Source organism: Nelumbo nucifera, chromosome 2 (genome assembly GCF_055504915.1).
Source record: "Nelumbo nucifera cultivar China Antique chromosome 2, China Antique-T2T, whole genome shotgun sequence".
NCBI classification, from domain to species: Eukaryota; Viridiplantae; Streptophyta; class Magnoliopsida; order Proteales; family Nelumbonaceae; genus Nelumbo; species Nelumbo nucifera.
This window is the reverse complement of record NC_142650.1, coordinates 6,062,995-6,135,083: the sequence shown is the minus strand read 5'-3', so window position 1 is coordinate 6,135,083 and position 72,089 is coordinate 6,062,995. Positions and strand designations below refer to the sequence as shown.

Genomic DNA, 72,089 nt, shown 5'->3' with positions numbered 1-72,089 from the left:
ATATTTAAATGTCAAAAAATTCCACTCTATACACTAATGCCCGCCCATGAATTGGCATCAATACCGAGCTAACTCCTACCACAACTGTACTTTAGGCCTAAAAATTCTGATCCTGGGCTTAATCGTCATTCTCCCAAAGATTTATTAGTAATGGGGAGAAGTTGATTCAGTGGTTAAAGCTGTGTTTGGTTACAGTGCAATTTTATTTGCACTAGTACAAATTCATGAAAGTGCAAATAATGCAAATTCTTTGTTAAATTCAGTTGTATTTTATTTTATTCTACTTCGGTCATGTTTTATTTAATTTATTTGTACTGCAATCAAACAAAATAAGCTAAAATTTAAAACAAAAAAAAGTCAGAATTTACATTAAATCATTTAGCTGCCATAATTTTGCATCAGTGCAAATTTATGACTAAAGGGTTATGGGCGATGGTGGGTCCCATGCTTATCTTCTTGACAATAAAGTATAAACACGTGAGAGAGTGTTTTTTTGGGGGGGGGGGCAAGACCCATAAACATTTGTCGTGTGGACTCATGCCCACAGGCAAGAGCCAGGAGGGAGGGAGGGCTCCGTTGAGTTAAAAACAGACAACAACATTAATTATTACGGTTTACAAGTGTAGTTTGAGGTTGATGGTTGGTTTGTCACAACTCACAACATGGGATAGAACGTCGCTGGGTTCACCGTACCCTAATAGACCCGTACACGTTGTCCAAGTGGGCTCGGTGGCCCAGACCACTGAATGGTCGGGATCAAAGAGGGCCAGTGGGAGGATCACGTGTACGGCAGACTTTCATTTTATATAATAAAAATATAATATAGCACATCTCTACTGGGCCTCCGCCCTCCACTCTCCACACCTCCATCCATCTCCGTCTTCAGTCTCTTATCATTTACTTGTAATAATAAAACAAGTCAGAAACAAAATACTAACTATTTCTCTCTCTGTTTACCTCCTTCTCTTTGATTAAGCTGATCCCAAAATTAAGGTTTCCACCTTCTTGATTGATTAATCTTCATTCATCTTTTCTTTTATTTTCTTTTGATGTATAAATTATAATAATGTGTTTCTGTCTGAGCTGCTGGGGGGGGGATGAAAAAATAAAAAAAGAAATTAATGAATGAGTCAATGTTAAATAAGGAGCTCAGTGTTAACAGTTTGGCAGTGAATAGTAGGTGGGTCTGAATCTCATATTTTCAGTGTGTTGAGCTCAAAGGGATATGTCTGTCTCGCTACTATCTTGAGAGTTGAGACTTGGACTTGACAAAAGGAGATGAGACGGGCTACTACTTGGGTTAATGTGGGTGGGAACTGGGAACTGCAAATCATTCAAATCCTTTGTACGTAAAGAGTTATTGCAATGCATTCACTGTGGGTCTGGGGTTGCCTTTCAGCCTTTGTCTCCAAGTTGTACTTTGTGGATCAGAGAGTCCAGAGAGAGAGAGGGTAGCCCAGTTTTGTGATTTCACCATTCAGAAACCAGAACCAGAGCTTCTTGTTAGTACTACTCCATTTTAGCTGTTTTTAACAAATGGGTACGTAGTCGTAGAGTAAAAGATTTCTTCTTCCTTTTTTTTTAGGGTGGGGGATAATTAATGAAGGCTGTGGTTTGCCTTCTACTGGAAATGAGGTTGCCTCTGACGGCTGGGGTCGATTAGGTTAGGTTTTCAGTTTTCTTTCTAGTTTCTACACAACCCCTAGGTGCCACCCATTCATTTCTAATTTTCTATTTCTGAAGGAAAAGATGATGTGGCCAATCATGACTCTCCTCGAGGCAAAGCATGCCCCTTTGGATTAGTGGCCAACTATCCGCTCGAGAAAGATTAAAAAGAAAATAAAAGAAAAGCTGAGTTTGGATTGCTACTACAGTAGAATGGATTTGAATTTTGATTCCACCTTTGCTTTTAATAATTAATACCCCCCACCCACAAAAAAAAAAAAAAAGAATGAGAGAGAGAGATTCCCCCTTTCACTACTCCTCTCAGAGGTCCAATTCCAAATCCACCCTGATCCACACGAAACGGAACCAAACAGATTAATCAGATGGTTCATGTAATACATTACAAGCACAAGTTCACACTCCAGAGGCCAGAGCATCTTCAGACAGGAATCTCTGATGACTAACACTCATAAGTCATAGAAACGGGAGAGAAGAACATAATGAGAGAGAGAGAGAGAGAGTGAGGTGAGCTCTTATGGGCTCTAATTTACTCAAAAAGGCCGACTGGCTGTACAAGAGGCCAAGAGGTGACAGGGGGACTGGAGGGGGGAACAGATGAAAAGGCAAAGAAAAAAAAATCATGTTCATGGTCATGGACTCATGGGGCAGAGAGGAGAGGGTTATGTATGTAATTTAGTACCAAGGAGTTATGAAAACGGTTCACAAAAGGAGGGAATCCTCAATCCTCAATCCTTTAACCTTAATCAATCACTCTGCCGTTGCTTGCTCCCCATGCTTCCACGTGTCACACAAGTGGAGAAGCAGAGAAGCAGCAGGGGCCAGGGGACGAGACATTTATTAGTTTTTTATTTGCTTAGGTTTTCATTGGTTTTGACCAGAAAAAGAAAGAGACTTTTGCTAAAGTGAGAGAGACCCAAGTGAGGGCTGCACCTCACTGGCCACTGCAACATGCTCAACTGGTGCAGATACGAGGACAGTAAATTGTCCATTCCATAGGCCCTACTCAACTCAACAATGAACAATGTGTATAGCTTAGATGGTACATGTACTCCGTCGAGGTTAAAATGTAATAATTATAATTACTATTAGGCCTCAGATCAATCCTGTTTGGGAGTTGGGACCCCAACATTCAAAGCCAAAGCCAGGGCCATGGCTTTTTTTTTTTTTTTGCCTTTCACTTCAAGGCTTGAGAGAAAATAGACTGGTGAAGAAGAAGATAGAAAAAGTCTGAAAACAATCTTTTTTACATGCCTGGACTGGAGACTGGAATCCTCTTTTCCTTCTTTCTTCCCCTATTCGTGTTTGGTTCCTGACAGGCTTTTCATGCTACTTAAAGATTTTTACAATACCGACTCTGACTGAACCCAAACCGAAGTCCCCCAACCACATGACACACCCCAGTTCCTCTGTAGCCTGTGTGTGTGTGTGCTTTCCCCTTGCAGCAGAACAGTGATTCACGTACAGCAAAAAGGTAAAGCCCAGGAATTCGGGGTTTACTTCACAAATCACAACCAATCCAATGAGCTTCTTGTTTGTGGGGAAAATAAAAAACAGAACAAGATATAAGAGCATCCTCATTAAGTCCCAAGAATCCAAACGCAATAAAAGATGGACCTGGGCACTGGGCAGAGCTCTTAACAGTCTACAGTCACTAAAAAAGAATAAAGATTAAGAGCATATGAATCAAGAAGAGACCAATTTGTCAAGGAATTAAGTTACATGCCAGATCTTGGTCTTAATTGGGCATGTATAATAATTGTATTAATATAAAAAAAACATTCGTGAATCAATTAAAAAAAATAAAAAAAAAAACTAACATGCTCGAGTTTGTTTTGTTTGCCCATCCACCTATGTCTGAGCAGACGGACTATGTCTGTTGTTTTCAGCTCCTGTAATAAAAGAAGTGAGACGTGTTGGCCATGGGATTTGTGGGATTAGGAGGATAATAGTGTTGGTGGGATGTATTCAAAGGGGGTGGTGGAGGAAGGGCAGCTGATGAAGCATTGGCTGTAGAAGATGAGAATCCTGATGATGCTGCAGTAGAAAACAGTGGCATTGGGGTTGCAGTGCCTCCGCTGTGGCCGTGCATTTGCCATGCCCAGTTGGAGAGTCCAAGCGATCCTACTTCGGCCCTCTTCTCTGCCATTCTTTCCTGCCAACAACATAAACGGCAGTGCTGTTATTTTCCTTGCCATTCACCATGGACAAACCACCCTACTAGTACTAATCAATAAGAAAATAATTCTCATGAAATGCTGCAAACTAAACAACAATCCATCAACAGTAATAAAAATGAACTAGGTTTTTCTCCAAAGCAGCCCAAGAGCCATTTACTAAATATACACAGAAGGACTCCATAGAAGTTTTTTAGAGAAATTTCCATGTTTTCAGCTTAACCAACTGGGAATCTGTACCAAAAGATTGCTTAAAAACCCCAACATTTAACAAGTTAGTTAGGTGTTCCAACTGCCACGGCTAGATTAGCAAGTTATGAAAATCAACTTAGTTACAACAGTGGGCTGGAAGCTAAGATTAATCCTATATATCTCACCAGTCACCAATAACTAACTAATAAAGAAACCCAACCTAAGTTTCAAACTAGGGTGAACCTGAAGTTCAAGATCCTTTTCATAATCTTTTCATAGACAGACAACGGGCGGAACTTGTGCTCATTGACTTTTATGGAGAAATGCAGATGCTAGATTATTAGAAAGAAGATATATTACCTCATGATTGGGAAAGTAACTAGGACATACACCAGTCAAGATGGGAGGGTTCTCTGATGCCATCGCTGGGCCATGCGAGGCTTGACCACCCACTGTCGCTGAAGGAAGGTTCTCCATCTATGGGAAGCAACAAAGAGGAGATAAACCATCAACCCTATTTAGACTAACACACTAAATTGACCTTCTATACTATTCTACATCTATCCAAAGGCAAAGACAAACGACTCTTGCTCTATAATTCTCAAGACATTTGGCTTTTAATAGAGTCCTTACTTAAATATATGGAGATGATACCAGAAAAAGATCACCTAAGACAGATTTGTCAGCAACTAGTGATTTTGTTCCCTAATTGAATTGTTAGAAACAAGGAGATAAATTCAAGTCTGAATTCAGATAATTACCCTTGTTCTCCTTGTGTCAGGAATGTCACCAGGCTCACAATGAAGACAGAATCCCCCCACACTTTCATTCCCCTTAGGGCCATCCATAAAAGATGGGGGAGATATACCTAAGTTCAGATCAAGAATGTGACCGTTGCCTGCATCAAAAGCACAAGGAAGCTAATCATGTATTGGTTAACAAATATCACTCGATAGAGACTCTTTGGGTGACAAGTAATATTCGTTCAAATTAAACAGTTCTAAACAATACCTCCATTATCAGCGTCAGAGGATATCTCTCCTTCATAGGTGCTGGGCTCGAAGTTGGTCACTGCTTCCCTTCCATTGCACTTGATAGCTGCCTTGTCATAAGCCCTGATTTCCAGAAAATCAAAATGGAGATTCGAGTTGGATGGAACCCTACTGAGGTTGAGAATTCAGGGTAAGAAATTCAGTATCAGAGAGAGGGAAATGCATAATAAGTAGGACCTTGCGGCTTCTATTTCGCTGTCGAATAGCCCAAGATATATATACCTGCAAGCAAGCATTGCATTCTTACTGATGAAAACACTCCCGGTTCTCAAGCACTTTCATTTGCTTTTTTTTTTTCTCTTCCTATCTCTCTGCCATGAATTAGGCATCTTGGAGATGTTTTCCATGAGGAAAGATTTCCTCCATAGACAAGTTATCAGAACTTCTTTTTAAAGACTATCTAATCACCACTTAATCTTAGATGCATAAAGTAATACGAAGATGTAATTTCATTTCATGGATGTCTTACTTCTTCCCAAGGAACTGCCCCATTCGAGCTTCCCACCGACCACATTTATGCAACGTCACCCCTCTGTATTTTGAGCTTCCTCTTGAAAATCCGGTGCTTTGGCGTCGAAGAATATGCACAAATTCTTCCTTGGTAAGGTTCCTCATCTGAGAATCAACAAAAGAAACATAAACACCGCATCATTCAAAAAAATTGCGAGTATAGTTGAGATTCTGTGAGCAATGCCTATCCCACCTGTTTCAGATCTTCGTCGTAATCGCTGAGAGTAAAATTGATATCCGCATCAACTCCACGGAATTTGATAGCAGCTCGATCGTATGCCCTGAAAGCAACAATCACCAGATATCGACCATGTGAGTCCAAATTGTAAAAACAAGCAGTCAATCTCAGCGTTCAATCCGAAAACAGGCTTACCTCGCAGCAGCGTGCGCAGTATCAAATCCACCTAAGAAGCCCAAAACAAAATTCATCAATCATCACTAATGGTAATAACGTGGAGTTAAGAAAAAACATCCCTCACACTAGTAAGGGATGATATTTAACCAAAAAGAGAGATTAATTCCATACCCAGATACACTTGTTTTCCGCAATCCCTGAACAAAGAGAAAACGAGAAATTGTGGAAAATTACAGAGGAGCCAGAAAAGAATCAACTAGGAATGGACGAATTAGCAAATGGGCAGCTTGTGCCTACCAGATATGGGACTCCCATCTCCCAGTCCTCCGATAAAATGTAACTCCCCGATACTGAGAACTTCGAGACCTGGGCCCACGACGACTCTTCTTGACCTGCGGTTGCTGCTGCTGGTGCAAGACCTTCATCCCCGGCTGGCCACCGGTGTCCGGTTGGCAGAATGACAGATCCACCCAATGCGGCCGAGAAGAGGAAGAGGAAGACGGCCCTAAACGGGAGCCAGCATCCCCAGCAGCTACTCCTCGTCCTCCGTCCGCTGTGACCGGGAAGAGCTGCCTCGTAACGAAACCACTCGGCAACGTCATATTACCGTTCTCTGATTCACCTTCGTCGTCGTCGTCCTCATCGGCAGCAGCCTCTTTTTTCAGAATATCAAAGCTGAAGGCGAAGAGATCGCCGCCGCCAGGACGCCTGTCGTGAATTGAACAGGAATCATCATCTCCTCCGTTACTCGAAGCATCAGCATTGACAACGGAGGAATTCGAGGAGCCGGAATCGTCCATTTGGCCGCCGGAAACCACCGGAAGCTTGCCAATCATCACCCTATCTCCATCGCAGGTCGAATCAGCGGAAACAACGTTAAGATCCAACATCACGGCTTCCAATTCGTCAACAATTTATGTGGTTTACTTGTACTTTGTCTCTTTCCTTCTTCGATTGATCTTGCGTCCTTAAGCCAAGAAAACTCCGAAAGGGTGTTTATATGTGTATCTGATGAAGAAGAGCCAGAGCAGGTAAAGCAGAGAGGCGTCTAAGGAACATTAGCTCTTCGACACCCAGAAATCTCTGTTACTTCTATCCTTCTACAGCGCATTTAGAGGACTATTCCAGACAATAAACTTAACAATTGAGAAATACATATACAAAAAAAACAGAGTTCGGTGGGCGCACAAAAATTCAAGTCAGAGAGACGATCGAACAGACACGAGAAGAAATACGATCGAAAGCAAAATAAAAAAAAGGAGTGAAGCCAGATAAGAGATAAACTGATGATGCTGGAGGGTATCGAACCAATAAGTTATAGTAGGCAACAGCCGGCGACTCTGGCCGGAGAAGTAACTGAGTAAGAAGAGTGTGAAGCCTTATTTCGCACAGACGGACGCATTTCTCTTTTACTCAGAGAGAGGAAAAAGAAGCGTTGATCATATTGGGTTGAAGATGATCGTTGGGGGAGAAATCACGACCGTCTGTCTGTCGGGTTCCTGGGAAGGAGGAGACAGAACTTAGTAACAAACGGCCATAGAACTGAAAATACTTATAGAAGAGAGAAACCGAAGCTCGAAATTTTGAAAAAGAAAAAACAGAAAAAAAAAAAAAGAGATAACGTTGTTGGTTTATCATTTATGGAGAGTAAGGAAGCATTGAGGCAGGGCTAATAGCCTAATACAGATTAGAGAGAGAGGGCCGACCGGCCGAAGGGCAACGGGCAAAAGGAACAGCCGGTCAGGTCCAACTCCGGACCAGATGGGACGTGTGAAAGAACATCATGTATGTAGGTTGTAGCATATTTTTAGTTGTATTCCACTCCCCAATTTTCTCTAACTACTTTTACGCCCTCCTTTTTTCACTTTTTACACCTTCTTGATTAAATATCTTTTATCAAAAGAACATGTCATTACCGTTTCTTCCGGTCTCACGGTGTTCTAGGTTTTTCTGCTGCTTATCCTAAATATCTGTTGACCTTTTGTTCCGGGTCAAGAAATAAAAGAGGAAAAAGAATTTGTTGACCTTTTATAAATAAATAATGCGCTCCGAGCGCGAGTTAGCCTGACTGGCGTACTATGGTCCTAATGACATGAACGCCTAAGCAGATGTATAGGTGTAGTTGTAGAGATCGGAGGCCAAAAATAGCAAAAATCAGATTTTCTTGATCATATGATCAGTTGATTTCCGGCGACAGTCCAGACTAACCAGGTCAGAAAATACTGTGCCATAATAATATCACACCATCATTGTCCTCTAGCCGTGTAGGTTTCCTTGATGGGACCCATCATCGAGCGTCTACCACAGTTAAAACCAACCAATTACGCTCAGATCTCCACGTGTCAAGATTGTTTTTTGGGGGCCAGAACAGAGTCGGAAGGGATGGACCCACTAAATGGTGGGTCCCAATGGTGTTCTCATCGAGCATCTTCTGATCTTGTGTCGAAAAATTTTGGCCAAATAAAAACAAAAAATTAGGTGGCATGGGATTATATAATTGGAATAATGACACGTGTTAGAAAACAGTACGCAGAAACCATCCAATCAGAGGAACCACGTGGGCGAAGAAAGAGTCGCCAGATGTCAAATCATGTTACACCAATGTTAAACATGCCAATAAATGGTCCTTTCGCTGGGACCAATGTGTCTACTTCCCTATGATAACCAGAATATTTGATCCATCCATGCCTTTTGATCTTATCGCTTCCCTACTCCTACGTATGGGCCCACCAATTTTCTGACCCCTGTTACCGTTACGAACCAAGTTTGCGAAACTCGAAAATAGATCCTCCTTATTTAGTAATTTTCCTTATTTCCTCTATGCATTTGTTTTGCTATCATGCTATGTTTTATTTTTTTGGATAAATTACAAAGACTCCCTCTTGTATTATGACAAATATTGATTCTTATACTTTAATTTGTAACAAAGACCCCTCTAAACTTTTGTTGTGATAAATTGAATGGATGATTAATAATCTAAGCTTCTCAACAGACAGAATCAAGACAAAGTATAACCATTCCATGGAAGATCGACCCAATAATCAAAGACACTTGAGAAATGGCAAGGGACATTAACATCTTGGTATTAATACAAGTCATCAATCCAGAGAAGGTAAACAAATTGCAGAACAGCATTGACGTCAAGAAATTAAGGGAGATGTGGAGGGGTTAAGTTGCACCATATGCAAAGTTTTATGGAGCTCTTTTCTCTTGCTTTACAAGAAAAGAAAATTCAAGAACCACTTTGTACGCCAATTATTGAATCTCTCATATATTTCTTATTCATCTCACCACACTTTTAAGTATTTATCCACAACGGATCGTTTACAAGAAAGTAACATATATCTTATACATGTCTCCAAAGAATCTGCAACCTGCTTTGTGCAACTGCAAGGTGAAGCTGAATAAAATAAGTTCAATCAGGTTGTGCCCACAAGTTCATATATAGTACGAGTGGAATTGACCGCATTGATTTGGAAATTTTGGGACATTTTGATATATTAATAAATGTGTATGTGCATTTACACGTGACACTATCTCTAAGACAAAATTATTTATAATTCATGGACACTTTCCTCTTTATGTCCATTGTATCCTTAGACAAAGGAGGCAGAAAATATCCAATAAAAATTATAGAAATAAGGGGCATTCGCTCTTTTATAGATATCATTGGTTTTAGTGTTTTAATCAAATCGACCTATCTATTGAACACTTGAACTCAAGTACGTACTGAACTAACCTAGCACGGCCCCGTTTCTCAGTTCAACATCCATGTCTATTTTCGTATTTATTGATCATCCGCATGCCTAATTCCAGCCGTAGTTGAATTATTAAATGCAGCTTTCGGGTTCACACGAGTAGTTATCGGTGGCTATGAACCAGTTCCATCAAATTGATGAGCAATTACATGAAACCTTTCTCAATTCTGGATGTAGGCGGATTGTCAGATTTCAATCGGAAGGTCAAGTCGTTCTTTTCTTGTTGGAGGTATCGTTGTCCCTTTCTCTTCTGTCTTCTAGATCATTACTCTTTGTTTCTACGTCCATGGATTCGAATGCTGCATTTTTAGTTATAGAGCCATAATCTCTCAATGATCGCCATAAAGAAGTTCCTGATCAATCTATAAGATATCCTCCAGAGATTTGCCTTGACAATATTTGTAAGATTGTTTTTGTATTTGATCCAGAATACTTGTCTCCCTCATTTCCATTGATAGAATTCACCAAAGCATTTAAAAGTATTGTCTGCTTGAGCAACATAAGGTTTGGCTCAATTAGGAGGTGTTCTGTAGTGTTGATGATAAATTGGTGGGTGTGGATTGGTCCATACCACACCTTGTAGTAGGGACCAATTTATAGCATACTATAGTCCACAGTTGTTTTAATTGTAGATAAGTTGTGTGGATTAGATGAATCCACACCCACGGTGGCAGTATGGTGTGATCCATACTATACTTTTTGATTCCATGTATCTCTTATACATTTTATGGGAGATCTATACAGTCGATCATAAATATCTAATTTTTGCATTTTATATAATAAATAAATTGAAAAAAGGCATCAATATGTAGACAACAATTGCATTTTTAAATAATTAAAAAAAATATTATTTTAAATATTAAAAAATAATATTTTATTGATAAAAATATTACAAATTAATATTTAAATAATGAAAAAAAAGTTGAGAAGGAGAACCGTCGGACTTGTGCTAGAATTAACATTAAAATTATATTGATAAAATATTAAAAATTATTAAAAGATTAAATAAAATGATAGTAATTGGACCAATGTAACGTAGGTGCTTTACACTGAAACCTTTCCACAAATTGTCCATACCATAGTATGGACCATCCACGAGAAAATACTGTGGACAATAAATTGGAGTGTGGTCCATCCCTATCCATGCTATTTTGTGGGCGAGGACCATCACACTTAGCAAAACACCATATTTTACCATGGATGAGACAAAAACGGTCCCGTCCACGATATATACATACTACCGAACGCCACCTTAATTATAAAAGGGTAATTTGGGCATTTAAAATTTTAAACACTCAAACGAGAATATTTTTAGAAATTAATTGATGGAACGTTAATGGAGGGGGGTCTTTGTTTAACGGCCAAAGTTTAGGGGGGTCTTTGTCACAAAAAAAGTGCAAGCGGGTCTTTGTCACTAACCCCATAGTATTGGGGGTCTTTGTATTATTTTAGGATGACCACGTAGTAAGTATGTGGCAACGGGAAACTACACGTACATATCATTTCATGCTTGACTGATTTATCATTTATATGGTATATTTATCTTGAAGTTTTTTTTTAAATAATTAAACAGATTATTTGATATTTTCTATAATGATTTATTTAATTTGAAAGTTTTATAATGGATGTTTTGTTTAAATTATGAAATTGAACCAAACTCATTAATTGATTTTTGAGAGTGGGTAAACACGTGTCTAAATAATTCAATTTGATAGGAGATAAACTTTTGTTTGAGAGTGGGAGTAATCCACTTCTTAGATGTTCTTTCTTTAAAACAATATGGCATTTGTCTGAAGAAAAAAACTCTCTAGTCTAAGGGCTACCTTGTAACATGAATGGATCAAACTAAATTGTAAATTTGTCTTGATGCTATAAGGTTGAGTATCCCGTTGGCTTTATTGAGCTTGGGGTTAGGTTTGATGTTGGGGGGGTTGACCTCTGTGAGCCTTTGACCAGATAAGGATATGCTACCAACAAAACGCTTCCAATTATGTTCCAACATGCTACTACAGCCACTATGTATTAGGAATATTTCTTTTGTCATTCATGGAGAGATGTTCCCAATGTACGACTACAATGGCTGGTTGAGACATTGTTGGCATCATGTATTGGGTTTTGTATTACATTTCATCTAAGAGATCAAATTTAGTGCTCACAAAATGGTATTCACACTATACTTGCAGCCACTTGCAGCTATGCATTAGTTATATCTCCTGATCAATAAAAACATACAAGTATAAAAATATCCCCAATAAACAGTTGCAAGTGGTTGTAAATATATAATGTGTGCACCATTTTATGAACAATGAATCCGAGTTCTTCTTGGCAGGTCCGAGTTGAACCAAACCCTTAACGAACGTGACCCATAAAATTCCTAATGAATATATATTTTTTTTAAATGCAAAAACATAAAAAACCTTGATTTAGATGAATGAGAAATCTGTATTCCATTGGCATATAGATCTCTTTTACCATTTAATGCTTTCCTAGTTTTTATTAAATTATTAATATTGATCTCATTACTTGATGTAATGGGTCAACAATTTGGGGAGAGGGTCGTTGCTTTATACATTACCGAAGTCTTATAGGCGTAGGAATTGAATTGGAATTTCAACTTCAATTCCTATTCCTACTTCAATTCAACATTCTAAACACATTTTAATTATTCTAAATCTAAATTGCTTTTAATGACAAGAGTATGGATGAATATTTTTCCCTAAGCTCGGTTTGGAAGGAGTACAAATGCAAATATGTACAGTGTAAATACATACAAAATATAAAGTTTTGCATTCTACATATTTGCATTTGTATTCCTTCCTATCTCAGCCCTACAATATTTATAGATGAAGTTGATTTATAAATCAAAGGGGAGTCCATTAGAGATTTTTGAATTGTTCTCTCGTGGTGCTCATGGTTACATTCTTCATCTTCTTCTTCTCTCTCTCCTTTTGCTAGTTGCGTCTCCTCGCCTTGTCATTTGAATATTATAAGCTTAAAAAAGAAAAAGAAATATTCGAGGGATACTACTCTATTAGAAAGACAAAAGAAAAAATCATAAATTTGTTTTCCCTTGGCCAATGTGAATTGGGTTGGATCAGTCTGGACTTTTTTTTCTGATTTTATTACAAATTTGAAATTCTTAGCTTGATGCATTTCATCAGTCTTAACGCTTCTAAAGTGAAACACATAGAGAAAAGTGAAATCCGTCATTGAAATGGCTACTGGGAATAGAGTGAAATGATTACCACCTATCACTGGAGTGAGATTTGTACGAGTGAAACTGTTGAGACATTGGTTGCGGAAGCATGGTGGTATGTTAGGGTTCTAAATGTTAAAAGTGTTTGTTTTGATGCGTTGCAATAGTCTTAAGACTTTTGGCATATTTGTCAAGTTCTAACCTAATCTTTATCGATATGGGTTCCATTTCATTAGCAAATTGTGGGTTTTGTCTTGAGACTGCTGTGCATGTGTTGCATTATTGACCTAATTCTTGAATGAAATCGGTCCTTCCTGATATGGTCCACCTCGATCTGGTCTGGTGTAGCCAATCGACCGACCTAGGGTCACTGTCGGGGTGTTTTTGGCATTTAAGAGTTGTACATTTTTGATCAGGATAAATCCTTTAAAGCTTCCCTTTTCTGAAAAGGCCTTAAGCCTCCCCTTAACTTTGACCTGCCCTTAAACCTCTCCTGACTTTACTTTTGGGGACCGAGGGATTTATAGTTTTATACACCCTTCCGTTACTTTTAAGTGGAGAGGGACATTAAATGTCTATTATGTCCATACTAACTCTTTTTACCAAGTTAGTATATTTTTCCTAATTATAATTTTACCTTTAAACTTTTAATATGAACAAATATTATTTCAGTATTTCATTTTGTTATGGCATAAACAAATCCATTATTGGGTAAAGAGAGGTTTAAAGGTATTTACTTATGTTCTTTTATTTTTTAGATAAATAAATTAATGATAATTTAATCATTAAAAGTCATTATTAAAAGGGATAATATTGTCCCATCCAAGTGTTGACAAATTCATCTTCTTGTGAATATCTTGGTCAATGAGAATCAAAATCCCATTAACCAGCTTTCTATCCTTTCAAAATCCAAAAAATGAATAAGACTCTGTATTTGATTTAAAAAAGAAAAAAAAAGAAAGAAAAATATAAAAAAACCTCTATAAACCTTGTATAGATTTTCTTACCATTTCCTTTAATCTAAACGTAACCTAAAGGTAAGAAAAAATTTTAAGGGAAGGTCAAGGTCAAAGTTGTGGGAAGATTTAAGACTTGTTGAAAAACAAAGAAACGTTTAAAGGAATTTACCCTTCTAACAATGATTATAATTTAGAAGTTTTGTCTCATTTATTAATAATGAGATGTGCCGGAGTCGCTGTGGGACTTCTAGAAGAAGTTCTTAACACATGGTTTTTGGAATTGCCGTCTTATTAATCTAGGAGGAGATGAATGATCGTGTGGAAAAAGACTTAAAGATTGGTAAAATTACTAGAATAGGCATTAACTATTTTAATTATTTCATTTAGAGGTATCACAGCAAGGATATCATATCAACCGATCTGTGAGTCCAACCGAAACCCGAGCTGACCCACCCCCATCCCATGAAATAGACCCTAATCTAAGCCAATTGGCAATGGGTTGGAATTTGGAGCGGGAGCGGATCACCCTTTAAGCCGACACCCCCCTCTCTCTCTCTCTTTCTCTTTCTCTCTCTCTCGACATTTTAATCAAATTGATTATTTTATTATAATGACTATTGATTTTTTAAAACTAGACTCATATTTTTAATAGAATTTAAAAACTCTATTATTTATGAGTCAAACCTTTATGTATTTCAAATTGACCACACGATTATTATTTTAGTTAAGCCAACTTTGAAAAATCAAACAGCAATTTTGAATGATACCTCGAAGTATTTCAGAAATCTAAGTGGGTTGAATTTCTTACCGTCATGACAACGTAGATCGGTCTATGTCTATTGCCTTTGGTGGTAAGATGTGTGGCATGGTTGCCTCAAAAGGGCATTTATTAATAGTTTAATACTAGTTCCGTGGTATGCTCAATTTCATGAGAAATAAAAGAAAAGGGATGTGGAAATGGAAAAATAAATGGATTAAAGATTTATTTTATATTTTTTAATGATATTTTATGTACGAGGGCAAATCATACAAAATCAGGAGTGAACAAGTCAGTACTGTACGATATCCAATTATATATATATATATATATAGTGATGATAATTGTAACGCAATTGGTAAAGAAATTGAACTATTTATTCATCATGCCCACTTTTACAATAAGATGGATTCCCTTTATATAATATAATAGAGCACTAATTGAGGGCCCTGTCATCCACAGGGAGTCACTTTGATGGCTGGCGTGGAGTGGAGAATTGCTTAAGGCAGATGGAAATCATTGCCATGGAGACACACTTTCATAATATGATCACACCCATGAAAATTTAAGTCCAATTGGTGGTGATAGACACATCATTTATTAAAAAGTTGATGGCACCGGCGCTGTGTTTAATAAGTGTTGATGGGCGATAGTGTTACTGATAGGATGATTGAAATCTCATAGAAATTGAGAGCAGTGATATTTGGACATTATCTTCCAAAGTTGTTTGGTATAGCCATCGATTTTGATGTCAATTGTTGTTAATCCGCTGGATTTAAATCTAATGTTGCGGAAAGAATTTCACTGAAAAGGAAAAACAATACAAGAAAATAAATATATATATATATATATATATATATATTGTGGTTTGAAATTTTGTCTATGTCCAAGTAGAAACAAATCATTTTAATGAAAGACAAGAAGAGATAACCATACCAGAATCAATGTTGAAGCAATGGTTCTGGACTTATGGGCCACTGGCCTTTCATATTTCATTTGAGTAATTAAATCCCCTTTTTTGAGAAACATTTTGTTAGGATTCATGTGTGATCAGTGTATGAGAGTCTTGTATTGGAAATGAATGAGGGGTGCGAGGGATTTATATATAAGAGTGGCCCATTACCTAATAGGTTAAGTTTTTGGGTTGTTAGTGGTGTTCATCTCTTGTAAGTTGTATGTAAGTCCTCTCCTATACTTGTGTATGTATATAAGTGTTTGGTTTTAAGCGACTCTCCTCAATGCACAACAGTAGTATCAGAGCCCAAGGTTTTACAAAAGCACGTCGACTCCCATGGCTTTGTTGTCTTCTCCATGGCCAAATAATTGGCAAAAGCATTTGATCTTCCATGATGATGATGTCTCCACCCCCCTATAGTTGGCTCCCCTATGGTCCTAAGCAAAGGGCTCTTTGTTCGTGTATGTCAAGCTTGGCAATGTAATAATAATTTTTGTTCAAGAGGGTGTATGGAAATAACAATTTGGAAGATACTTACATGTGAGGGGGGAGATTATTGGAATTCATGTGTGGATAGGGTATGAGAGTTTCACATTGGAAAGGAATGAGAATTGCAAGGTACTAGTAAACAAGACTGGCCTATCACTTAATAGCTTAAGCTTTGGGGTTATAAGTGGTGTCTATCTCTTATGTGTAAATTCTATGCACGTGTACGTGTATAAACCCTTAATTTTTTACGACTCCCATCAATACACAACACGTTCCTAGTTGCAAGTAAAACAAAACAAGACACACGCGTGATAAATGATCTTGATGTGTTATATATGTGGTTATTAGCCTGGTCGCATCAATCCATGGTTGATTCACCCTTATTTGCCACTCTTGTTTTCATTGATATGAAATGAATCAATTTTTTTTTTCTACCATACGATCATTCAACTGCCTGGGTGGAGACATCAAATTCGTTTATGTTAACATAACATGAAATAAGAGAGGTTTTAAGGAAGAAGGCAAATCGCTAAGTCAAATATCTGCAAGGATGGAAGAACTCTTGGGTTTAGATAGTGTAGCGTTGATTTGGTGAGGACCTGTGTATTAGTTTATGTTTCTTCTAGTTTTCCCTGTTTTATTTGTATGTGTGTGGGTGTATGTATATGTTTTATGAGATTGGATTAATTTAACACTTTGGCTGTATTGTGGGTTCCATGTATTTTATGACTGGTGTGGGGCGTTATCTTTAGTTCTACAACCTGTTATATGCAACCATTGGCAATCAAATAATCGAGTTAGTTTTTCCTATGCTTGGTTGTGCCTGTACTCCAATATGGATTATATAAACTTAGGCTATGTTTGGTTTGAAGGAAAAAGTAGGGAAAGGAAGGGAAAGACAGGGGAGCCAATACAAGGGTTGTAAAGGTTTGTTTTTTGACCTTTTCCTTCCTTTCTCTAAATTTTCCTTTAAACCAAACATAGCCTAAGGTATAAGTTGTACACCAACGATGAGAATTCAACAAAATTCATGGAGGTGGTTATTATTATCAAACTCTCCCTTATTAGTTAATAATATACCCCTTAGCACCAGGGGTGTTGATAAAAAACCAGAAAATCGAACTGAACCAATGAAACTGAATTGAAAAATCCAATTAATTGAACCGATCGATTTGATTTTAAGTTAACCTATAAAAAACCAACAGTTAACCTAACCAATTGATATATATAGTTGTATATATTATATACATTTATAATATTTATAAAATAATATACACATTTATGATATATTATATATTATTTACAATATATTTATTTGTAATATATATTATAAATATGGAAAAACTGAAGACTTGAACCAGTTAAAAACTGAATTGATCTATTGGTTAACTAATTGATTTGGTTTGGTTTCAATTCAGCATAATCTAAAAACTAGTGGGACTGGTTCGATTTCAAAAATATATCTATGGTGCAATTAACCCAACGGTGAGCACCATTATTACAAAGACTTTGGGAATTGATTAAAGGATTTGCCCTTGAGGGCCTTCTTTATTTTTTCTTAGGCCCCAAACTTTACTCCTTGTGGAGGAGTAGCCACCTTAAATTTTATTAACCATTTTCAAAAGGAAAATTTATAATAACAGGAAGGGACTTACCTCACCTTACCCCATAATCTAAGCATTCATAACTCTCCCTCACCACCTCAAGCCCATCGCCCCAAAAAGAAAATCAAACCAAACAAGCCGCTAACAATTAATTAATTCTAAGAACATGTAAACCCAAACTATAAATCTCTAGGAATTTGGGAATTACCATTAATCACTTTAAACGAGCATCTTTCGTTTAAAGCCTACTTTAAAAGTAATTTACAATGATTTTTCCTTAAACTTGTCTCCCTTATCTATAATATAACTTCTCTCAATATTCGAAGCCTAATTTTGGACACCCCCGCACAGATGCACAAGTTCTGGTATCGTACCATTATTATTATGCAAATCAAAATAGAAAAACAATCAAAAGCATAGGGGGTTTACAACAACTAGGGGTGTCAATCCATCGGTTTTGGATTGGATCCAATCCGATTTAAACCCTATCAAATCGGATTTAGACAGTTCATTATAATTATTGGATTGATCTAATCCAAAATAAATTGGTCCATATTCTTATTGGTCTGGATTGGATCTAAACCAACTTTCCAATAATCCGATCATAAGGCCAAACTTTTGTCCAATTTGAAAGCAATAAAAACTGAAGCCAACATAAAATCACTTTATGGAAGTGCTTTTACGAAACCACTTTTGCGAAAGTAATTTTATGAAAAGAAATTTTATGAAAGCACTTTTATAAAAATACTTTTATATGAAAGCACTTTTACAAAAGAACTTTTACAAACACTTCTACAGAAGTATTTTTACGAAAGCACTTTTATGAAAGTACTTTTATCAAAGCATTTTTACAAAAATATTTTTTTCAATGACAAAAGAGTATATTTTTATAATTTTCAGATTTTCTTCATATTAATATATTTTTGTAATTTTTTATATATTTTGTTTTTTTTATATAATTTTTGATATTTCATTGGGTTTGAATTGGATCCAATCCAATCCATTTACATTTTAATAAATTAGATTGAATTTGATTTATATTGGATTTGGACTGAATTAGGTCCAATCCACTTGTAAGTGAATTCACATTGGATTGGATCGGGCTGGGCCAAATCCAATGCAATTGACACCCCTAATTATGTCAACAACCATACATTATTTATAGGATCAACGGTTCAACACAAAAGTCAAAATTCAGGAATGAAATTTGGCAAAATATTTGTTATTCAAACGACAAAGTAGACATCTTATAAATTACATTTTATGAAATGAAGAAAATAAGACGAGACATTGAAATCTGAATTTAAGGATTGCAGATGAGGTGGCACTTTGGAGTGGACAAGAGCCAAACACGTCGTTTGGTGTCGAAATCCCGCAAGCTGTCATACCCGAGACGCCATGGTTTTTCCTTGAGAATTTTGCTATATTAAAAGCCGATGAATGGGACTCTATATTATTAAATATATATCAATGTTGGCCTTTGGGATTTTGAGAAGAAGAAGAAAGGAAAGTAGCTCCAACGTAACCAAACTGGCACAGATGTTTACTCACATTCTCCTTAATTTCCGTTCCTTTATCCACACGAGTTTTTCACCTTTGATGGGCCCAAGCAAATGTGAATGTCACATTCACTGTATTCTCTCTCTCTCTCAAATGTTTCCTTAGTTTATTTAAGTTTTGCATGCAATGCATTGAGTTGAATAAGATAGAAGATATAAAAATGGCAGAAGACTACATGAATAAGAAGATTATCAAACATCAACAAACAATCTGCTAATGTTCCACCTAATTAAGCCCATTCTAAGTTGTATTGGATTTGGCTTTGGTTTGGGTCCTTGCCCAAGGTTCATGTTCATGTTTCCGGCTTTCAGGATTGGCTTTAACCCGAATTAAACCCATCTCTTCAATCTTTTATTAGGAGTTGATTGATGAGAGGGATTTAAAGGGGTATAAGAGGAGAGAAATAGAGATTTGATGGAAGAAAGGAGAAGTTACAAAACATTAATTGTTGGAGAGAGAGAGAGAAAGTCAACAAAAGATTTTATTAGAGAATTAAACCATGCAAAGACTTATATTGTGATATTTTATGTTTTTAATTTAAAAATGAACAAACCACGTATGAGAAAACAAGAGAGAGAGAAAACAAGAGGAGAGAGAGGGAGAGATAGATCAGTTGAGATTTTTTTTTTTTTACAAAGTCTCCAACTTTTAATTTGATCAACAATATATTGTGATGGAATGATGTGGACATTGAATAATTGAGAATATGGTTTTCAAAATCAGACCAGAATGGACGATTAGAACAGAAAAACTGGCAATCGATCAGGTAACCAATTCAGTTTCATCCTTAGATCACTTTTTTTTAGTAAAAAAATGTTGATTTAATCAGCAACCCACTGACCCTGATAGTCAAACTGTTCAACTGTACAATAGTTTTTAGTCGTTTTTTTTTTTTTTTTAAGTCAGAACGGGTCATTCATTCAAAGCGAACAATTGAGCCATTCGGCCCTGAAACCAGCCCCTACAGACTAGAACGATTCCCTGTCCATTTCAGTTTTAAAATCTTGATTGAGAAAAGTAGTTCCAAAACCTTTTGTGCCATAACTCCAGGAGCAAATAAATTATGAAAGGTGTCTGTTGTATGGGTCCAACAGCAAACACACTTGCATAGTATAGCACCATGCATGGATTTCCACATGAACACACGCTCTCTAATTAGATAGCTTGCAAAGCTAAGAGAGAAATTTTCCATTCGATTTACAAATCCAAATCAACCGACCATTAGAATCCTCATTAAAACACCTAGCTCGATTCTTTGATCCAAGGAATAGCATAACTATTTGCCATGAAATTCCATAATCGATCCATTTTGGTCAAGAACCTGATTAACTGTAAAATCATCAACCTCCTCATGGTCAATTTCATTAATTAACCGACCAGACCCACCAATTATCTTACCAACAAGAGACATGACCTCTACCTACAATATATTGACAACAAGCTAGAGCAATATTTTCAATTGCAACTTAGAAAACTTAAAAAGGGAAAATTAGACTTCTAGCATTGCAAGGTAGGCCCCTCACATGAAAGGTTGTGGAGTTGTTCTTGGTAGAAAACTTTGAAAGCGAAAATTAGGGGCTAACATGAGCTGGGAAATCAACTCTACACACACTGAAGCTATTTTCGATGACTTCTTGAAAATGGCTTAGTCAACGAATCTCAATAAATGTTAAAGAGGCCCAATCTGTTCCTAACACCCAAAACATTTGCACTGTCATAGTTTTGTATCAGTTTAAATAAATTTGCAATGCAACCAAACACAGCCTAAGGATAGGTCGAAGTTTAATGTCTTGGCCCTCTCAAGTGTCAAACACCTTAAAAGTTTCTTCAAAATGTATCAACCAAAGTAACTCAATCCTAAAGCGACTTTAAGACTAAATTTGAAAATACTTAAAAATAAGTACTTATTTGAATAAACACTTGTTTTAAATCGAAACCACACCAATAAGTACTTATTTGTATTTTCATTTAGAAAATAAATCCAAAATAAATAGTTATTGATAAGGTTGAAAATATTGATACATTCGATACACAGAATAAATCTATCCACCCTGCGAACTAGTTGGAATAGGGACGCTCCATCATTTTAAAAATACTATCGATTTTTCACCAAAAATTTCTAAATAGGCACTCTCAAACTTGGCCAAAATCGCAATTTCATTCATGTCAAACTCACAATTTAATGCATTTAGAGGAAAGTCAACCTCCGTTGGTCATCGGTAATATCTTGAGAAGCACATGGAGATTGGTGGAGGAGAGCAGCAAACGATTTAAATTTTGCCACGTGTACAAAAAAACAGACCTCTTAAACGATTTATATAATAAATCAAGCCACATATTAATTGCATTACTTGTGGATGCAAGGAGTTAAAAGAAGATCAGATTTTTTTTTTCTTTTTTCGAAAATTTGAATAGAAGGAAATAATAGAGAGTCATCGATGTAAGCGGTTGCGTAATCATCAATACGACCACTGTATATGAGTAGTTTCCTTTCAAATAAAAGTTGAAAAGAAATTAGAAAGAAAGTAAAAAAACTAATGGATGAATGGTCGCTAATCGCTAAAGAAACCTTAATTTACACATTTCAGTTCAGGTGGTAGAAGTCATCATCGTAAAAGTCACGCACACACGCCACGTCATCCTGCCATTAAAGTCCACCCAATAAAACAAAAGACGTCCCTTCTTCGATAGAAAAAAAAATGATAAATATATATCACGGGAAATACAATATCCACCGTCCATCCTCACATAGAACTTTTCCTCTTACGGTAACCCTTCAGTGCCACATAAGCCCCTTTATCCTGTTATCTCTTTCCCATTAAAGGCAACCTGCCAACCTCATCCATCATTTCAGTAGCAGGTTGCCACGTGTCCTTTAACCTCGAATCTTTTCGTTTTCTCTATCTCCAAAAGTTGTGGACGTATGCATGTGATAATGAATGCTGGGGTCGATCCATAAAAAGGGAAATCAATACTTAGTGATAAAAACCTATAATAATCAATGAAAATTGCACCAATTTACGCAGTATTTACTCAATCTTATTCTACAGTTTATTCATCTTTGATTTGCTTTGTTGTTGTATTCATACTTTTTAGGGGGAATATAGAGGAACAGGCCCCACCATGACTGTAAATAGATAGAAACGGATCTTGAGCTCTCGGCCCAACATCTGGTGCATTTTGTTTTATTATACAAAAACTATTACAAAGTAAGTAAAGGTCACTTTTATTAATTAATTGAATTATTGACAAATTAAATATATAGAACCTAGGAAAGCAGCCCACCTTAACTACATAAATCTATCTCTCTCTCTCTCTCCCTCTCTCCGTTGGGCGGCTATCCTATTTGCCACATGATGTTACTAAAATGCCCTCAACCCAATTGAATATTTCTTGGTTGAAACTTGAAATATCAAATACATTCAATGGTGTTACCAGACTTTGGGACAAAACTCAAACTGGAATGGTCTTTATCATCCGGTTCAATTGTACTCGATCAAAGAGACTGTGGAAGGAGCTGTTAAGCACTATCTTTTATAATTAAATCTTGTGAAAATTATGGTTTACCCTATTTTATTTTGTAAAATTTGTACCTATGATACACATATATCTCTTGAATTGTGTCTGATTCCTATACTTACCAGTGTCATACATTGGAAAGTCGATTTTTTTTAGCTTTCTAGTTTTTGGCTAAACATGGTTCAACTAATTCTTCGGGTTTCTCAGCTCATATAAACACCAAAAATCACTGCTTAAAAGTCCTCCCAAACGGACACTTATTTAGAAGAAGAAAAAAAGACAAGGGTAGTTTGGGTAATCTAAGTGAGGGAAAAATGTTAAATGGTGAGAGCAAGCAGGATGCATGGGTAATCACAAAATGACAAAAAGTTATTCAGGATTCATGAATATTTGAGTGGGATGCTTAGTTGTCTTTTTCTGATTGAACCGGATGGTGGTGGCCGGCCAGGAGTCGTGGACTCGTGGTGCTGCCGTTGCTGCCAAATTGCCAATGCATTGGCTGATGCTCATGCTCCCTCCCTACAAAGCAAAATATCTGCTGCCACGTGAAACACTCCAAAACTGATATGGGTATTTTCGGTATTTTGATGAGATGGAAAGGACATTTAAGGCAACAAAAATATATAGATGAGAGAGATAGAGAGAAGGCATATGCACTCTGTGACTCTGCAGTATAATGATTGGAGACTGGGGACTCACACAAGACATGTCCAACCGTCCATCATGACCTTTTATTTTGCCACGTGGTTAATTGCTAGGTGCTGAATCCACGTGGATTTTTCACTTTCCCATTTTATAGTTGATGTTATCTGACGCGTTCCATGCCGGTGGGGCCCACAATTGGGACTACGGGATGGTTTCGTGGCACCAGATGTATATAATAATGTTTTGTTTCCTCTGTTTTTTCCGCTTCTGGAGGGTTAGGGTTTCCTTTTCGGTGTACTGTCGGCAGGGTGTACGAGGTTTACGCCTTGGGAGACGTGGACGCTTCCTCTCCATACAAGGAAAGTCAAGCCAAACATTTATTTATTTATTTTTTTTTTAAGTCTTTGATAATTACTGATATATAACCAAATTCAAATCTGATTATTAATTAATCAATTGCTGCCTCAAATTTCAGAAATCACTCTTAGCCGCCTCGAATTTTGGGTGTGTCGTGGGCAGACTCTAAACCATTCAATTTGTGGAATTTTTAAAGGATAAGTTGCCCAGCACTCAACTGTTTCTATAAGCATCCCATAACCACCACTTGGATCATTGAGCTAATCCAGAAGGGAACGGATGGATGGATCGGACGGTGGAGATTGATGCATGGGAGATAATGTCTTAGGGAGCGGAGACAGCATAATTGGTAGTTAGGTGCAAGGTGAGACAGCTAATGCCTAATGGGTAGGCCGGGAACTCAAAATCTCTAATCCCCCACTTGCTGCTGCTGTAACAGGAAAAATAGTTGCGCATTAGAGAGTTGCAGATTAAAATAAGAACAAGTTGTGGAATTTGGCCACGAGATGCAACGCCACTAAGGCAATATTATAAAGCCCAAATGGTTCCTAGTACCAAATTCCTTTGCTGTTTGTGTGAGCATAAAGCTTCGAGGAGATTAAGATGCCCAAAGTCCAAAATGTTTTAGTTTATATATAAACGGAAAAGGTTTAATCAGAAGATAAGTTTTAATTAGTGAAGTTGATTAAACCTAATTAATATTTATATTAGATGTCAAAACCTCAAAACCAGGTCAGACACAAATATAGTTTTTTTTTTTATTGTTGTTTATTTTAAAGTAAATTCAGGCTGGTGGATGATTCACAAAAGCCATGACTGTCTCTTTTTTCATTTTTGAAAATATATTATTTGGGTATATAAGATATTTAATTGGATACGTGTCAAGGAATAAATCAAATCATGTATTAAAAATAAAAATGAAAAGGCAAAGGGCAAAGGGACCTCACACACAAACGGGCCAATCTTGGCTTCTTCTTTCAGCTTTCCTGTTAGTGTAAGATCCTCGGCACTGCAATACCAAGCACAGCTCGCACATTTGAATTCTTTATTTTCTCTCTCTCTCTCTCTCTCTCATAATGTAAAGAGTATCCATAGCTCGTGGGTCACGTGTAGGGATTAGTTCTATAGATTAAAATATTGGTTAATCGTTAATGATCAGGCGGGAGCGGTCACGCTGGATGCATCCTGTGAGCCCTAATGTGTGTGAGATTCTTCAATTTTTAGGCTAACGAGTGATGAATACGGTAGGGGGTTTTACCATTTATACAGCGCGACCGCTTCCACTGAATCAGCATCCTTTCTTTCGTGTATCAAAATGTTGATTACCTGGTTGATTTACCAAGATGGGATCAAGGTTCAAAATATCGATATAGGATGATACATCGGTAGGGTGTATTGGCCTGTATCGGTATTGTTTTTTATGTTTTTTCAAAACTGATTCAGAAGGGCCGGTTTAAGGCCAGTCTATCCCTTGAATCACTCACTGACCCAAAAAACCCCCTATAAGGACATATCGAAAAGGCTCTGATACGATATATATTGACCGATATGTGACAATTTTGATCCTTGGATGAGATATCCTACTCTATGCTTCAACCATCGGTACTTGGTTGGCCCATATAATTAGCTACTGGGTCGGAATGGGCAATTTAATTCGCAGTCGGATGCGAGCCGGTCCATCTATGAAGGCTTGAGTTGCAGAAGCTGAAAGTTAGCTCAATCCCAACTTGGCCTAAATATAACGTCTTTTGAATTTGAACAAAGCATAGGCCCGATATTAGCCCAAGTAGATTTTCACCAGCCGGTACAAAATGGCAGTGGTTCGATTGCCTCTTTATTTTCAGATCGTCCGATTATCAGTTTTTGTAAATAATGCAAGTGATGTAGTTAAATGGATGTTGGCACATGTTACATCAAAATATCGGTATGGACCCCAAAATGCATAGATTCACTGATTCAAATGGGTGTACTATTCCTTCATATTTCGTTTGGAACTCACTATCATGTAGTAAACTTAAGTTAGTTTTTATTTGAATTAGGGGTCTAAGGCTGAATTTGGCATTCCTTATTTTAAGGACTTATCTCCTTTTTGTAGTTGAAATGCCCCTATGAACACTAAAATTTTAAATGCAAAAATGAAACCCACACTAAGGCAGCTCAATCCATCTTGTTGATGATGAGATACTTCATAAAATTGTGAAGTTAAACATGCAGATAATCATAGATAGGGATGCAAATCAGGTACCTGATTTGAAGAATTTACACTGCATTGATCCCGGGCTTCTGGGCCAGGCTCCTTCAAAGTTTAACAAAATCGCAACCCCAGCCCACCCAAATTGCATCCCTAGATAATCAGACGTAGGAATGTTTCAGAAATCCAGTTGACAGACAATCTAGAGGTCTGGAAAAATTGTTGGGCCAACTTTCGGGTAGGGCATGACCATGAAGTATAATATAACTGTGCATCTAACAAGGTACCATAACAATCATTAACCAGTTCTTTCAATGTGCTTGATTGCCTTTCAGTTGATCTCCATTCAAAATTGAGGACATCGTTCTGGTCCCTGAGGTGTTGAACTGTGGATTCAATAAATAACATCATCAGAAACTGTTCTCTTAGCCATCCTTTTGAACAGAAAAACCCATCTTCTACTTGGGTAACCTCCATGAGTAGCACACCTCTTGCAGTTTTAGCTCTCAACGCTGCTCTGATACATGTCATGGGTCAGTCCTTCCGGTTCAACCTTGTTCAACAATTTAAAGCAGTTTACTTCAATCTAATATAAGATATATCTAAAAGCTAACATGTTATGAACAAAAGATGAATAATTAATGTACATAGGAACCAAGCTTCCAAACAGTGGAAGTTAGAGAGAGCATGTTCAACATTGATAATCAGATTTCTTACCTGAAACAATAAACAATATATCCAAATTGCCTGTATAATGATCCTCTCAAATCAGTGAAGCCATTACCTATTGAAGTCAAAGATGTCATCATATCCTGCATTTTTCATCAAGTGAACTATGAGGTTTTTATATCTCAATCAACCATCAAGTGAACTAAGATAAGAACTAAATTGTGAAGCCATGGATTTGGTGAACGTGGATTAGGGTGGAATCAACCATATAATATGGATGCCACATACAAAAGTAGCTGATAGACATAAAAATCTGCCATAGATCTGTTTCCTTCTTTTCTTTTTCAATGGGATATCTCCTAGCATTTATTCTCTCATATTAAGCCATTTATATACTAACTTCATTGTCTAGAAGAAGAAGACTCCTCCACATTTAGATAATAAGAAAAATACAATCAATCTCAATAACAGACCTTGACAGTGAATTGCGCTTATCTCTGGTCCAGGTATTTCTATTCCATCATCGCTTACTAATGAAATCCCTGATGAAGTAACGACAAAAGGAAATGCAAGAGATGGTGATACTGGAGATTTTGCCACTTTAATAAACCTTTTACCTACAAAAAGTAAAATAAAATTAGAAAAGGTCGTATAGAAATATGACCCTGATCTCCTGTCTGGTTAATATTTTAACACATCTCCTGAGCTAACAATAAACATGTAGAATCTCCGCACATAAAGACTCTTCATCACAAAGAAACCATCCCTTGCATGGATTCTTACTTTCTCATGCAAATATGATGTGGAAGAAACTCCCAATCTTGTAAAGGATGTCAATGGTTACCTAAAGCAGAAATATACTACTTGCCAGAAAAAATAAATAAATAAAAGAAAATTGTTCAGGCATTTCCCCAAGTGTCCATAATTTGGCTGTCCGGTTCTTGACAGATCTGTTAACTCTTGATGTAAGAAAGAGAGAACAAAATAGAAAATGTATCTATGTATTGGGTAGTCAAAATTGTTGACTGCTCTGTTTCCTTATCTATTTATAACTAATGAAGTTATGAAAAATGGCTAAAATACACCCAGAGAGGGGCTAAACAGAAAATAAAGAAAAAAATTAAAATACTTACAAAATGGTAAATACTACTACGTAACATATCCTACACTAATATGGTACAACCAGCTGCACTTTCTTAATCTTCTTCCCAACTATTTAGCACTGCATAAAACACCGTATTATGCATTATTATTTATCTTTTTCTGAAGACAACCAAGGTCTATAGACAATTCCCAGAATAAGCATGGTTTGAAATTAATGGGATCCAAAAGGATAAATGGATATGATAGGCCAAGGGATCATGCACGAAGGGGTGCATCCAGAGTCTCATGTGATGGGAGAATACTACTTACAGGCAAAAAGGAAAACTTTATAAAATGGTTGAAAGGCCAACAACAATGTTTTGGTGTGTTGAGATGGATGAGCATGGTAGACTGTTCCATACAACATTGTTGTTGGAAATGAATGAGCATGATAGACATGTGAATGTTGAGATGGATGAGTGGGAAAACTAGAAAGATAGGATAAAAATGAACTTACTCAAAAGAATGTAGGAGCAGCTTTTTTCCTGCTTTTCAAAAAAAAAAAAGTGATAGAATGGGGAAAATAGACTAAGATGGTCTAGTCACGATGCAAAAAAAGACCATCTACAGCACTTGTAGGAAGAACTGATCCATTACAAGTTGAAAGAGATAGAAAAGCTAGGGGCAGACTGAAAAGGACATTGGTTGAAGTAATGATAGATGAGTTAAGGTCCCATAGATTAATAATGGATATGACATGGACAAAACAGAATGGTGAAACAGGATTCATGCAGTTGACCCCATATATTTGGGGTAAAGCAACAATTGGAATCTGACTCCGATTCCCGACTGAACCAAACAGGCATCAGGAATAGGTGATTCCAATTACTTATGTATGCTACGACAAATTTACAGGGCCCATTTTCAAAACTTCAAGGGACTGCTTCATGGGCTGTGGAAGCTTATAATCATTTAATTCTTTTTGAAGGTAAAGTATTGTATAGCAAAAAAGAAAGCCAAATACATCAGTCCATGTACTATGAGAACCTGTACATTGGGAATTTACAAAAAGATCTGAGAGATCAGTTAAAAAAAGGTCCAACTTGCAAAAAAGATAAAAAACTAAACACCAATAAAAGCTCTTTGTACACTTAACCAAGAACATAGAGAACCTAAAACTTTGTTCTTGACTGAAGCTATATCATTAAAATGATTATATGTTTGTGGTGATTCGTGGGGATTGGGAGAGAGAGAGAGAGAGAGAGAGAGAGAGAGAGAGGAAGAGAGAGGTATGGTTGAGAAAAAAAAAAAAGTATTTACTGGCTGCCGCCAGTTTTCTATTTATATTAACTTCATAAAAGAATCTGAAATTACAAGTATGCCCCTGGCGGCATATCCTAGAATCAGAATAATAAGAAAAAAGAAAGAAGAAAAACAAGTAACTGTAACTGTCCTACTAACAGCAGCTATAAAGTAACAATTAAGTAAGCCTTACAACACTCCCCCTCAAGTTGGGCTGAAGATGTCTATCATGCCCAGCTTGTCACATAACTCATTGTGTCGCGAGCACGGAAGCCCCTTTGTAAGGACATCGACAAGTTGTTCCTTGGAGTTGACATAAGGGATGCAAATTTCCCTTTTTTCCAGTTTCTCCCTTATGAAGTGTTTATCCACTTCAATATGCTTGATCCTCTCATGTAGAACTGGGTTGTTGGCGATGTTTATTGCAGCCTTGTTGTCACGGTAAAGGGACATAGGACTATGAACAACAACTCCAAACTCCCCTAGAAGGTTCTTTAGCCAAAGGACTTCAGCCACCCCATGTGCCATGGCTCTATATTCAGCTTCAGCACTTGACCTTGCTACCACACTTTGCTTCTTGCTCTTCCAGGTCACCAGATTTCCTCCCACAAATGTGCAATACCCACTAGTGGACTTTCTATCATCCACAGCTCCTACCCAATCAGCATCTGTAAAGACTTCCACCTTTAGGTGATTATGTTTACTGAATAGTAGGCCTGTTCCTGGATATTTCTTCAAGTATCTAAGGACTCTCTCTGCTGCCTCCATGTGTGGCTTCTTAGGAGAGTGCATAAACTGGCTCAGGACCCCAACGGAATAGGCAATGTCTGGATGGGTCATGGACAGATAAATCAGCTTTCCCACTAACTTTTGGAACTGTTTCACATCTTTCATAGGTTCACCAACACAGTCACCTAGCTTGTGGTCCACATCCATAGGAGTATCTGCCCGCCTTGCACCTAATTTACCTATATCCCGTAATAGATCAAGGGTGTATTTCCTTTGAGAGACAAAGATACCCTTTTCTGAGCGGGCAACTTCAATCCCAAGGAAATATTTCAGGAGTCCTAGATCTTTCACTTCAAATTTAGATGCAAGGAATTGTTTCAAGTTTTGTATCTCTGAGCTCCAACTTCCTGTAATGATGATATCGTCTACATACACTATCAATACAGCAACCTGCTCCTGACATCTCTTCACAAAGAGTGTATGATCAGACTGACATTGTTTGAATCCCATCTCTTGAACTGCCATGTAAAACTTACTGAACCAAGCTGTGGGAGACTATTTTAAGCCATAGAGAGACTTCCGTAGCTTGCACACCTTGTTTTCACTTCCCTTGGCACATAATCTAAGAGGTTGAACCATGTATACCTCTTCTTCTAAGTCACCATTCAGGAAAGCATTCTTTATGTCCAGTTGATGCAATTCCCAGTCAAAGTTAGCAGCTAAGTACAGGAGAACCCTAATAGAGTTCATCTTAGCCACTGGGGAAAAAGTCTTATCATAGTCAACCCCATATACTTGTATGCACCCTTTGGCTACTAGTCTTGCTTTGTACCTTTCAACTGTTCCATCTGCCTTGTGCTTAACTGTGAACACCCATTTGCACCCCACGGGGTCTTTCCCCTTTGGAGGATCCACCAATTCCCAAGTCTGATTTTTGTGGAGGGCATTAATCTCCTCCTTCATGGCATCTACCCATTCAGGGCATTTTAAGGCTTCTGCAACATTTTTGGGAACAGGGATGCAATCAACTGCCGATAGGAAGGCTCGGTACGAGGGAGAAATGTGGTCATAGGAGACAAAGTGGGTAATGGGGTGTTTGGTAGTGCAGGACCTGACTCCCTTTCGTTGGGCAATAGGGATGTCAAGGTCATCCACAGTAGGAGTAGGGTTAGGGGGTGGACTTACCTCCTGGGAGTCTGATGATGTCAGCTGCTCAGTGTTTGGCTGCTCCACATTTCTATCACACTGTTGATCTCTCCAACGTGTACGTTGGAAGACACAAAAGGGAGTAAGGTCCGGAATAGAAGGCCGAGATACCTGACCTTGCTTCTCCTCTTCCACACTACGAATAGAAGAGATACTTGACCCTGCTTCTCCTCTTCCACACTACGACTCTCCCCCTGAGGAAGAGGGAAGAATGGCTCGGACTCAAAGAAGGACACATCCATAGACACAAAAAATTTATGACTAACTGGGTCAAAGCACCGATACCCTTTTTGAGAGGAGGGGTACCCTAGAAAGACACAAGGAATGGACCAAAGGTCTAACTTACCTCGGGATGGAGACAAATCATGGACAAAGGCCCGACAACCAAAGACTCGCATGGGGATGGAAAATAAAGGAGACTGAGGGTACAATAACTGATGAGGGGCCATGTAGTTCAGTACTCTGGAGGGCATGCGGTTGATGACATACGCAGCTGCAAGTATAGCATCCACCCAAAACCTTTTTGGAACATTCATGTGTAACATCATCCCGCGGGCTACCTCAAGAAGGTGTCTGTTTTTCCTTTCTGCAACACCATTTTGCTATGGTGTTCTAGCGCATGAGCTCCTATGAATAGATCCGTGGGAGGCAAAAAACTCATTGAATTCCCCATGGAAGTATTCCTTCGCATTATCAAATTGGAAGATTTGTATTTCAACATGGAACTGCGTAAACACCATCCTCTGGAAGTCTTTCACTATCTTTGGAACCTCGTCTCTGCTACGCATAGGAATTACCCATGTATAGCGAGAGTAATCATCGATCAATGTAATAAAGTACTTATATCCGCCCTCAGAGATTACATTGGTAGGCCCCCATACATCAGAATACACAACATGAAAAGGAACCTTTGATCTTTTATTACTTGGGTGAAAAGTTGTCCTACATTGTTTGCTCAACTGACACGTTTGACACATGAACTCTGACACTGAACATGACTTAAATAAAACTGGAAACAAGCATTTTATTATTTAGAAAGAAACATGACCTAAACGACTATGCCACAAGAAAATTTGACTCTTATTTGACTGACTATGCGACTCTAAGGATGACACCGAGAGACCAGCTTTGTTGTCGAGAATGTAGAGACCATCCACTAGGCTTCCTCTACCAATCGTCCTCCCAGAAGTTAGATCCTAAAAAACACACGAGTCAGCAAAAAAAATCACACTACAATTCAAGGAGCTTGTAATGCTACTAATTGAAAGCAAGTTTATGGGAAGCTAAGGGACATGCAATACAAAATTCAGGTTAAGGCCATGGGGAAGGGATATTGATCTTTGGCCTGCAATGGAAGAAAAAGAACCATCTGCAAGTCTCACTCTATCCCTTCCTAACAAAAGGCTATAAGACTGGAATAAGTTAGGCTTACCGATCATGTGGTTGGAGGCCCTTGAGTCAATGATCCAAGGGGAATCTGTGGGAGTGACATGGAATGCAGAAGCCATATTACCTGAAGTAGATGCAAATGAAGTAGAGGGAGTACCAGTGACTGAGCTGTCCATTTGCCGCAAGGCCCTACCATAAGATTCAAGGTGCTCTCCGAATGAATTCATTATATCCTCCTTGGGGTCAGACTTATTAGGGTGGTCCCGGGTACTACTGGTAACTTGAGTATCTTGGGTTGCCACATGTGTTGTGCTCATTTTCTTCAAATGACCTTTACCCTGTTCTTGATTCTTTGCTGCCCACTTGGGTTTCCCGTGGATGTCCCAACAAGTGTCACGTGTATGTCGTGAACGCCTACAGTGGGAATAGCTTATCTTTATCATCCGCCTTCTTAGGGTCACTTTTCTTTCCTGTGGAGATATTATTCATTGCAGCCAAGGCAACTTGTTGCTCCCCCTCAGCTGTAACCATCACATTCCGCATGCTTTCTTCAAATTGGACAAGGGAGTATACCTTGTGAACCGTAGGCAACTCTTTGCTTCCTAGGATCTGCACCCTCAACGGTTCATATGCAGGGTTCAGTCCCAACAAGAAAGCAAACACCCGTTGCTGAGAGACCAGCTTCCTGTAGGCCTTAGCATCTCATCGTGCTTCCACTCTATGGCCTGATAACGGTCCAATTCCTTCCATATGGAGGTAAGGGCTGAATAGTATGAGGACAAGCTACGGTTTCCCTGTTTACATGTTGAGGATTCAGCTTGCAACTGGTAAACCTTGGCGTAATGCCTTTGCTCAGAATAGGTAGTTCTGGCCTGTTCCCAGATCTCACTAGCGGTGTCTGCCCACATAAAATTCCTTTTCACATCATGTTCCATGGCTGCGAGGAGCCAAGACATCACCATACTGTTTTCTTGGTCCCACCTATCATGTTCAGCCGTCTCACCCTTGGGTTCTTTCACCCTTCCATTGATGTAACCAGCTTTACCCCTTGCTGTTACATAGAGTTTTACACTCTTAGCCCACTCCAGGTAGTTCAGACCGTTTAAAGGGGTAATTGGCATGGGAAAAACCATGTTTTCACCTCCCATACCCGTTGTGTTGCGGGTTGGTGTAGCCCCCAATGAAGTTAATTCATGACTTGCCATTGAATACTACTGAAAACCAGTCCAAATACCACCCAACACAGCTGCCACAATCAGAATGTGAGCAACTCAGGGTTTACTCCTAGAATGTGAGCAAAAGAACATTAAATATTGTTGAGAACACAGGGAATACTGCTGAGAACAAGGGGTTCAGTCAACACAACGTCCAAACAGAACAATAAACCAGTCCGGTAATCGGTTCAGCACCACCAATACAGACATTACAATCAGTCTGACTGTAGCTCACACACTCTAACCATCCAACGTCCAAACAAATAACTATATAATCAAGGCATGAGAGCCCTACGCACCATTGGCCAAAGAAGACTGAGACAAACTGAACCAAAAAACACACCTGTTCAGCACTTGTACAAAGGTGCTAGGCTGAACTTGACTTCACAGCATCGAATAGAAGAGTCTGCACCAGCATCACCCTTCTCCGACTAGGGTTTCATTGCTATTACAGCCAGGAAAAAGAAATCACAAAAGCTGCCACCAGAAATTGCTAGGGTTTCCAAAAAAAACTGCTGCCAGAAACTGCTAGGTTTTCTGCAGAAACAGCCGCCAGAAACCTGCTAGGGTTTCTACAGAAACAGCCACGTCCAAACACTTTTAAGAAACCTGATACCAGGACCGTAGGTCTTTTTCAACCCAGAAAACCAGCTCTGATACCATGTGGTGATTCGTGGGGATTGGGAGAGAGAGAGAGAGAGAGAGAGAGAGAGGAAGAGAGAGGTACGGTTGAGAGAAAAAAAGTATCTACTGGCTGCCGCCAGTTTTCTATTTATATTAACTTCATAAAAGAATCTGAAATTACAAGTATACCCCTGGCGGCATATCCTAGAATCAGAATAATAAGAAAAAAGAAAGAAGAAAAACAAGTAACTGTAACTGTCCTACTAACAGCAGCTATAAAGTAACAATTAAGTAAGCCTTACAACAATGTTCTTTGTACACTTAAACCAAGAACATATAATCATGTAATTTTTTTTTGATCAATATATAATCATTTAATTTTAATGCAGATGTTAACCTGAATGAGCCTCAAGCACAAGACGGATTGTCACAGCATGAGCCCAGTGGATCCCTAAAGCAGCAACAAGATGGGATTCCATTCTTGGAAGGTCCTTCATGCTCTCATCATTGTTCCACACTGCATATAATGAAATATGATGTAGAGAAGTTTTGAGCAGAAATGTGCAAAACAAAATTATCACATCACACCTTGGAAGGGATAGTGAAAGGATTCATTGCTATTTTGACTTCTGACTTGGTTGGTCACAACAATAGGAATTCGTGAAAACTCTGCAAGTGACCTATATATTAAAAAAAATTACCATTTTAAGTAAAAAAGCCATGAACAGAAACTTGTGGAAACACGGTAGTTAAATTAACAAAGATAAATCTTACTTAACATAAGAAATATGCCAGCCCAATGGATGTTGTTTAGAAGCCTTTAAGTCCTTATCACTTTCCCTGGAAACAAAATAGTGAACAATTTTCTGTTAATATAGTATAAGACAACAAGAAATTGGTAAATAGTCATGCAGTCTAACAACATGAACCTCACCAACTAATTCAATTATATTTTCACAACAAATAGAGAAAAAGAAAAAAGAGAAACAAGCTCTCTGAAGTTTTCAACTAGACATACAGAATCCAAATTCAATGAACAAAGAAAGATTCATTATGCAAGGAATATGGCTTAGATGGTCTGTTAATAAGGGGGAAATGAGTTTCTGTCTGTCAATAAATACCTCAATGATATTAAGGATCATCATCATCATCCATGCATTATCCCAACTATAAGGGCTCGGCTACATGAATCCTGTTTCACCAATCCGTTGTATTTAAAGCCATATCCACTGTTAAATTGTTAGTGCTTAAATCATTTCTTACTACTTCTACCCATGTCCTTTTTGGTCTACCCTGTCCTCTTCTATCCCCTTCAATGTGTAACAAATCACTTCTTATAACTAGCACAGTTGGTGGTCTTCTATGCTCATACCCAAACCATCTTACTCTCTCATTTTATCACCCATTGAAGTTACTCCTAGATAATTTCATTCCTAACCCTATCCTTTCTAGTTTTCCACTGATCAGTAAATAAAAAGTATTTCGCTGAAGAGATTCCAAAAAGGGAAAAAACAAAAGGCCAAAGGGCTAAAGTAAACAAAAGGCCAAAGGGCTAAAAGTCCAGATGGGTAAATTTTCACCCAAAAAGGAATAAAACCCTAATGGTGGGACCCATAGTGCACTAGCAAGATCCACTAATGTGTGGGAAGCTTAGAAGAGATTCCAGTGTTGGCAAGGTTTTATCCAAGATTAGGGTGCCATTTGGCAAGTCTTTTTAGAAAGATCTTCCAACAGACTAAATGGCCAAAAGACATATTGAGCTTTTGGGGACTTGTCTTTAAAGACAAAGACCGTTTGGTAAGCAGCTCAGTCTACCGGGCTTTTGAAAACATGTTTAGAGGCTATCTATCACGCAGAAAGACCATAAAGCTTCATTTAAAGCTTTCCGAAATTTGGTGTTTTCAGGTATTTCTGAGCACGCGTCTTCTCATCTTTCTAGCTTTTGGTTACCAAATGGAAAAAGACCAATTTTCGGTCTTTTGAGCTTTCTGAAGCCCAGAAGGCCGCGTGGAAAGACTTGCCAAATGCCACCTAGGTCTAGATTAGAGTGCACAATAGGGTTGTATGTGTAGAGGTCCATAAACAGAGATACATTTAACAGTTGGAGAAACAGGATTATGTAGCAGACCCTATATAGTTGGGACAAGGATTAGATGTTGATGATGATGACAATCACTTTTTAAAAAGATTCCAGAACCTGAAGATGGTGATGTGCTCTGCTCTATCTTCTGATTCATACAGATACTGCCGATATTAGTTTCAGTAACTACCTACCATTCTCTTCAGCTTCTCTATCATTCCAATGGATACTGGATCCGGTCTGTTCTGGCTTGTTACCATTTGGCACCTAGGCTGATCCTGGGCCTATTCTAGAGCAATTGTCTGCTGTTGAGCCAAAAAAAGAATCGGAAAAGTACGAACAGACCCAATGCAGATTTCTGAATTTCATTGCAGAGCTATAAACATTCAAAATGTCAAAAACCCCCAATCTACACACCAATGCCCGCCCGTGAATTGGCATCAATTCCGAGCTGGTACCCACCCCAACTATACTTTGGGCCTAAAAATTCTGACCCTGGGCTGAACCGTCATTCTCCCAAAAAGAATAGTGAAAGCTGGCCCAAACCAGATTTGATGTATATAGGATTTTAAAATTGCTATATTTAATAGTTAACATTCCCAAAGACCCAAGATAATGCCATTAAATAAATATGGGTTTTAAGTTTTAAGAATCCAGTCTTCTACCTTTTATATATATCCTTCACTACAGTATTAGAAGTAGTATATACATTTTGATAAAAGACTATGTACGAAAATAATTTCATATTTTTTTTATTTTGCACTGCTACTGTTTAATGTTATTAGATCAGTTTTTCAATGCAACACAGGAAATGTCCTTTTCTGTCACCCCTAGAGCTTTCTAGAGGTTTCTTTCATTTTAAATTGGTAGCAGATGATTTTTTTTTATTATGATGAAATGAGGATGTACAATAGGTGCCAAGTACTCCCAAGCACTACCTATCTCATTCATTCTTTCTAGATGCAAAGGATCATTGCCCCAACAAACATTTGAGCCCTATTCACCTCTTGTTTAACTATCTTGTCAGTCAATGAATGCTATTCTTTTAAGCCATGAATTGGTGATTGTGAAATCACTTTCCATCTGCCTAATTTCCCTTGTAGCATTTCTGTATTCCCATGAGCTCTAACTATCTTTTCTCAGTCAATCTATTACAACTTTCCATAGGCTTTTTGGTGTTGAATATGGAGAAACTAGGACCCTTCACATCATGTTTGAGCCAATGGGAAAACCAAACCCACCCCATAATGAAAGCACACTAGCCAAGTTTGTTGTCATTTTAAACAGTATTCAATGGATTTTGTATGCTCAAGCCCTAACTTCTTTCTCACTAACAAGAAATCCCCTTTGGATAGTAAGTATCAAATCATCCTTAAAGGAAAAATGCCCAATCACTTTTGGTATTTTATCCAAGTCTACTCATGTAAATAGGCCAGAAGTGGCTAGGTGAAAGGGAGCATAAATGAGACTTTCTCAAGAAAGGTTGAAAATCACCCTTCCAGGTAGCCTAGAAGGCGAAAATTACACATTTAAGAAGAGTATTTCATCAGTGATGAGAAACTATTTTTCCAATTTCATATTGATGGCAACTCATGCAAATTGACACTGCAGTACATACCTTCAAAAGCAGGATGAATATTCATGTATGCAGTTCTTGGGATATATGTCTAAGCATTGGACTACATAGTACACTGGATGTAGAATCCAAAACTGTACTTCAACACTAATGGATCAAAAGAATTATCATTTTTGACATCACATAACACATTCACATGCTCACAAGCAATGTTAAAATTGACAAAGTATAGTTTGGCTGATGGGTCATTTGCTTTTTAAGAAAATAGGTTTCAGTTCCCTTTTAATACATGAAAATCCTTTTGTAAAGCAGGGTGGGGGGTATAATGCTCCCAGGGCAGTTTTTTTATCAGTCCCTTTGTATATCATCTTGTTGTACATGTTTTGTTTTTCATCCTAATACATTTATACTTTACCTTGTCTCAAAAAAAAAAAAAAACAAAAAAAGAAAAAGAAACCTTCCACTAACAATTCTTGATTGGCAATCCACTAACAAAAATAGCTGACCCCAAATAGTTGGATCTATATCTGAATCAGTGTTTTAAAAGGCGTGGGAGGTGTATGCCTAGAGGCACGCCTCCAGGCGAGGCACTCCCAAAACGCCCTGAGGCGTATGCCAGAAGCACTGACACCTATGAGGTGTACGCCTCATGCGCTTTTTTCATGAGGCGTGCTAGAGGCGTACGCCTCATGCACATCTTATATAAAAAGACAGAAAAAAGAAGAAAAAAAAAAGGAAAGGAAAAGAAAAGGAAGGGAAAGAAAAAGAAAGAGAAGAAAAAAAGAGAAAAGGAAAGAAAAGACAAAGGAAAGGGAAGGGAAGAAAAGATAAGGGGAAAGAAAGTGGTTTGCCCCCTGCCCCTTCGACAAGACCCCCCCCCCTTTCAACTAATATTATGCATCTTTGTTCTTCTTAATATAAAAGACTTTTATTAAAAATAAAGAAAAAAATGAGATCCCCCCTTCCTCTTCATCCTCCTCCTAACTCCCTCCTCTTAAGGAGGCGCTTACACCTCTTGTGTTCTGAACTATGCCTCACGCCTCTAGGTAGTGGAGTGCCTCACATCATGCCTCTGCATTTTAAAACATTGATCTGAATTGAGTTAAATCCACTGACAAAATCATCATCATCATCATCCATGCCTCAACCCAACTATATGGGCTCAGCTACATGAATCCTGTTTTGCCACTCTGCTATATTTAAAACCATATCCATTGTTAAATTATTAGTGCTTAAATCATTCATTTCTTACTACTTCTACCCGTGTCCTTTTTGATCTACCTCTACCCCTAGCTCTTCTAGTCCCATCCACTTGTAACAAATCACTTCTTCTAATTGGAGTTGGTGGTGGTAAGGTTCAAAGTACTCGTATCGTATCTTTTGGTCTTGATACACCTATTTACAGGTTTTTCGGGACCCTCATTTATTTCGGTAAAAAAAACCATTAAAAACATCTTTAAAAATCAAATTTTGAAAAAAAAAACCCATTGAGCGGGTATTTTTTAGTACTGATACGCCTCTGCCGATACACAGGGGCGTATCAATACTTTGAACCATGGTTGGTGGTCTTTTATGCATGTGACGAAACCATCTTAGCCTACTCTCTCATTTTATCACTTATTGGAGCTACTCCTAGGTTTCTAACCAACACTCTATTTCATACAACATAACTAGCCTTACAACGGTTTTATAAAATTTTCCTTTTAATCTAAGGCCAAGTTTGAGAGTGCTTATTTGAAAAATAAGCGCTTAAAACTAGGTGCTTATTTTAATAAGTGTTCATAAGTGTTTAGTGAAAAAGCACTTATTTCAAATAGGGGTAGTATAGGTATTTTCAAAATGATGTGGCAGGCCAAGATAGGCCAGAAAAGGAAATAAGCGCTTATTGAATGAGTACTTAAAAATAAGCCTGAATTTTGGGCTTCTCAAATAAATATTTCGGGCTTATTTCCCGAACACCAATAAGTGCTTATTGGTGTGTCATATTAATGTATCTGTTAATACATTTTATTATATGCTATATATATCAATTATACTTTGTTTTAATGTTTTACTATTGAAATTTAAAAGATCAAAGGGTTTTGAGAAGAGAAAAAGAAAGAAAGAAAATAAAGAGGAAAGAAAGAATAGAATAATAAAGTTCTTTTTTTCTATTCTCTCTCTAATTAAATAAAACTGAAACTCCATCCTTGTTTTTTTTTTTCTATTTTACTTTCCATCTTGAATATTTATCATATAAAGTTAATAACCTTCTTTAGCTGCTAATTAATATGAATTTGCTCTATTAAATACTTATTATAGTAGTATTATTTTTGAAAATAATGAAATTAATATATGTAAAAGATTTTTATCTTTTAGATGTGATGATTTGCCACATTTTTAGAGGAAATTTGATGTTCTTAATAAAGAGAATTGTTATTTTTTTCAATTAACATACATGCTGAATGGTATATAAAACTAGGAAACTAGCCAAAAGTCAGTTCTTTATATTATAAATTTTTTAATGTCACCCAGAATCGCCTAGGTGCCTTGAAAACTATGGTCCTGACTCAAAATAAGTGCTTATTCGAATAAGCACTTATTTTTAAGCACTCCCAAACTTGGCCTAAGTGGCATTCTCTTATCACACAAAAGTCTAGATGCACCCCTCCACAGCTCCACTTTTCCCAACCTCCTCTAATTCTTTAGGTGACGTCCTCCTCAATCTCTCCCTTGCCATGAATTATTGAACCAAGGTACCGGAAATTCACATTAAGTTCTTGGCTTGCAATCCCAAGTGTATCTTGATTTACAGTCTTGTTACTACTAAATTTACATGTCATATAGTCTATCTTAGTCCTACTTATTTTAAAACCTCTTGTTTCTAGGGAATTTTTTCATAAGCTTAATTTTGATGTAATCCTTCATTAGTTTCATCAATTAAAACAATGTCATCCGTAAACAATATGCACCATGGAACTTCTTGAACATGTTTAGCCAATTCATCTATGATCAGTGCAAGATAGAAAAGGGCTAAGTGTTGAACCTTGGTGAAGACCAATTATAACTGTAAAATCTGAAGTCACTCCCATTGGTGTTCTAATATTGGTTGTTGCCCCCTCATACATATCCTTAATTACGTCTATATACCTATTTTGAACCCCTTTCTTTTCCAATACCCACCATATTATCTCTCTAGGAACTCTATCCTAAGCCTTTTGTAGATCAATGAACACCATATGAAGATCTTTCTTCTTCTCTCTAAACTTTTCTATAAATCATTTCAAAAGAAATATAGCTTCCATTGTTAATCTCCCCAGCATAAATCCAAATTGGTTCTCTAACACACTCGTTTCAAGTTGTAATCTTTGTTCAATTATTCTCTTCCAAAGTTCATAGTGGGGACCACAGCACTATGTTGGGACCCTTTGGAGTGATGTTTTTAAGTTTTTTATGCGGTTTTATGCATTAGCCACCCTAAAAGGGCATATTAGTCATTGTACTCTATTTTTAATTAAAGTATAAATACAAATGGAGAGCTGATTTGCCCTCTCTTTCTTTCTCAACTTCTTCTCTTCTCTTTCTCTTCTTCCATAAGAAACTCTTCTTTTGTTTGCAGATTTTTTATTCAACAGATTTCTACTCTCCCATACCTTTCTACACTTCCATTGGAATCCCATCAGGTCCTAACGCCTTTACCTTCATCTTATTTAGTGTCTCTTTTCCTTCAATAGGTCTAACTCTACAAAAGTACGTATTAATATTATTTTTAACACTATTAACCTTTCTAGCTTCTCCTCTCTTAGCACCCTTTCCTCATCTTTGTTTGATTTCTTCATCTTTTACCAAGACTCTTTGATCTTCATCTTTAATGCACCTAACATGGTTTAAATCTATCTTTCCTTTATCTCAGCTTTGTTGGTATATACATTCCTTTTTCTCCCTCTTTAATGCCTAATTTATAGTAAAGCTCACCATAAGCCCTATTTTAGCTTCACTCACTTTCTTTTTTAATTTCCTTTCTTATGGTTTTAAATTTTCCCAATTTTCTGCATTCTTAGCCTTTTGTCATTCTTTGTACATGCTCGTTTTAATCTCTGATTATATTTTGAACTTCTTCATTCCACCACCAAGTTTCTTTAGTACTTTTCCATTTCCCTTCAAATTCTCCTAAGACCTCCTTTGCTACTTTCTTTATGTTGTTTGCTATTTCAAGCCAGATATCATTAATCATTCCATCAAAATTCCAATTCCATTCTATTATCAACTTGTTTCTAAATTGAGCTAGCTTTTCTCCTTTTAGGTTTTTCCATTTAATTCTAGGACACCTATTTCCTTCCCTATTTCTCTTCGATTTGCTACTACGCACATTTACCACCACTAATTTATGTTGTGTTGCTAAACTTTCTCCCTAAATAACTTTGCAATCTTTACACATCATACATTCTATTTTCCTAATAAGGAAAAAAACCTATTTATGTTTGATCCACTTTTAAATGTTATTAAGTGTTCATCTTTCTTTTGGAAAAATGTGTTTAAATTTGTCATATCACAAGCTACTGAAAAATCTAATATTGTACCTCCTAATTCATTCCTCCCCCCAAATCCAAATCCTCCATGTACCATATTATATCCTACACTTTTTCCTACATATCCATTTAAGTCTCCTCTTATAAAAATCTTCTCTTCATTATCCTTTCAAGTTTTTCCAAAATTGTCTTGTAATGTTTATTCTAAACCCATTGAGGTGTATAAGCACTAATTATGTTAATGATTTCCTCCCCTAAAACAAGTCTAATTAAAATTATTTTATCCCTAATTCTTTTAACATTTACTATTTCATTTTTTAAATCTTTATCTACTATTATTGCTACACCGTTTCTATTATTCACCTCTCGTGTATATCATAATTTATAGCCATCAATTTCTTTAGCTTTTTTACTCTTCCATTTAGTTTCTTGTAAGCATGCAATATAAACCCTTCTCTTCATAGTGTCTACTATTCCATAGTTTTTCCTGTCAATGTCCCTACATTCCAAGTGGCTAAACGAAGTCATGTTTCTTGGATTAGCTTCTTTATCCACCCCCGTCCAGAATGATGTGGGAACCCTTATCTATTTGACACCACAACTGGGCATTATCGTGGTAGGTCACTTATGTGAACCATTCTAGCAAACCCTTGCCCACTTAAAAGTTAAAGCTAAGCGTGGGTTAGGGTGCAATGCGTTGTTTCTAGAGAATACCTAGCATGAGCACAAAAAGACAAATCAGGATTCATATTCACGAGGGTTTGGCAAAAGCTTTCGAGCCGGCACCAACCTGACGCAACCCTCCTTTATCTAGGCTTGGGACTGATAGTGTAAGACAAGCTCACACTGGTAAAGTTTACAAAAACTTGATTCATGAAAATAAATATATAATAATACATAAAGCAAATTTGGCAATGTTCTCATTGTTTTGAAAACCAGGATTTCCATATATCAACAATTACACTGGTACAAGACAACAAATGATATGATAAGAAACATTATACTAACCCGGAAACAAGAGCAGTCATGCTGTCAATGATGAGCAATTTCACTTGATGTTGGAGAAGTGACAACTTGATTTGTTCTAAGCTGGTATAGATTATGTAGCATATGAAAACAGTAAATAACAAATATTGACTATGTGAACTGAGTTAAGAATTCTTAGAGATGCTCTTGTAGGTATTGAATTATCCAAATGCTAAAACAAAGTTACAAACAATCATATTAGAAGTTTCTAGACATCAAAATATATCTTTAACTCAGCATGATAAAAAGCACTTAAAACTAATAGTAAATACAGAATTAACAAGTTTTAGAATAAATGGCCACATGGCTTGTAATACGCTGTACAATTATCCGCTTAACCAACTGGACTGAACAAAGCCGGATCATAACTATATGGCCGTTACGCAAATCCTATTTTGCCATTCCACTCAATCAAGGACCATATCTACTATTAAAACATGAGCCCTTAAATATTTCTCACTAGCTCATATTGAAATGCCAAGACTTGTTGCAGCGGATTCTAGCAAGATGTTATCCTACTAAATAAAAGTTAAAAGAAGCCAAGAGATTTCTTGAACCAATCTATTAAGGTGTCTTAGCTCAAAAAATCCACAAGGAGAAAAGTATTGGAAAGAAAATGTGCTTTAAGTAGCATATCATTAGACAATCAAGAAAAAATGTAACCCCAAAAATGAGCATAGAGATGAAAATGTGGAAATGAAGTGGTACCAACAGGTGCAAGATAACAAAAAGTTGATTGAAATAAAAATGTACACCAAAATGAAAGCAAAGAACACCAAGGAGTGATTTTTTTATCAGCAACAATCAAAAGGATTTTTTCATTTACTTTAAAAAATGGATTACAATGCTTGTACCGAGCACCCCGATGTAGTTCTTACAAAGAACTCCCTAATAGGTCACTCCCCAATAATCACCAAGAGGACAGAGAAAGGCCAGAATGAACAGGATTCTTGTTAGTTGTTATCAACAGTACTTATGTAAGGCGGATGATCATGAATTAAGTTTTACCATCACCATAGCTTCAATGTCAGAATGTGGTTTCACAAATAAACCAACTATGCTGTCCAATATTGTCAAAATTCAGAAAAATGCAGTGCCCTTGTTACATAGGTTTTGGTCCATGCAAAGGAATTCATACTTCTCAGTGAATTCAGGCAATGATGCTGGCCGCAAAACAAGGATCCTACCAGCCATCTGCAAAATAATGAAGCAGACTTCCTAAAGCCCTCAAGTTTTCTTTAGTAAATCAGAATTGAAAAATATTAACACGGATTCTATAAACCTCTTGAGCCATTCCATCCAGATGAAATATCTCTGGGAAACTTGTTGCTCCAATCTCTATCATCCTGTTCAAAGCAGAATTAACAGTAACTGACTGGCATGCTTTAATACATCCTAGGGACAAAAATTATTCCAAAAGCACAAGAAAATGGATATCAATGTCATTCTCTTTAGTACCTTCTTGAACTAAACTTGGATTCGGTGTCAATATATATTACACGACCATTTAAACCTCCATAATTTGCAGGAAGTGCAGCCAACAGTGAAAGCTTTAGGCAAAACTACAGAGTGATTGGAGAAATCATTCCCAAAAAGTGTACCCAATAAAAATGTGCAAATATATATATATATATATATATATATAGTATTAATCACTGCCTGACACCCCCATAGGGGTCGATATTCTTTTGAGTGAACAGTACAATATCACATCAACAGCTCTTTTCTTACAGAGATGATAATAGCGAGATTCGAAATCACACCACCGCTGGGAAAATTCATCCAGCGCACCAACTGGGCTACCCCTCAGTTAAAATGTATATAGGTATTCTAAGGGAAAATTTGGCTGCAGGGATGATAGGCATCATTCATTTCCCTCACTAAATTCATCTTGCATAGAAAAAAAAAAAATCCAGGGATTACATCTTACAAGTGGGCAAAAGGCTCTATTTTTCTGCCTTCACATCCCACTACCTTAATTCTGGCAAGTCAAACCATTTGTTTCTTCAAGAAGGAAAGCATTTATCTTGCAGATAACCACACCTTATGAGGACTCTATGATACCCAGATACCTCAAAAAGGTGATGTATTATGCATTCATGCTGGATACTTCAATTTTTAGTGTAAAATTCATATCTGAAACCATGTCCTTGATATATCGGGGTAACAAAGTGAGAAAAAAAAAAAAAAAGGAAAATAAGCAAGTAAAAACATAGTTGGAAAATAAACCTAAGTTAACTTCAGTTTGAACTTTTTAGTAACTTTTAGATAGAGGCTCAGTTTAGGCATATTTAAGGTAACACAATTATTTAATAAATGAGTTCTTTTTAGGATCAGCAGACTTCTACCAATATGGCTCACCCCATTGAAATGACCAGTATAAGGAGTTTACTGGGCAAACAATTCAATTTACCAATTACCTGAAGCTTGAAATTACTATTTCTTTCAGTAGAAAAATTTTTATGTTGACCTTATAAAAAGTACTAAAAGTTCCTGCCCCTTCACAGAATTGTTTATGGAAAGGTAGGTTGGGGCCTAAGTCTACTTTCCTAGAATCTTATAATAAGAAACAAGGAAGCATTATTACATATTTTTTGAATCTTAAAGAAAATTCTCCATTTATGAATAAATTGGAAATGCAATATCTAACACACTAATATAATTTTAAGCGTTACAGGACCCTTTTGCTAGGATGTGGTTATATTCTAAAATTCCAATCTTCTTCCATCATCGTCAAATGATAATTCCTAATGGATTTTTACAAATAATAAAACCACATAATTGCCGTCCTGTTTTCCTAGCATTTTGATAGAATTTTTTTGGCCCAACATAGTAACAAAGACAACCTATCAAAAAAAAAACATAGTAACAAAGACACTTTTCCCTTCTATGCCATAAGGCTCTCCTTCTAAAAAAGAGGAGAATCCATTTCAAAGCTTCAAGTCAAGTGATTTAGAGCCCATTTGGGAGGGCTGAGCCTGAGCTGAATATTCAGGTAAGCTGGTTCAGCTGCTTTGAAGTACTCCAGATAAGCTATTTAAAGAGGCTGAAGCCAACAGTCTCTCAAATGACTAACTGACAACCAATCTCTGGATTTTTCATCAAATATAGCTTATAGGCTGTCCATGTGGGGCCCACCTAGGAAATCCAAAAGCCGCATTAAGCTTCAGCCTTCCCAAACGGCATCTGTCCTGTTGCTTCTATTGGTTATCTGGGAACAAATCCATGACCTCAGTATCTGTCTTCAGAGCAAAATGTTCCCAAAACTGAAACAGGTCAAGGATGGACTTAAGTCTTAACCAAAACTCAATAGATGTGTGTATACACCACTAAAATGAATATTTAGTAGGTCTCTACTTACCATGCATCTCCCCCCCACCTACTTACCCTTTCCGCCACCTACTTTCTTTTCTTTATTCTTTCCTTTTGTAGAAATTAATACAATATCCCAGCTCAACCATGTGAGATGCATGGAATGTAGAAACGTGCATTAGTTATATACCATCTTAGTATTCCCATTTGGCTATGCAGGTCTCAGTGTTCCACATTTCCTAACTTCTTAAGTTGTAAGAGTACTGTGAAATGTTATTCAACCATTCTAACACTTCTCATCTGTTTCTTACAGCATAACATCAATTTGTTCACAACTTTATATGCATTTTTTTTTTTGATAAATAACTTTATATGCATTGTTTTTTTAGGGAGAATGACCGTTCAGCCCAGGGTCAGAATTTTTAGGCCCTAAGTACAGTTGGGTGGGTGCCAGCTCGAAATTGATGCCAATTCACGGGTGGTTGGTGTGTAGAGTGGGGGTTTTTGACCTTTTAAATGTTTATAGCTCTGCAGTGGAAATCAGAAATCAGCATTGGGCCTGTCCGTACTTATCCGTATTTTTTATAAATAACTTTATATGCCTTGTTTTTTTCTTCACTATCCTTCACTATCTTCTTCTATCAAAAAATAAATAAATAAAATAAAATACTTCAAGATCTTCGGAACAGGGTTCTTTTAGTTGACAATCCACCTTAACCAACTAAGACTTCCAACCACTCTTGCTCCTCAATTCAATTCACTAATTCAAATGGAAGAATGAAATGTCATTAAGCCAGGGCAGTTGTAGTAATTATGTGTGTTTGCGTGTTTAGTATTTTAATTGGCTTGAGTTGGCATAGATCCATTTCCATTTGGATATTTGATTATTACTTTAATCTGATTATTTGTCCTGTCTTGTTCTTTTCAGATCTGTATGACATAACTATTCTTTTCTTTTATTATATTTTTTACTAACTTAGCATTGTCATTCTTTGATTGTAGATTATCTTCTTGGGATTAATATAACCTTAACATGTTGAGTCTTTTTTTCCAAAGCAATTTGAAGCACTCTCTATCTGACAGCTTTATTTATCCTGTGTATTTATTTATTTTATGAACTTTTCTATGACATTCAGGTCTGTTCTTCATTTCACACTAATTAATTCTTTTAATTTACCAAGTAAATAAATAAAAGTTTATGTTCTTAATTTTGCAATTTTTATTTTTATATTCTTTGTCTAATGTTGAGTTTACAAATTTGTGCCATTTCCCTGGAACTACATTTCTGATTTCTGAATGTTGTTTATTTTCTTTAACATATTTATTAGTTCAAATACCTGTTCTTCAGTTTCAAATGTAAATGATTTTTTTTCTTTTATTTTGATCAGAGGGGAGAAGTAAATAAGTTGAAGAGTATATAATTGTCCAAACAACGTAACAAAACAAATATTCTAGAAACCAATTCAAATACTATAGCATAACTAGACTTCCCATGGTAGGATTCCTAAATTAAACAAAACTAAATGCTATTTGGATTGACTTTCTAGAGTACTTTCGTACTTTTGAAAGTACAAAAAGTAGCATTTCAAATTTGTTTGTACTTTTAAAAAGCACAAAGGAAAAGTACAAACAGCCAAAAGCACAGAGTTGGCTGTTTATACTTTGTGCTTTTGGGCCCTTAACATATTTTTGTACTTTCTAAAACATGTGCACCAACTATACATGTGGTATTTACCATGTGACAGGTAGCAGCATATATGAATGTCAAATGGAATTTAAGGTACATCAATGTATTCAACGAGTCAATGACACACTGTGTGGCATGTGTCAGCATGTATGGATGACACATGGCATTTGAATGTATCCAATGACACATATGTGCCATTATCAGCATATTTAGATGCCAATGACACATGTGTGGCAACATATATGGATAATATATGGCATTTGGATGCATTTCTTGACATTGTATGACATGTGGCAGTGTATATGGATGTCACAAGGCACCAATGACATGCATGTGCCACATGGCAACATATGCTGATGACATGTGGCATTTGAATGTATTCAATAACATATGTGTGCCACATGGCTTTTGGTGTACATGATTTGGCAGCATATATGGATGCCACAAGGCATTCACACATGTGCTACATCTCGTTGTATCTAAACGCATGTTTTACTTGAAAGACATGCTTTAAAAGCCTATTTTGCCAAACATGTTTCAACAAAAAAAAAAAAAAAAAAAACAGAAAGTAAAAACACAATGTCTGCTTTCTACTTTTGTACTTTCAACAGTACAAAAGCATAAATATATCGAGTTACATGTCGTAGCCACTGAAATGAGTAGGATTTGCATTACCTGCGTTTTGCCAATGCCAGCTGGGCCAACCAACTCCGTCACAGCACCGAAAGGTACTCCTCCGAGTAAGGCCTCATCCAGCCCTTTCAGACGAGTGGGAAGGTGGCCAGCCAAATATTCATTTTGAACTCGTTCCTGCATCAGCGAAAGCGCCTGGAGACGGCCAAAATGACATATTAGCAAGGAATGAGGGAAATGAAGAGAGTGGGGAAAAACCCAAAACAAAAGGGAGAAAAAGATTTCAACATAGACAAGAAGTGGCTTCAACTGCAGGAATTTGATCAGTTAAATGATTAAGGGAAGAGAAATATGGATACAGTTTGATATGGTGGACACGCAATTTCACTGATGAGAGCTACTGCAGATGTTACTTCAGACAGCCCCACATCTAACAATTCCATCAGCTCGAATTCAGTCAAAGACAAGGCATCCTGTACGTATCCCAAACACCAAACACATGGTATGCCCCTCAGATGAAATCATTAAATTCATTAAAATTTCTCAAAAGTCATAAATTCCAGATGTTACAAACTTCATACAACACTCTGTATGAACCAATAATGAACATGAATTGAATTTCCCCTGGATCCAAAGGATTAGCTGGAATGAGCACAGAAATGAAAATATCAAGTCCCTAGTGGAGCAGAAGATGGAGAGGACGTCGTTTGGTTAAACCAAACCAAAAATTCAACTCCGAAAGAGGAAAGAAATTCCAAATAGCGAGGGACCTTACCTTGGCAGTTAAGATGTTACGAGCTGCAAGGATGTTACCAATTGATTTGGGAAGACCCATTTGGCTGATCAGCTTGTTCGCCATCTCTCTCTCTCTCTCCTTTCTCGCTCGATCCAAATATTAGAGTTCGGCTTCAGTCCATTCATTGCATCCCCACAGCCCACAGTATTATTATGCTCCCCTGAAACACATGGGGAACATCTCGCCATGAAAAACAAGGGAGATGTTCCGAATGCACGGCTAAAATGACTATTGGGACTTTTTTTTTTTTTTGGTTGTTGGGACCTTGTATGATTATGGATAATTAATCAAGACCCGTCTGATGCATTTGGCTTTATTTATAAGCAAAATTAAGGACAAAGCTTATCACATTTTCAATTAAGTGGTGTCCATCTAAGTTTAATTTAAATATTAATTTTTGGGTTATGTCTAGTTTATCTAATTACATTTTAAGTTGTGCTTTAGTGAGAGTGGCCAATTTTTTTATTTTTTAGATAAATTTATATTATTTTTTATATTAATGCTATTTTTTATCTATTTATTTGAAAAAAATACTTTTTTATTAATTTTTATTTGTTTATTATTATTTTTGTACAATTTTAGTTAACATTATAAAAAAGCATCTAAAAACAATTCTATAAACCACTTTTGTATTTTGACCCTTATAATGGCCTCCCCTATAATTAAAACAAAAAAAAGTGTAAATACCTCATTCCCTTGGCTTTTCGGTAACAAAGAAATTGAAGTTACAAAAATAGCCTTATCATTGTAATGCATTATCATACACAATTTAAAGTTTCAACTTTACCCTTCACTAATTTATTTTGCTATAAAACTTTCAAAAAACAATCCTCCTTATTCTTCTTGGGCAAAGTAAGGCAAAAAGGCTGAAGTGAAATAAAATTAATGCATTACATCAACATTTTTTATTTGGATTACAGACAGAAGGAAGGTATTTACACATTTTTTTCAAAACAATAGGGGAGGTTTTTGTTAAGGTCAAAACAATGAGAAGTTTCATAGGATTGCTAGAAAGCCCAATGAGGTTTATATAAATTTCCTCATTTTTAAATGGGATTTGAATTGATTTTAAGATAATTAAAAAATATTTAAAAGTAATATTTTATATTAATTTTTGAAATTAGTAAAGAATAAATTTAATTAATTGTATTAAGTTTAAATTTCTTACAAAATTTAATTAACTATATTAAGTTTTTATTTTTCAATAGAACTTAAGTTGGTTTTAAATTAATAAAAATTAATTACAAAACTAATAATTGTTAGATAGTTTTATATTATTTTTATATAAGATTTAAATTGATATAGGTTTTCAATTTATGTTAATTATTTTATTATATTAATAAAAGTATTTAAATCAATAGCAACAATTAATAATTATTTTATTTTATTTAAGTAAGTTACTAAATTATTTTTTATTATGTTTAATTAACTTTAAATGGAAGTAGATTATTTAATGTAATAATATATCATTGAAAATTTCAATTTCAGTATAATTAATTTTTACTAATAATTAGAATTTAATGTAAATATATATATATATATTATGTTCATGAATTTTGTGAAATTTAATAGAGTAATGGAGATGAGAGAGAATTAGTGGCATTAGTTATTTAGGAAGAGAGTTAATGCCATAATGAGGATACAATATTAAAAGATATATATATATATAGAGAGAGAGAGAGAGAGAGAATTTGAGTTAATAAGGAGTGTTCAAAGTTTTAAAGGTGATTGATCACTTGAATTATTTTGTTTAATTTTAAAATTAAAATATAAAAAAGGAAAAAAGAAAGATAAATGCTTTTTAGAAGAAATTAACTAAAAAAAATACAACTATCCTTGAAAATAAGTCTGAAAGCATGAAGGCGCAAGCTTGGCACATTCCATTTTAATATAGACATAGATTAAATATAGAACTTTCAAAATCCATCCCTTTCATTCATAACCCTTGGCTCCATTCTCTCTAGGGGTGTTTATGGTTCGGTTAATCGAATAGTGGAGCTTTTTTTTAACCAAATTGGTACTACTAGTTTTTGGAAAACTGATAACCAAAACCGGACCAGAGCCAGTCGATTAATCGATTGACCAATTCGGTTCATCAGTTTTTCGATTTTTTTTTTATTTTCACAATATATATTATAAAAATATAATAAAAAATTATATATATATATAATATACATAAAATACGTAGAAATATATGTATACCGATCAATTCGGTTAACCACTGGTTTTCTATAATGGTTAACCTAAATTGAACTAATACCCTCAGGTTTTTAAAAATGTCAAATCAACCGGTCTGATTAACCAAATTTTCAGTTCGATTTCAGTCGGTTCGGTTTTTTGTATTCACCCCTAATTCTCTCATCCATGAAATCCCACACCCAAGACAAATTAATTTGAAAAGAATCAGTGGAAAGTACACGGTTAAAGGTTTGAAAAGAGCCTTTTTATGCTCTAACCCATCACCTACTTTAAATGGCCCTTTTAAAAAAAAAAAAATCAAAATTTCATATAGGTGCCTTATTATCATCTAGAAATTTCTCTAAGAAGGCATATTCACTGGCTATCCCCGAATGATATTATGTGTTCTTTCTGCAAACAAATAAACTGAAAATGCCATCCATCTCTTCTTTCTCTGTCATTTTTCTAGAGTCGTATGGTGTGAAGCTCAAGTTGGCATTTATATTAAACTGTCATTTTTCTACGGGCTTTTCGGTAAAGCATGTATTACACTTTTTTATCTTAATTGGGACGCAAGTAAATATGTAATAAACTAACATTCCAACGAACCTCCTGTATATGTCATGTCATCAAGAGAAGCTATAACTACATGCCCGATGCATTCCAACCCCATTACATTCTCATGCATTGCTTATTATTGATGGCCCCCTATGATATTATCACAACAAGTAATGTAGGATGCGCGCATTCATCATTCAACTTTTTGGGTAATATCTCGAAACCTATCTACTGAATTGAGCAGCTTCACTTGAGTCGGTTATCAAGACTTCTCACTTCTTTTCATGGTAATGGAAGCTGCTTTTTATTTTGCCAAAAAAAAATCTTTTATTTAATCGTTTTAAGTGTATTGGTACAAATTCATACTTCACTTGTCTCGGATATATAAAATCCTTTTTCTTGAGAAAAAATAAAAATAAAAATGGCATTTCTTAGAACTCATTTGGTTCACGAGAACAGGGGTTTGGAATTGAAATCGGATTGGCCATTCCAATTATGAAAATACTATAATTAATAAATACTGTACTTACGCAAATACTATAATTATTGAAAATATGGGTAATTAGTATTGTTAATTAACAATATTAAAATGCTGAAATTATTAAAAATACTATAAACATATACTGTTAAAATACTATATTTACTGTAATTATCAAATATACTGAAAATACTGTTAATTATTAATGAACATATTGTTTACTATTAAAATACTGTTAATTAATGAAAATAGTCAAAATACTGTTATTTATTAAAATACTGCATTTATGAAAATAATGTAATTATTGAAAATATGGGTAATTAGTATTGTTAATTAACAGTATTAAAATGCTGAAATTATTAAAAATACTATAATCGTTAACAATGATTTTTAACCGTTGGTTATTAAAATATTATAATAATTAACAGTATTTAATAAACATTTATTAAAATACTGTTAACTGTATGGATCCTGTTGGCCTACAAATTCTTGTACACTGCTCAAGCGGCGGATCAAACATGGTCATGAAGTCATCACTCAGATTGAGAATACCCAGGATTCCAAGACGTCATATTCCGGCAACTTCTGAAGAATCTAACTTTCTGAAATAATCTATGCAAAAAGCAGCTGATCCCAGGAGGACATCTACATGTTGGTTTTGAGTGAAACAGGTTTAAATCACAGAGGAGAGAGGGAAGAAGGGGGAAAAGAGGGAGAAAGAGATTGAGAGACAAGGAAGAAAGAAGGGAAACATGTCCTTAGCATGCGAAGTAAAAGACATTCCATTTTGCGCGCGGCTTCTGCCACTCCACATGAAACGCGTATAAATGTAAATATAAAGTAGATTCCGTTTTCTGGCACCCATTCCATAGGAATATAAATTGAGTGGAATTCCACATCAATGAATTGAGAGAACATTAAGTAAATAAAAAACGAATTTGAAATTGAAATTAAATAGTCGATTTAAGTTGTTAAAATTGAGCAAAATTGCAATAGTAAATTAAAAACGAGTTTGAACTTGAATAATCAAATACAATGCAATTAAAATTTTTAAATTGAATAATTTTGAACATTGTGGATCCATTTTGTAATATTTACTTACATGCAAATCATTAATATATATAAATTAAATACTTTTTTATTTCAAAAATTTCTTAGAATTCATTTTTGACAGATTTTAGAAAAGTCTAAGACAGCATAAATGGCATTTTTTTCTACCCATGCCAAGTACCCACACCTTTGAAAACAAATACAATGCTCTCTTGTTTCAGACAAGCATATCATATGGAAATTTCGGGGCTTCCCCTCGGCACCGAATGAGCTTGAAATACCACCGTATAAAATACCATTGAAGCGATTCACAATCTAAATTTTACCTATTAAAAAATTGCATTTGATAATGGAAAACTAACTTCATCAACTTCAAATATCTTAATTCAATCTATTCCAATATCTCCACTAAACCCAACAAAACTAAGAAGGAGAGAGGCGAGGTACCAAAACAAAAAATCAAAAATAAGTCTTTATTCCAGCCCTTCCCAAGCTCCCCTACCCTCCTAAAATAAGCTCATGCTGAAGTAATAACGAAGAACAAAAAAAAATGATGTTGAAGTAGATATTGAAAATCCAGACACGAAACAAAAACATAGCAAAGTTCTAATAAAATTACAAAACCAAAAAAAAAAAAATAACGGTTACTGGGTGACACCCAACCATTTCGAAAAGTTTTCAAATTCAGTGTAGTCGCTGTCCGAAATCATGGTCTGGTACCATGCCTTGCCAGCAGCCTTGATTGCAGTGGCTTCCTCCTATCAAATGCAGGGAAAACACAAACTTTACGACGGCACTATCCACAATAATTCATCAAGATAAGTAGGTTTGGCAATATATGTTCTTTGGTCTATCAGTACACTTAAACAGAGTAAAAGCCATACAACAACCGCTTGTGGTAAACAACCAAGTAGTGGAAACTCCAGTTCTAAGAACAATAAATAAATAACTTCAGAATATGCAAAATGAGATACAGAAAGATCATCACTAGAATAACACATCATACTCATGACAATTGGTGTAAAATTAAAATTTCAACAATTTATTAGTAATATTCATGAATCATGACAAATATTTTACATTTGCGGATCGTTTATTGGTTTGAGAACATCTCCTTAAGAGAGATATTCCCAATGTGCAACTGGATGCCATGTGTGCAGAGTTTTTGCTTGCAGGAGATCGTATCTCACATTAAATTATACTGTCCTGAACCCTCGAGGACTTAAAAAACCTGAACGGATAAGCAAGAAAACACTTAAAGGCCTCGTTCATTTTCCAGGTAAATGCAATAACCCACTTGGAACAATTTTCCAAAGGAGCTCAACTTTTGTGTGCTGCTAGGGGCATTTTAGTCCCATAATAGTTTGACCAATTTTCTTCCTCTATGGGTAAGTGACTCTCCCACTTGGGAGAAGGGCAAAACTTAAAGTTTGCTTTATGTGGCCCAACATCTCCCTACAAAAATTTATACAACACATTATACCTCTTCTTCTCGAATACCATAAAATTTTATCTACCCCTTCTACTTTTTCTTTTCAAAAATATGTTGATTTTCTATGCTTTGATATGAAGTTCATACTTGTTCATGAAGATAATTGGTAAATTACTAGTGAAAGTGGGTTGTGGAATAATGGTTGATGAATAACATGGAACCTAGTGAATTTCCTAGGCAACAAGGAACCCCACTATTTATACAACACATTATACCTCTTCTTCTCGAATACCATAAAATTTTATCTACCACTTCTACTTTTTCTTTTAAAAAATATGTTGATTTTCTATGCTTTGATATGAAGTTCATACTTGTTCATGAAGATAATTGGTAATTTACTAGTGAAAGTGGGTTGTGGAATAATGGTTGATGAATAACATGGAACCTAGTGAATTTCCTAGGCAACAAGGAACCCCACTATTGCCTTTGGTGCCTTGAAAACTTGGGGTCTAATATTGACAACGGATGGTTGAGCTATAAAGGGCAATGCAGACATCCTAGGTTATCCTGTGGAAAGAGCCATGAAGAAATTGGGCTCTTGAAAGTGGAGTTACAACTATCTAGGAAGTAGCATTACAATTATTAATTTCCCCTACCCAATGTTCCTATGCTTTTTCCTTGGAAGGTCAAAGGTGAATAAATAAAAGAAACCTAGAGAGGTTAAAAACATCAAGTGGGACATTGTGTATTTCCCCTAGCAAGTGACACATTGAACATGCAACCTCCCCTAGAAAACGATGAGATGAATTCTATTTCTGAAAAGATTCTAATGTTCATCAGGTATGATCCCAGGTAAGGTAATCTAGTTAAATTCTAAGAATATTTATGGTAGGGAAATTCATTGTTGAATGTCCAAAATTGCATTCCCCATCAAATTATAAAAACCATTCATTATCTTCATTTGTCTCTTACCTGGTCACATAATTATGAGGAGATTGTGGGTTTAGGAGAAGTCTTTAAAATTTTGGAATCACAGATTGCGGAACTTCTTGCTTTTAACAAGATAGTATCTTTCTTAATCATAGACGGAATGATGAGTAAAACTTGTGGACACTCTTGGGCAGTTTTCATTTTCTGTTTTCTCCAAATCCGTGAATTAAGAATTGGCACTATCTTTACATGTACGAGTACAATAAAACAACAAGCTACTCTTTACACCTCAACATCTAAAATCAACTATATTAAATTTACAAAAACGATCAGGTTTTTTTGAATCATCAGAATGATGCAATATAATTTTGGGTTTGATAGAACACAACTAACAATAGAGTATTACCACATACAAAGCTAGAAAACCCACATAATTAAAATCAATAATCACTTGTGTAAAAAAATAACTACGAAATCACAAAGTTAAATATTTATTTACAATCTAATGCATTACCAAAGTAGAAATAGATCGGAAGTACCTTGGGTATCTGTTTCCTCTTTTTGTCGAATTTCTCCTTCTTTGCCTTGACGCGCTGGGCCTCGGCCAGAAGAGCCATCCTTCTTGCAGTCTTGGCATATGGGTTGAGTTTCAGAAGGGTGTTGAGGTTCTTCAACGGGTTCTTCTTAAGCGGAACCCTCTTGATCTCCTTCTTGATTGGCCTCACAACGGACTGAACCTCATCAGAGTTAATAATCCTAGACAAATCAGCATTAAACATCTTCGACCTAGGAAGCACATAACCTTTCTTCTTCTCTGATGGTTTTTCGAAGGACCCGTAAACTGAGTCCAACTTCTCAAAAGCAGATTTAGTCCAAATGATGAAGCGGCCGAGATGCCCACCAGGAGCGATCTTGAGCAGGTTAAGCCTCTCGACATTGGCAACTTCGACACCGGGGATGTTGCGGAAAGCCTTCACAATCTTGGAACCCTCGGTGCCATAAACAATGAGAGGACCCTTACGAGAAATGTATCGACGGTTCCTCATCTTACCCTTTCCTGGTCGGATCGCATGGCTATCCTTCGCCTTCTCGGCATCGGGATAAGCACCGACCTGCTCGAGGATCTTGATCGCGGCAGATGTCTTCTCAACGCCCTCCGCGGAGTCACTGACCACGAGAGGAATCTCGGGAACGTTCTCAATACGATGGCCGCGTGCAAGGACAAGTGAGGGCACGGCCGATGCAGCAATGGCAGAGACGACAGCGAATCTCTTCTGGTTGACATTGATCTTCCTGTGCCACCGGCGCCAGATCTTCGTGGGAGCAAACATGCGTCCACCGCGACACATGTTGCCAAAGGCACCCTGACCGGCGCGGTGAGTACCACCACCTGGAACACGGGGGATACGAGATACGGCACGACCAGTACCCCATGACTCAGCAGAGGTCTGATGGCCGGCGCGCCTGCTGACGGCGTAAGGCTGACGGCTGTTTTTTGATACGTTGGCGTGAACGAAGTTCACAATGTCTGGACGGATTGACGCTTTCATGACGTCAGGGAGGGAAACGGTGTTCCCACCGTCGGTCGCCATGTCGCCGTCCAACGGCTGAACCGTGACCAGAGGTCGAGCTGCGGCGACAGCCATTGACGGGGTGATGGATGAACTAGGGTTTAGTGAGAGGGAGAGGAGGTGAAGAACGAGGTGGTTAGAGACTGATACCTAGGGTTTTAATGGAATATATAGTCAGGAAATGGTAATTCAAATTACAAAAATGACCTGAACATATGTTATATTTAAAGCCGGGCCGTCGGATCTCGGATTGGTTACATATGCCTATATGGAAATGTCTAAATTACTAAGGCTGCGTTTGTTTACAAACGTCGAACGGGGTATTTACTTACTCCGATTCGCGTTTGCAAGCGTTTGTTTGTGATACATATATGTATAAAAAATGAGTGCAAAATTCTATTTTTTGACATGAATGTATCCATCGAAGAGTGCATTACTGCATCGATTTTTGTCCGACTGTGTGAGAAAAATAGTCGTTTCGGGTGAGAGGAGATTTGCTGTGCCACTGCCCCCCCTCCCACCGCCTTCTAAAAGTACTTTCTCACCTCCACCTCCGACCAAGGCATGATTGTCGGTGATCGGAAATCAAAATCTTATGTTTTTTTTTTTTTACTTGTGTTTTGCTATTTTCAGGTTTTCATGTCGTTTGGTTGCGAGGTTCCTGTCGATCTAATAAGAGGTTGAAGATCTTCACTTCGATCTACACAAGGTAATGTTAGATCTGTCTTGAGCTTCACAAATCCAGTATTTTGCTTTGACTAATAAAGGTTTTCATCATTTTTTGTTGATTCTTTCTCAAACCTAGCCAAGTTTACACATATTTCGCTCTGTCTTCAACAATCAAGTACATGAACGGTGAAATTCTTCTTCTTTGTTACTCTGCTTCCTAATTAATTGTTTTTTATGTTGTCATTCTTGTTTGATGAAGATATCTTCATGAATATATGATATTTTCATTTGAAGGTATATGTATGATATTTGCCTTTGAATATGTGATCCAGTCTCTGCTACAACTAGTCAAAGACCCCTGTGGGGCCTTTCTTTTTACTTGTTCTAATTTTTGTGACATAAAAGATTACAAAACTAAGTACTAACCATGAACCTGGCAATTAGGATCAGCATCTCCAAACTGATGGCTTCATTTGCTAGACAAGCCAGGGTATTGGGCTCTAATGCCATGCATTCTTTAAGGGATTGAATGCTCAAAATAATGTAATATTAAATTGACTTATACTGAAAATAATGCAATATTTAATTGGTTCATGCAGCTTTACTCATGGTTCCCTATACCCAATTATTTCCAAATTAAATTGAAAAGTTTGGGCCAATGATAAATTAGATATTTGTGATGACAATGCATCAAGTTTTATCTAAGCACATTAGCAACACTGGGTTATTGAGAATTTGTTCAAGTTTTATCTAAACATATTAGCAACACTGGGTTATTGAGAATTTGTTCAAGTTTTATCTAAGCACATTGACAGTACTACAACCCATGAGTTACTATAGGAAGGTAATTGAGAATTTGTTCAATGTTTTGTTTCACTACAATACAAAGAATAGTTTTTTTTCCTCTGCATGTTCTTTGTAGCCTTTGTATAAATCTTTTAATTTGTCTACCAAAATGGCTGCACAAAGCTAACCTGTCCCACCAGCAACATCTAGTCCATTCCATTCCAAGAAATGGATTGAGTTTGGAAACCAACTTGGAAAAAAATTAAGGACTTATGATGCATATCTAGGTCTTCATAAAGGATCTAACCTATCTTTCCACAGTCTATGTAATCCAACACTCATTAAATCATTCATCATATCATAATTTGAAGCAACACTATTGAAAACATTACCAACCAATTTACTCTTTTCTTCTTCCTTTACCTCATTGACAGAGAAACTGATGCATTTTTATAAAGCTATACAGTCTAGCCCCTACCAAATAAGATGCATTTTTTAATACCAGTCCATTGCATCAGAAAAGTCATTTTCTATCTTCATATGATTTTGATGTTTGGATCTAGTGTATGAAGGTGAAATATTAAGGAGGGGGAGGTTTAGAGTGGATTGGTTGTTGATGTAAACATCTTGCTCCACTTGCTGCCAATTTGGCTAGGGGAGGCATGGATAGAGCCAATTCTTGTTGTTTGTTGGAACATTACACAAATATGTCACAACACAAATATGTCCCAAGATATCTATATCTTGAAGATTTTAGGATTGAAGGACCTGAAGTAAGGGTCCACTAGTACCTAGGTAACTATTGGCACATCCGCTTGAATACTGAAAATATAATAGTAGCCATGATAGCAATAACCAAAAAACTCAAATTCTATGATACTTGAATTTGATAGCTTGGAAATGAGCCAAACTAGGCCCAAGACACAATCTGCAATTGTCCTCCTTCTCAGGCCAAGTTGGAAGCAAGACAAAGATTAAACTGAACTCCCCATTTGCCTCTGGTTTCATCTTTGTAAAAATTCCTTACTATTGAAGCTAGTTGTGGTAGATCCAATTTTTTAATAGGGTTATTCTTAGGGGACCTACTCTGCTGTTTGTGATTGTCTTTTTTAACAAGGTTATTCTTAAGGTACAGGCTGAGATCCTACTGATATGGGTCTATCCATATTGCATACATCATACAATTTACAAGTGAAGAATCAACAACAAATTGAAAAATAACTCTACTTCTAGAGGATAGAGGTTGATCATATATGGTTAGACTTCTATAAAAGCATTGACTTATTAGATGTAGTGGATAAGTGTTGCATGACTCAATTTTCCCCTCACATTAAATATTAGATAGAACTAGGGTGAAACCAACCCTAACCTATATAAAGCCAATCTGCACAGGTCCACACCAATTCTAAGGTTTATATCTGATTGGCTTCAGCCAACTCAGTTGGCTACTCTTGGAGTGGCTAATAAGCTTCAACCTGAAATTGCAGTTCATAATTGTTTTGAACGTTATCTGATAATTCTTAATATATATCACAAATTTGGTAGGGTCTCATGAATCCAGCAAGGGGGATACATCATGATGCAAGATTTACAACTTGAATGTGCAAAGTTTACAACTCTAAATAGTGCTTTCATTGTAATAGCACTCTAAACATTGCTTTTTTCCTTTTATAATGACCCATTTCTTTCATAAATATATTGGATAATTCTTATGGGCTCTTTTGACTTGTCAGTCAAGCATGGAGGTAACACATGACACTATGGCCAAGCGTAGGCGGATCAGTGCGGCCATTATTTCCATTATGACATCTTGCAGTGGTTGTCATCGTCAAACAATATATTGAATCTACGAGTCGAAGGGTGCGGGAGGTCAGAAGCCTAGGGAAGGGAGTGTTTCTTAACACTGTATTTAGTAGCGAGTCATCTTGTATATTTCAGATTAAGATGAGAAAGCCATGTTTTGATTCTCTTTGTCATTTACTTGTTATCCATAGTGGACTTCAGCCAATCATTAACATGTTTGTCGAAGAGCAAGTTGCAATGTTTTTGCACACTATAGGGCATAATGAAAGGAATAGTGTCATACGTGTTACCTTCAGGCATTCACAAGAGACCGTAAGTCGGTATTTCCACAAAGTCCTGCATGCTGTACTTAGATTGTACCTTTTGTTAGTTATACAACCTACTGGAGAACAAGTACCACCGGAGATTAGGAATGACTCCCGATTTATGCCATATTTTAAGGTATGTAACAAATTACTACACTTTTTACCTTAACACCTCCCTAAATTGAAATTAACATAATTTAGTTAAATATAGGACTGTATAGGTGCAATTGATGGGACCCATATCCCATGCAAAGTGCCTGTTGAGGAGCAAGGCAAGTTTCGTGGTAGGAAGGGGAAAACAACACAAAATGTAATGGTTGCAGTGACATTCGATTTAAAGTTCACTTATGTATTGGTTGGGTGGGAGGGTTCGGCTACTGGTGCCATAGTCCTATATGATTCATTGCGAAGGGAATGCAAACTCCACGTCCCATAAGGTAAATTAAATTGATACTTTATCCTTTCTAATACTCGAACTGTGGACTCCATTGTCTTAACTAATTGCTTGTTGCCAATGATCACTCAACGAAATATAGGAAAATACTAATTAGTAGATGTCGAATATAGAAACATGCCAGGCTTCCTAGCACCTTATCGAGGCACCAGATACCACCTCAATGAGATACGAAGGTGATTGTCGAAGTCTCCTCGGGAGATTTTCAACCACACACATTCATCGTTGAGAAATGCAGTGTAACATGCTTTCGGTGTTCTAAAGAAGCATTGGGCAATTCTTGATGCAACACAACATTTTGACTTTGACACATAGGTCAAGATTGTGATAGCTTGTTGTGTGCTTCACAACCATATCATGGGAGTTGATCCACATGACCAGTACACCCGATAAGGGATCCATGAGGCAGGCAAAAAAAATACATCCGATGGTGATGAATTTGTGGAAGAAAGCACTGATGCAGATTCTCTTGCACCAAAGCTACAATGAAATGAACTAGCAAGGTGGTCCACATTTAGGGACCAGATTGGGCCATACATGTTTCGGGACTGGATGAGACTGCGAAGATGATTAGGAGTTGTAGTATTTGGATTAATTGCACATCATCATTGTTAGAACCAATTTGTGTCGATTGCAGTTCTTATAATGTTTAAAACATCCAATTTATTTGTTTTATTAGATATCCATGACTTACTTGTTAAACAATTTAACATATCAGCAATATTGTTTAAACACCATATTTTTGTATTGCGCATGCTTACTTTTATGTTGTTGATTAATAGAGGTATTTTCAATATTTCTTTATGATAATGTATGTACATGTCTATGTGTTATTTATTTACTGCATGAAATGGAATACTATTGGCTAGGGATGGTCTCTAGTAGAGATACAACAGAAACATCTATCAATAATAGGAAAGATGGCAATAAGGGAAATGATGTGTTGTCTGTCTCACAAACTATGTCCAGCAAGGGTGATCGAAGTCGACAAGTAAGATGGAGTGATGCCATGGACAAGGCATTGATTGAGCTACTTGTTGACCAAGTAGCATTAGGCAATAAGATTGATAAGGGGTTTCAGACATCTGCATACACATCAGTATGCAAGGAGATGACTACCTGCTTCAATATTAATATGAGAACACTCCATATTAAGAGTAGAATGAGAACATTAAAACCCATATACATGGAAGCCAAGAAGCTGCTTAAGACTAGTGGCTTTAGCTGGAATAGATCCAATAATCAAATCATAGCTGACCCAATTGTTTGGGATGATTACATCAAGGTAAATGTGACGTATTTGTTTTTTTTTTAATTAATGTTTAAAAATTAGCAACTAGTAATGATGCCATCTATAATGTAGGCCAATCCACTTGCACTGTGTGTTAAAGGTAGGGTGATGGAGATGTTTAAAGAAATGCAAACAGTTTTGGGAAATGATTAGCCTACGGGTGACAAGGCTATGGAAGGGTTTGAGTCCATGACTGAGTGTAATGCTGATGTTGATGGTGCTGAAGAGGATGACCCTGAGTTCAATGATGATGCAACAACCCCACTAACTGTTGATGAATTCATCTGTGAAGATGGCACTCAATCAGTCTCCAACAACAACCGGAGGGCAGGTTCCTCAAGCTAAAAAAAAAGAGTGCATGGATCAAAATCGAAGCCTAACCAGGACTTTATTAATGCAATTGACAGAATGAATATTACAATGTCAAAAATTGAATATGCACTTATAGTAGAGACTGAGATGGACTTCTTAAACCATTTATGAAGGAAGTTATGGACTTGGAAGGGTATGACATCCAAGTCCGGAACACTGTCTTTGGGTACCTAGGTGAACATGAGAAGGAAGCAAAGATTTTCCTTGCGAGGGACAAGCCATTTAGGGCTCAGATGGTCCTATCCATCATATCTAAGATGACTGGTTTTGGTGGAATGTAGTAGTACATCTTCTCTTATTATGAAGTTTAGACAATGGAACTTTAACACTTCTACCCTTTTTTGTTATAACTTAGGTTGATGCACTTGCTGATAAAACATATTAACTGGTTGGTTGCAACTATAATAGCTTTTAATACTCTTTTTAGTACTTACTTATACACTGATGCTTTTGACTTATTGATACAATGAAGCTTTCTTGTTATATCTCTTTGTTTGTAGTATGTCATAATCTGTCTGTTGCTTTGCAATGTACTTACATAAGCTTGTCAAAATGATGAGGTGTGTAGGATGAAAAAATCCTATGTAGTGTTCAAGGGGAGAAAGCCAGGTGTGTATGACTCATGGCCCAAGTGTCAAAAACAAGTTGTTGGGTTTAGAGGGAATTCTTATTGTTCATATAACAGTCAAGAAGAAGCTGAAGATGTATACTGTAAGTATTGTGAAGTACAACTGGATACAACATATTCTTCTAAGAAGTTGGTTGCAGAGCCATCCACATCAACAATTAGGCCATATCTGATAGGAGGCATCATTGCATTCTTCACTGGGATTGTGGCATGGGGGTTGTTTAATTAGCCAAATCATTTGGAAGGTTATATATATATATATATATATATATATATATATATATATATATATATATATATATGAGAGAGAGAGAGAGATTGATAGATAGATAAATAGACGGAGAGATAGATAGATAGAGAGAGAGAGAGGGAGATGTGTGAGGGAAAGAGAGAGATAGGGATGGTTCAAATGCAACTGAACTAAACACTAGGTGTGTGTGTTTGTTGTCTTCTGTTATGGTCATGGGTTTCTTTTCATGTATTCCTTTTTATCATATTATCTTTAGCAGGTCACTTATATTGAGCAGGAATCACATGTTGGATCACTTACCATTATCATTATCAGATATGATTTTATCATCTATTATGGATCACTTATAGCAGGAACCACATTTCATAATCTGTTTTCATGTAGCTATCCTCTGTGTTCATTATCGGATCAGATAAACTGATCTCATCATTGTATATTTATCAGTCGTTAACAGGTCACTTATATTTATCATGCCTCATTGTTTGAAGGCTGACATGACATTCAATGATTTGTGAATGGATTGATTAGTAATTGTGAATGCAAACTGTTATCAGGTATCATTGTTTGAAGGTTGACAGTACCTTCAATGAAGTATGAATGGATTGAGTAGGAAATGTGGATGGATTGTTTAGGGTGTATTAGAATATCTCATGTTTGAATGAAATGTGAATGGATTGAATAGGAATGGGAAGGAGATCCAATAGATGAACATATATAGAGTGATATAGTTATCATTCTCATATTTGTTATCAGAACATTCAATAAAATATGGGTATACCCATATAGTCTACATCATCTTAATCTGAGGGAGATCCAACCCATCATCTTAATCTGCCCACGGATGTAGTCGATGCAGAATTGGATAATGGATCGGAAAACAAGTCTATGTACGAGCCTGGATTCAAAGAAAATCAATGATGGTGTGGAACTTCTAACTGTCTACGCAAGCTCTTGTGTAGGATTGCAATAGAATTAAGAAAATGTCTCTCTCCTGCATGAAAATTGTAAGGATTCCTTCACACTAATTTAAGCCAATTTCCGCCAGAAGAAACCTCTCGTATATGAAAGACCGGTATGGATTAGTTACCACTAGCTGAATTGTGAACTCAGGACTGTAACCATTTTGGCAAGCTTGAACGATTGGCCTCAAATAATATTAGGCCGAGCTCACATGCACATTTGCCATCACTATGGTTGTAACAATGGACGGTCCAAATTTCTTGCACCCGGACTGGTGGTTATTATTGGAAAAAGCACACTAGGTAGTTAGAGCATTTATATTTGCTCTCATAGTTTGCACTGATTTCAATCAAACGATAGCAAATTTGTGCCTTGATTTATATAAATTCCAAACAAATGAGAAGAGTGCAAAAACCATACTAACTCTTGAATCGACTTTGCACTCATGAACCGGGATGAGTCCAAAAATGCATGGTACATATTTGCATTTGCATTTGCATTGGAAACAAACACAACCTAAGGATTTCGTAATTTGTACGATGTGTACTGTATACACATGAGAAGAATGAGGGAGTGGGACCTATGGATGCCGTTTCTTTCTCCGTGTAATGGTGAGAAAACGACAATGTTGATGGGTGTTATTCAGTTGGTTTTCTTTTTAAAAACAGAAACTAGGGTTCGACTATGATAGGGAAAATATATGATATCTGAAAATTTTCTGACCATTCAATTGGAATCATAAATGTTTCGATTCTTAGGGTGTTTGGGACCAATGTGTTTCACTAACATTTCGATTCTGATGACATGGATTCAGTGCCACGTCAAAAAAAAAAAAAAACGAAATCAGTAATAAAAAACTATTTCTCAAAAAAAAATTGAAATGATTAATTTGGGGATTGGAGAAAATGAAAAGTTTTTTGAAATGTAAAATTGAAATTTCTTGAATCTCCATGATGATCTTGAATCATTAAGGTGACGTGGAATATTGAAATTTAAAAAATCTGACTTCCTATTATCATTATAAATATATTATAATAATAAGTCAAATCACTTTAAACGCACCATCAACCTACATCCCAATTTTTTTTTTTTGTGTTTTTCAGAAAAATCAGGTGAAATGGAACACTTGTAAAATGGGCCCACTTGTTTTCCAAAACAAAACCAATCATGTTGTACAATACCCTTTCCATTGCTTCTATTTAAGCATTTTCATTGTTATGTCAAGTAACCATTGCTAGCAATTGTATGAAAAATAAGGATACACCATTTTAAGCGTTTTTTTTCATATAATGTCTTTTCAATTTCCTAAATGTGGTCATTTATTCAGCATTCGAAAAAATGACAACCAAAACCCTAAAAAAAATGGCAACTAAAGAAATGTGATATCAAAACTTGAAACACCAATGTGGCGGCAATGGGTCGTATTTTCTAGGAAAATGGCATCAGTCCCAAACACAATGTCTTCTCAATTTCCCTAAGGTTGCATTTGGAAACGATGCAAATATGTAGAGTGTAAAACAGTCCATATAAATTGTAAAGTTGGGTTAGTTTTGTAATGACAAATTCACCTTCTTACCAAACAAACTTTTAGCTGTAATGGATGCAAACACGAATTTGAATAAAGCATATGCCTTTTTTTTTATCAAAAGTCCACTTGAATGCAAATTTACTTCTTTTTTTATTGATGTACTTTTACATCTTATTATCATTGTAAATATGCATTGGAAAATATATTTTCTATCATTTTTCAATGCATAAATGTAATGTTGCCAAACACAGGCCGAAGTGAATTAGAGTGCAAATTTACCCTGAACCGAGATTTACACTCCATTTGCATCATTTCCAAACACAACCTAAGCATGGTCATCTTTTTCTTTTTCAATGGTTGAAATAAAAAGCCAACAAAAAAAAATGTGATTTCAAAACTAAAAACATCGATGTGGTGCTATGAGTCACTACTTTCCAAGAAAACAAGGTTTTAAAACTGTTGTTGATCCATATAAACAATCGAATCATTCGGCCTGAAAACCGATCATGCCACCACTCAAGCACTCACCAACTCCATTTTTGGCTTTGAAACATTATTTTGAAGAAAACCATTGATCCATATGGATGAGTCGTTGAATTGTTTACCCGAATAACGATTTTCAAAGGCCAAGATTAGTTAGGGTTTTTTGGTTTACTCATTTTGATTTTCCTAAATTTTCTTTGATTCCGTCTAACAATTGTAACAAGGAAGAAGCTATGAGTTCTAGAAATGAATATGTAGGTATGTATGTATGTGTCCCCTTTTCACCTATATTATAATCTAATGGTTGGGAAGCAAAATGCACTATAAATTAAATTTAACCATTTTGGCCTGTTCAAACCAGACGATTGAACTACTGATCCAGAAACTAGAGGCCAAAGTAGTTTCATTTTAATTTTTATTATTTAATTATATGACATCATGGGTTCTTCCATTTGATTTGAAAGGTTGGACTATTGACCCACCACTTAAATAAGAAAATAGTTTCATCTCTAGGTTGATTTTTAAAATTGCATTTCATTCCCTTAATTAATAAAAATATTTTTTACCTATCATACTTATTTTTATATAATATATATATTAGAGATTTGCCAAAATCCACATCCCATTAAAGCCATGCTTGTACAAGATTAAACCTGACCAATTTAATTGTGTATTATTACTTTTTTTCTTCTTGGTAGGAAATCTTAGTGGTTATAAGATGAAGGCAGGATTCCAACCAAGTTTAAGGTTTTGTTATAAGAATTCAATAAAAGGTTCCAAATGGTATGATGCATCATACATATATATCGATTCAGGGACAACAATACTCTAAATACTAAGAGCTATATGATTCTATTTATTTTATACCTTAATAAATGATGTGATATGTTGATAGACAAATTATAAAACCCCAAAAAATTTTAGAAAATAAAATAAGAGTTTTGATATATTGAAATTCTTGATATGTCAATTTTGCGTATCAAGCATATAAATTAATACTTTGAACCATGATCATATAATACACATCTATTAATTAATTTATCAATTTCAATTGTTTCAAATGTTAATAGATATGTCATATATCAATTGATAAATTATTGAAAAAAAATCAATTGAATGAGGCTCTCACAATTTTTGTGTTTTAAAAGTATTGATACTTCATTCCTGGTAAAAAAGAATCAAATGGCTGACCATAAAAAACTCTAAAACCAGTGCTGGAAAGGATCAAATGGCAATCCTTGATCAAGTCTTTGATATTCCAAGGTAATCAATTCTTCTCTTCAAACAGTTGACAATTAACTGAGAATCTCCCCCAATGATAACCCTACCTGTAGAAAGAACTAATTTGTGGTACTACAATGTGGCCCATGCTTCAATTGCATTTACACTAGTAGTTCCATTGGGCTTAGCTAACAGCCCGTTTGGTTCGTGGGGTAATAAGGGTATGGAATCAGAATGAGTCATTCCAATTTCAACTATTTGTTTGGGTGAAATCGGAATCACATTCTCATTTCGGGTGGAATGGCATTCCCCCATTTGAGGAAATGGCCATTCCCTAACAATGCATCCAAGCTTATTATCTTATATGATATTAAATGAGGATGTTATGCGAGATTTTTATGATCAATGAGACAATGACAACTTGTAAATGATAATGCTTATACGTGCATGGCTGGCATCTGCGAGTGGAACTCCTTCTCCCCTATCATGTTGTAGACTCCCTCTCCAACTCACATTGTAATTAACTCTTCTACTGTATTTCTCTCTTGTAGATAATCCTCATCTCTGTAGATTACCTTTGTAAAGGATAAACTTATCATAGTGAGATAAGCTCTATCCTAGTTAGGTTTCATCTAACCCATCAGAATCAAGACAGGACTTGCTTATCTTTGTAACTCTATAAATATCATTAATCAAAGTCGAACATATCAATTTGACCATTATTCTCATATGGTATCAGAGCCATAAGAAATTCTCTGCAAATCTTGCCTCCAAGGGGAAAGATTCCAAGAAATATAATAAACTTGATTTACCTCAATTGGGTAATGGCTCCACCAAGCCCTCGAAATATAGCAATAATCCCTGCCAGATGTGTGGAGGACGGAATCATTCTGCTAGGTATTGTCGAAAATTACTTGCACACATTGACAGTTTGAAGAACCCTAAATGTCCCCAACCCCTGGCGTTTACGGCTGCTTCCGGCGGCAATAAGTAGAATATAGATATTTGGTTTCCTGATTTTGGAGCGATGCATCATCTCACTTCAAATCTTAATAAACTGCAAATCCATTTTGACTATGATGGATCTAATCGAGTCTCTATTGGCGATAGTTCAAGTTTGCAGATTGCTCATTTTGGCTCTTCTATTGTTTCTACTTTATCTTCCAGATTATTGCTTATGAATAATATTCTGCATGTTCCCCAGATCTCCTTCAATCTCTTATCTATGGCTTGGTTTGCTGCTGATAATAATGTCTACTTTGAATTTCATCCTGATAATTTTTTTTTTTTTTTGTGAAGGATCGACGCACCGGGATGATAATTCTTCAAGGGCCGATTAAGGATGGTTTGTATCATCTTTGTCTCCCTATCACGACACCAGCTTCGTCCCCCTCTGCGTTTGTAGGTATTCGTGCCAGACTTGCGATCTGGCACCATCGACTGGGTCACCCTGCTCTCAAAGTGACTCAGGCTATTATCTCTTCTCGCATTTATCTCTTACTTCTAGTATTGCATTTAAATTTTGTTTAGCTTGTTCAATGGCCACAAGTCATGTCCTTCCCTTTGCCAGAAATCATACTATTAGTAACACTCCTTTGGAATTAATTCATTTTGATTTATGGGCACCCTTTCTAGTGCCTTCTGCTTCTTGCTATCGTTACTATATTCTTTTTGTTGATGATTCAGTCGGTACAATTGGATTTTTCCTCTCACCTGCAAATATGAGGCTTTTAATGTGCTCTTGAAATTCAAAGCTACTATTGAATTATTATTTGATGCTAAAATTAAATATTTCCAAAGTGATGGTGGCTCTAAATTCAAGACTTTTGAAAATTATTTTAATAATGTGGGTAGCTCTCGTCGTATATCATGTCCATACACATAGGCACAAAATGGGCGAGTTGAACGCAAACATCGCCATATTGTTGAGACTGGTCTTGCTCTCATGACTCATGTTGGAATCCCTCCTAAATATTGGTTTGAGTCCTTCTCCATTGCTGCCTATCTCATTAATCGACTTCCTACTTTGGTTCTTGGGTCGTGCTCTTCGTTTGAGAAATTATTTGGGCATCCTTCGGATTACCTCAAACTCCGTGCCTTTGGGTGTGAATGTTTTCCTCATGTTCGACCATATAACAAGCACAAGTTACAACCTCGCTCCCTCTCATGTGTATTTCTTGGGTATTCTAATTCTCACAAAGGTTACGTTTGTCTGCATTAGCCTACAAGACGGGTCTTTACTTCTCGCAATATTATTTTCAATGAGGAACATTTTCCTTTTCTTCATCATGCGACTACTGCATCACCACCATCGTTGACCCCACCTCCTCTAGTTGGGGCTCCTCCTCTTGTTGCTGCTTCAGACATTGGTTCTCCGGGTGAAGTCTCATCTTCCCCATCGTGTCCCCTCAGGATGCTACGCCCTCATCTTCCACTACTGAATCCACTGATTCTGCTTTACCACCTTCTTCTTCCTTACATCTGATGACCACTCGAGCTTGTCATGGTATATTCAAGCCAAATCCGAGGTATGCCTTACTTGCTAGTCCCCTTGCTGAATCTGAGCCGACTTGTTATTCTCAAGCTCATAAGGATCATCGGTAGGTTCTTGCCATGATTGATGAGTATAAGGCCTTGCTTCAGAATAACACTTGGACCCTTGTCCCAGCCCCATCTGATAAAAATATTATTGGGAGCAAATGGGTTTTTAAAATCAAGTGCAAGCCTGATGGTTCGGTTGAACGTTTCAAAGCACGCCTTGTTGCCAAAGGCTTCTCACAGGAAGCAGACCTTGATTATGATGAAACATTCAGTCCTGTAGTCAAACCAGCTACCATTCACATAGTGCTCTCTCTTGTTGTTTCCTTTAATTGGGATGTTTGCCAACTGGACATCAGCAATGCATTTTTACATGGTAACATTTCAGAAGAAATCTATATGAAGCAACCGGTTGGTTTTGTTGATCCTAGATTTCTAACACATGTCTGCCGTCTCCAGCGATCTCTCTATGGATTGAAACAGGCACCTTGTGCATGGTTTACCAGGCTGCGTGAATTTCTTCTCTCTCTCGGTTTTCTTGAATCCCAGGCTAATGCCTCCCTTTTTACCTTTGTTCTAGTTCTGACATCATTTTAATTCTTATTTATGTGAATAATATTATCATTACAGGCTCATCTTCATCTGCCACTAACACTCTCATTCAGAATCTTGCCTCTCAGTTTTCTCTTCGTGATTTGGGCTCTATACATTATTTTCTTGGTGTTGAGCTTCATAGAACATCACATGGTCTTCATCTCTCTTAGCACAAATATATTGATGATCTTCTACATCGAGCACAACTTCATGATGC

At 36.5% G+C, this 72,089-nt stretch overlaps 3 protein-coding genes across 14 annotated transcripts; all 3 read right to left on the bottom strand.

The window, feature by feature from the left end:
* Positions 1 to 3,365: 3,365 nt before the first annotated feature.
* On the bottom strand, positions 3,366 to 7,618 carry LOC104594736 (APETALA2-like protein 3). 3 transcript variants are annotated; one of them, XM_010255184.3, is made up of 10 exons: positions 6,267 to 7,618; positions 6,141 to 6,166; positions 5,988 to 6,018; positions 5,808 to 5,895; positions 5,574 to 5,719; positions 5,282 to 5,326; positions 5,064 to 5,167; positions 4,814 to 4,950; positions 4,413 to 4,529; positions 3,366 to 3,838 (listed from the first exon to the last, which is right to left on the bottom strand). In XM_010255184.3, exons 1-10 carry the CDS (start codon positions 6,857 to 6,859, stop codon positions 3,569 to 3,571), a joined length of 1,557 nt encoding a protein of 518 aa, XP_010253486.1. In that variant the 5' UTR covers positions 6,860 to 7,618; the 3' UTR covers positions 3,366 to 3,568. The 3 variants fall into 3 exon arrangements, with proteins under 3 accessions (XP_010253486.1, XP_010253487.1, XP_088755464.1); XM_010255185.2 differs by lacking the exon at positions 5,282 to 5,326; XM_088899338.1 differs by lacking the exons at positions 4,413 to 4,529; positions 5,282 to 5,326 and having other exon boundaries at positions 6,267 to 7,610.
* An 18,300-nt stretch (positions 7,619 to 25,918) lies between these two features.
* RAD51B (DNA repair (Rad51) family protein) lies at positions 25,919 to 49,976 on the bottom strand. 10 transcript variants are annotated; one of them, XM_010255178.3, is made up of 14 exons: positions 49,773 to 49,976; positions 49,357 to 49,470; positions 49,040 to 49,192; positions 44,824 to 44,927; positions 44,648 to 44,711; positions 44,504 to 44,559; positions 43,348 to 43,428; positions 34,950 to 35,015; positions 34,764 to 34,855; positions 34,573 to 34,692; positions 27,102 to 27,245; positions 26,677 to 26,771; positions 26,448 to 26,512; positions 25,919 to 26,345 (listed from the first exon to the last, which is right to left on the bottom strand). In XM_010255178.3, the coding sequence occupies exons 1-12, from the start codon at positions 49,854 to 49,856 to the stop codon at positions 26,740 to 26,742; spliced, it is 1,110 nt and encodes a 369-aa protein (XP_010253480.1). In that variant the 5' UTR covers positions 49,857 to 49,976; the 3' UTR covers positions 25,919 to 26,345; positions 26,448 to 26,512; positions 26,677 to 26,739. The 10 variants fall into 10 exon arrangements, with proteins under 10 accessions (XP_010253480.1, XP_010253483.1, XP_010253478.1 ...); XM_010255181.3 differs by having other exon boundaries at positions 26,448 to 26,471; XM_010255180.3 differs by having other exon boundaries at positions 26,206 to 26,345; positions 26,448 to 26,476.
* A 4,423-nt stretch (positions 49,977 to 54,399) lies between these two features.
* LOC104594733 (large ribosomal subunit protein uL4-like) lies at positions 54,400 to 58,141 on the bottom strand. The gene is made up of 2 exons (XM_010255175.3): positions 56,959 to 58,141; positions 54,400 to 54,815 (listed from the first exon to the last, which is right to left on the bottom strand). The coding sequence occupies exons 1-2, from the start codon at positions 58,063 to 58,065 to the stop codon at positions 54,702 to 54,704; spliced, it is 1,221 nt and encodes a 406-aa protein (XP_010253477.1). The 5' UTR covers positions 58,066 to 58,141; the 3' UTR covers positions 54,400 to 54,701.
* Positions 58,142 to 72,089: the final 13,948 nt, after the last annotated feature.

Bases quoted from the DNA above. Each gene is read 5' to 3' on its own strand.
- RAD51B (XM_010255176.3), bottom strand. From the start codon at position 49,856: ATGGCGAACAAGCTGATCAGCCAAATGGGTCTTCCCAAATCAATTGGT. The intron at 49,471-49,772 runs GTAAGGTCCCTC...GGATACGTACAG, and splicing joins GTAACATCTTAACTGCCAAG to GATGCCTTGTCTTTGACTGA. The intron at 44,712-44,823 runs GTACTAAAGAGA...TGCTTTGAACAG, and splicing joins TCCAAGTTTAGTTCAAGAAG to GATGATAGAGATTGGAGCAA.
- LOC104594736 (XM_010255184.3), bottom strand. From the start codon at position 6,859: ATGTTGGATCTTAACGTTGTTTCCGCTGATTCGACCTGCGATGGAGAT. The intron at 5,720-5,807 runs GTGGGATAGGCA...GTTGATTCTCAG, and splicing joins ACGACGAAGATCTGAAACAG to ATGAGGAACCTTACCAAGGA. The intron at 3,839-4,412 runs GTAATATATCTT...TGTTGTTGGCAG, and splicing joins GTTACTTTCCCAATCATGAG to GAAAGAATGGCAGAGAAGAG.
- LOC104594733 (XM_010255175.3), bottom strand. From the start codon at position 58,065: ATGGCTGTCGCCGCAGCTCGACCTCTGGTCACGGTTCAGCCGTTGGAC. The intron at 54,816-56,958 runs GTACTTCCGATC...TGCATTTGATAG, and splicing joins AGAGGAAACAGATACCCAAG to GAGGAAGCCACTGCAATCAA.